Source organism: Epinephelus lanceolatus, chromosome 6 (genome assembly GCF_041903045.1).
Source record: "Epinephelus lanceolatus isolate andai-2023 chromosome 6, ASM4190304v1, whole genome shotgun sequence".
NCBI classification, from domain to species: Eukaryota; Metazoa; Chordata; class Actinopteri; order Perciformes; family Serranidae; genus Epinephelus; species Epinephelus lanceolatus.
Window position 1 is genome coordinate 16,891,211 of NC_135739.1, and position 65,604 is coordinate 16,956,814.

Below are 65,604 nucleotides of genomic sequence, written 5' to 3' on the forward strand. Positions count from 1 at the left end.
CTGGTTACCACCACCATTCTCCTTATTGTGTCTTCTCACATACTGCAGAAGAACTCTGTGTACCCACAGAATTCTACAATCAGACCTCTTACCTAACTCAGGCCCTCACTAACAGATGCTACACCGCTGTATGATGCCAGGAAATTACACAACCACAGACCCCCTCCACATGCACACAAATACTTACATATATACACTCACCGGCCACGTTATTAGGTACACCGTGCTAGTACTGGGTTGGACCCCTTTTGCTTTCAGAACTACCGTAATTCTTCGTGCTGGAAACATTCCTCAGAGATTTTGGTCCATATTGACATGATAGCATCACACAGTTGCTGCAGATTTGTCAGCTGCACATCCATGATGTGAATCTCCCATTCCACCACATCCCAAAGGTGCTCTATTGGACGGAGATCTGGTGACTGTGGAGGCCATTGGAATACAGTGAACTCATTGTCATGTTCAAGAAACCAGTTTGAGATGATCTGAGCTTTGTGACATGGTGCGTTATCCTGCTGGAAGTAGCCATCAGAAGATGGGTACACTGTGGTCATAAAGGGATGGACACGGTCAGCAACAATACTCAGGTAGGCTGTGGTGTTTAAACCATGCTCAGTTGGTACTAAGGGGCTCAAAGTGTGCCAAGAAAATATCCCCCACACCATTACACCACCACCACCACCACCACCAGCAGCCTGAACCGTTGATACAAGGCAGGATAGAGCCATGCTTTTATGTTGTTTACACCAAATTCTGACCCTACCATCTGAATGTGGCAGCAGAAATCCAGACTCATCAGACCAGGCAACGTTTTTCCAATCTTCTGTTGTCCAGTTTTGGTGAGCCTGTGTGAACTGTAGCCTCAGTTTCCTGTTGTTAGCTGACAGGAGTGGCCCCTGGTGTGGTCTTCTGCTGCTGTAGCCCATCTGCTTCAAGGTTCAATGTGTTGTTGGTTCAGAGATGGTCTTCTGCAGACCTTGGTTGTAACCAGTGGTTATTTGAGTTACTGTTGCCTTCTTCACCATGTCTATATGTCTAAATGCGCTGAGTTGCTGCCACATGATTGGCTGATTAGTTATTTGTATCAGTGAGCAGTTGAACAGGCGTTGGGGCAACTGTATTTGCAAAGATTTTCTTCCAAATCTTCACCAGTACCCTGGTGTCTTTGGTAAGTTCTTTATTTTACAATAATACAGCCTTACTATCTAAAGATTCCCCTTTTTACTAGACATAATAGCCCTTAGTCACTTCATAACTATCTAATACAACCAAATACTTACACAGGGTACTTCTTAGCAGAAAAAAAAAACAAAAAACAATAATAATAATAATAATAAAATGTTTTACAAAACTTGAAAATTACACTGCTTTGACAAAACAATCCCAATTCAACTATTTCTGTAGCTCTCAAACACATCTGCCATATTCATCAGTGGATGGTATTTTCCTTGATTTCCATGCGGATAAAAAAAATCTCAGCTGTTATGATTTCATCCAAGTCACTTTTAGGGCTTCACTTATTTGTGTAGTGAAATGTTTTAAGGCTCTGACAAGAAAAGTTAGTATGTGGACCTTCAGTTTTTGTCAAACTGTTATTTTTAGGGTCGAGAATGAATTTTTATGTTCAATTAAAAAGCCAACATGCACAAAAAGTCATAAAAGCATTCAAGTGCTATTTTCATGACACTTGAGCAAACGCCATCTGCTGATGAAAACCATATGACATGGTTGGAAGCTTTGGACAAAAGCTAGCAAGTGGACTTTGAGTTGGTTTTGTTTAATGTACGTATACTTTTCTTAAAGTGTCAGTATTGCTATGCCATTTCCCCCACACTTTAAGTTTTATTTTTATTTTACTGTAATTGTTTGGTCAAAAATAATTATATTAGTAATAGAGAATAGTTAGTGTAATTTATTTCTACCTCTTTTGTGAATGGAATATTGTCTACCCTGCTGTTCAAGCAATTTTTGTAATGGCAAGGTTGCTGATAATCATTTTATTGGTATCCCAGATAAAACAAAATGACACTCTATTTCTGGGCTGTAATCTAAAGTACAACTCAAACACTACAGTGCATACAACCAACAAAACCTTACAAAATCTCATCTTATTGCTCTTTTCAGGAACAGCTTTTCTTATTCACACACAAAACACACAGACACACAAACACAAAACAAACAGAGCTGCCTGTTGATGAAGGTCCTATATACACTCCTGATCCACCCAGATTCACCTAAATCTCCTCTCTCTGACATGAACTAAAATAAGAAAAGATAGTTGTGATACAGCAGCGTTCAGAAACACCAAATATTAGATATGAAGCTCAATTAAAAAAGAAGATATGTAGCACATGTGTTTGAATGTATTTTATATGTGCTGTGGTTGAATCTGCTGCTGCAAGACTGTCTGTTTTTTTAAAAAGTCCATGTTTGTCTCGTCATGTCTACACCTAGTACTGTGTACAGGTCAGCAACTTTTTGTTGTTCTGTTGGCTACACACTGTGACAATTGTGTGGCTCTGAATTGATTTCCAGTAGGTTTACGTCTGTTGTTCTCTGCAGTATATCCTTTAGATCCGTGGTTCCCAACTGGTCCAGCCCGTAGTTCAAGGTCCACACAGTTTAATTTAGTGTCATACTTGCATTTGACCATGTTGTCGAGCTAGTCTGCTGTCTCTATTAAGTAACTGTCTGTTAGTCACTCACTCTACAGCAGGAAACAGCACTTCAAAATAAAAGCTCTGGGCCAGAAATTCACTGTACTTAAAAATAAAACGTTTTTTTTTTTTACAAACTTGATACCTTTCAGAGTCACTTGCGGTCCATTCTGAATGGACATGCGACCAACCAGTTGGGAACTACTACTTTAGATAAACAGGATTTTCAAACACACATCATAATCACCTTTATTGGCCAAGTGTATGGCCACAAACAAGGACTCATACACATCCCAAAAAACTTTCTTGGTCAGTACAAACCCTCTCATGACATTCATTCATTCATAATGACTATACAAGTCGGCCAAAAATAGACCAAACCCAACAGAATTAGAAAACCCTGAGCTTGTAGTCACACAGTCCCTGCAAACAAACGTGCTTTGTTCTGTTTCTCTGTGTGGTTTAGTCTTTTGTTGAACACAAACCCAGTTCTTTTCTCTGCAATACCTTGTGACACAAAGTGACTGAGGTGATGACGTAAACAGCTGCAAAGTGGGAAAGCATGGAGTTTCAACTGGTCTGATTTGCTTTACTAGAGCACACTGTAAGCCTGTTTTTAAGCCATTTTGTAAAGTGCACAAGTCCTCGTTCAGTTAGTGAGCCAGTATTACTTTACTTACGTGTACTTACACACACTTTAAATTCAGTAACATCAGGTTGAAGTAGAAGTACATCTGCATGAAAATTTCAAAACTTTTTTAGACCAGGGAGAGGAGAGTGCTCAGGCCTGTAGCTATGATCCATATGGGGACAAAACGACTGTATCCAGATGTAGTGATGCCTTTTCTTGGCTTCACTTTGTCTTTCATTAAAAAAATAAAAGATTTATATACCAATCACTAAACTTTATATATATCACTTGACTTTGGCAAGTGGTCACAAGGAAAAAGAAACTCCAGAGATGAAGATCCATAATACACTTCTCACAAAAATTAAGGGAACACTTAATTGTCACAGTGTAACACCAAGTCAGTCAAACTTTAGGGAGATCAATCTGTCCATTAGAAAGCACAAGTGATTATGAATTTTTCAGCTGCTTTGGTGCAAATGAAAGTGACAACAGGTGCAATGGAGAGGCAAAAGCAAGACAACCCTCAACCAGGGAATGTTTTTACAAGTGGTGGCCACAGACAGTTGCTCTCCTTATCCTTCCTGACTGATTCTTCTCTAGTTTTGTGTTCTGTTAGTGTCTTTGTCACTACTGGTAGCATGAGGCTGCACCTACAGCCAAATCAGGCTGCACAGGTAGTCCAGCTCCTCCAGGATGGCACATCCATGCTGTGCAGTGGGCCCTGGGTTCCTCCTGGTGCTGGACAATGCCCAACCTCATGAGGCCAGGAAGTGGAAGGAAGTTCCTGGATGATGAAGGCATTGATGCCATTGACTAGCCCTCTTGTTCCCCTGACCTAAATCCAACTATCAGATAGAAAATTTTGTGTTTCCATTAATAATTATACATCTTCCTTTTCGCAAGTATGGTGTGCCTCAAGGATCAATTCTGGGTCCTATCCTGTTTTCTTTGTATATGCTTCCTTTGGGTGAGATCATTCGTAGGCATGGTGTTTCTTTTCACTGTTACGCTGATGACACTCAGTTGTATCTGCCCGTCAGGCCTGCAGATGTAAATGCACTGAGTTCTCTACAGGCTTGTGTTAAGGATTTGAGTTATTGGATGTCAAAAAACTTCCTTCAGCTCAACTCAAACAAAACAGAAATCCTTGTCATCGGTCCCCAAAAGATGACCAATCAAATACTGCCCTTTTGTGCCTTATTTGCACGATTTATTAAGCCTGTTGCTAAAAATCTTGGGGTCATTTTTGACAGTGAATTGAAATTTGAGCAGCATGTAACCAAACTTGTTCAGTCCTGTTTTTATCAGCTTAGAAATATTTTAAGAAGAAGACCAATTTTAAGTGATAAAAAGAAATAATTATACATGCTTTTATATCCTCTCGCCTTGATTATTGCAACAGCCTTTTTAGCTCTTTAAATAAAAAAACCTTGGCACGACTACAGACTGTCCAGAACTCAGCTGCTAGGCTTTTAACAGGATCAAGGAAGACCGAACACATCACTCCCATTTTAGCATCTTTACACTGGCTTCCTATTTCTTTTAGAATTGATTTTAAAATTTTATTGATCACTTTTAAAGCTCTTCATGGCCTGGCTCCAAGTTACATTTGAGATCTTTTAACCCCTTATGAACCTGTGTGCACCTTAAGATCCTCTGGCAAAGGTCTTCTGTCTATTCCAGAGTCTCGCCTGATAACAAAGCCTTTGCTGTCAGGGCCCCGAGGCTCTGGAATAACCTGCCCGAGGAATGAATACTGTCTGAGTCAGTGTCCATTTTTAAGTCTCGTCTGAAGACTTATTTTTATTGTAAAGCTTATCCTGATTTTGTTTAAGACCTGTGTCTTGTTTATTTATATGTTTTATTCTCTTGTTTTATATGCCTTGTTCTGTTTGAATTTGACTCTGCTTTTATTGTAAAGCACTTTGTACTTTGTTTGAAAGTTGGAAAACTTACTAAAACTGAGCTTCTATAAGGCAATGAATATTGCAGAGGGCGTGGCTCATCACATAAAGGTGTATAACATCTCAAGGGTTAGAGAGCTAATTTCTTATCTAGGCCTAACTGCCATATCGATTTTTACTAAACTTGGTAGATATGTAGAACAGGACGCCTCAAGGTGACTGGAGAAATTTATCTCTAATTGGCAATTGGGTGGAGCTATAACAACAGACTGGTATACCTGGTAACAGGTATGACTAAGTCATGGTATGGTATGCTGTACATAATCACGGAAACTGTCAGTGTGTCATTCTGTCAGTCACAGTCATTCTACCAGTGCCCCACTTTTAAGTCACTACAACATATAAACACTTTAACTATCTGCCTTTCAATGTGCTATCTCAACTACTAATGTACAGTTTTAGCCCACTAACTATCCCACTATTGGCAATGGTACTGCTGTACTCTCAATAAAGCAATCATACTATCAAATTCACAAAAACTCTGTCTGAATACATTGCTCTTCTTAATGGGTTCAGTTGACTATTTTACCTGCAGTTTCCTATGACCTGTATCCCAAACACACACCATGTGAAACTGTACGTGGGCAACTGTGCACTCAATGGGTATGGACTAGTTATTACTATTATTATTAACTGAGCACCTATGAGACTTTATGTATTGGTGCATTCGACTCCACCAAGTACCGTTACAGACTGTCCAGGAGCTCACTGATACCCTGATCCAGGTCTGGGAGGAGGTGCCCCAGGATGCCATCCATCGACTCATCAGGAGCATGCCCAGAAGTTGCCAGGAATGTATACAGGCACGCAGGGGCTGCACAAACTACTGAGTCACATTATGAGTTGCTGTGATAAAATTCACACAAGTTGGATCAGCCTGTGATTTCAAGTTTTTACTTTGATTTCGGTGTGATTTTGAATCCAGCCCTCAGTCGGTTGATGATTTTGGTTTCCATTGACTGTTGTTACATCATTTTGTTCTCATCAAATTACACAGTTTACTTCAGTAAAGATTTTCAACTTGAATAATCTGATCTTAATTTTTTTGAGGAGTGTATTTGTAGTTTATTTTACACATGGGTGGATTACTTAACAGGCCTACTGGGCACAGGCCAAGGGGCCCAAAGTATCATGGCTCCCCCAGCCTTCACCTGCCTTCACTTTCATCACTCAAATTAACACATACTGACCAGGAACAGATTCAAAATGACCACAAAGAGACACAAAATGACCAAAAAAGACCCAAAATTACAGGACACAAAAAACCAACACCAAGGAGACTCTAAACAACCACAAAAAAGAGGCAAAACCACCACAAAGTCTGTGTGTCTTGCCCCATATGAGAGTTGGTGGGGCCTATTATCCGCCCATGATTATACAATAAAATAAAATTACAGTGGGTCACCTCTAATAAATGCGTTCATTTATATCAGTGAAAGACTTTGGGTGTTCAATGAGAAATCAGATGTATAAAAGCGGGTTTTTGGCTGCCTAAAATAATGTGTCCATTCCTTGATTACCCTTTAAGTTATTCATATTTCTTTAGGGTTAGGGTTAGGGGTCCTCAGATCAAAAGAATCAGTTCTTTTTTTTCATTAAAATCTATCCAAGTTGTGAGCATTGTTTATAGCAATATAGGCCTGCTGATTTCAGTAGGCCTATATTGCTATAGGCCTGCTGATTTCAGTAATTTAAGCAAATAATAGCATTAATTGAAGTTTACGGTACATACAAATCACTTAATGTTGTACCACTTAACTTTGGCAAGTGGTCACAGGGAAAAAGAAACACCGGAGATGAAGATCCATAATATTTGTAGTTTATTATACACATGGATAGATTACTGAACAGCAAGACACTGACACTTCGGCTCCCCCCTTGACCTTCACCTGCAAAGTATCATTCAAATTAACACATACTGATCAGGGACAGACTCAAAAGAACCACAGAAAGACACAAGGAGATACAAAGGAACCGCAAAGAGACACAAAATGACCAAAAAGGCCTAAAATGATCTGAGACACAAAACAACCACAAATAAGAGCAAAACCACCATAAAGCCTGTGTGTATTATCCGCATGATTGTACAGTAAAATAAAATTAAAGTGGGTCACCTCAAATGCTATCATTTATATCAGTGAAAGACCTTGGGTGTTTAGTGAGAAATCTGTAAAAAGAAATATCTACCCACTGTAAATTAAATTAAAAGCCTATTCCCAGGTTAATGCCCAGTCCCTTTTACTAGCCCGCTGTGGCTACACGTTTTGACAAATAAATGCCTGTCTCAATTTGACGCCTGGTCTGGTTACCAAGCAGTTCATTTCTTTTAAAGAAGTTCTTCCAATGTATAAAACCAGGTTGTTGGCTACCTCAAATGATGTGTCCACTCCTTGATTACCCTGTAAATTAGTCATATTCAGTCCATACAGGTCCTCAGATCAAAAGAAAAGAAAACAAAAGAAAGGTTTATTCATAAAAATTTATCCAAGTTGTGAATATTGAGACTACAAAGAGACACAAAACCACCACAAAGTCTGTGTGTCTTGCTCTTATGTAGGAGAGATGGTGGGGCCTTTTGCGAATCTGTGCTCAGGGGCCTAAAATCTGCTCAGTACAGTGGGTCACCTCTCACAAATGCTATCACTGATATCAGTGAAAGACTTTGGGTGTTTAGTGTGAAATCTCTAGAAAGAAATATCTGTCCATTTGTATTATTTGCGCCTTTGTGTTCTTTCTTTATTTACATGGCTTTTCACTTAAACAGGGTAACTGATATCAAAACTTCATTGTAACCATTATTATATAGACCTACTGTACATTGGCCAGATTAGCTGAATTATTATCGTATATCACATTGTTGTAGCTGAATATTGTCACGTGTGGTCAACATATACATTAACACTGCCTCTCCTATCTCTGCAGAGCTGTAAGCAGTCATTGGCTGAGGAGAGAGACTTATGTCTTTATCTGCTTTGACCATGTCCTGTCCCCTCCCTCATTCACATATTCAGCAGGAGCCTATAGTAACTATATGACTTATGACCATGGACATGTGTCAGGCTGAGAGATGACACTCATATTCAGAGGTGGTGAGGCTCCAATAATCACTGAACCACTGAAATAAAAATAAACAGGGGATGTAAGTATCGGTGTTAAACCTGTAATTTCGCAGAGACTAAGATTTGTAGTCTTTAAAGTAGGGAATGACCATTTGCATAATTTAAACCTGAGTTGTAGTTTTACCTTCTTTTGAAGTTAGTTTTTAAAACACTGCACACAAGAGCACACTTCAAAAACTGAAACGAAAGTAGGAGGGAGATTTTTATGAACAAAAGGGACATTTTAAAATGCCAGCTGTCATATGAGACAAAAATAAGCTAATAAGTTGGAAGTATTCGTTACAACTGTGAGTGAGCAGCAGCACAGTCGCTGTTGCTGAATCGTTGCGGCAATAAACAGTTGAGCTGTACAGAGCAGACCTACAACATCCGGGCAATACTCAGCTTGCGCAGAAACGGAATGGCGGAGGTAAGTGAGCGAAAACGAGGAATGTAACGACTCAAATGATACAAAAACCGGCCCGAATTTAACACTTGTGTCACTCCGTATTGCACACAAGAGTGTGGACGGTTTCTCCGGCCGGTGAACGCCGGCTGAAAGAGGGCTACGGGGGCTTTTTAACCGGGAAGCGGAGGGAGAAATGGAGAACCTCTCCAGCGTATCGCCTCTCTCCGCGTTCTTAGCTTTAAAGAGCCATTCCCTCCGCCTTGATAGTAAATCCGTAGAAAACAATAGGGAGCCCGGCGGGGTCTAACACGGTGGTGCTGATCAGGTGCGCCCCGGCGACGGAGTGGACTGAGTGAAAAAGTTGGGAGAGATGTCACGACTTCGCGGCGGTAAACTCCGACAGTCTCTTTCGGAAATATTCACAACTAGTTATTTCCTTCTCGTGCTGCTCACTAAGCCGAGGAGAGGAAGAGACGTTCAGCACCAGTCACAGGAAAGCGCCCGTGGTCACACACACAGCACCCGATGGGCTGGGAGAGGCACACTGGACTTTTGCAACTTATTTACTCAGGACTTGTGTCTGTAGGGGTTTAATGTAATTCAGTGACCAGGGTAGGGCTGCTTACATCCTCTCACACCCTGCTCTGGAGCAAGATTTTCACTTCTGTATGAAACTCTTCTGTGGCCTCAACTTGCATGTCTTCATCAAAGACACATGTCCCACTTTGACTTGCTCTTTTAGCTCAAAGCCTGTACTGGAAACATGCTGACACAGGAAAATGTGATGTAAAAACTGTCAGCTGTTTTGATTTTAGGAGGTATATTCCATTACTGCAATCCCCAAAACCCAAATCTGTAGAGTTGTCTGATTATTCTGCATGCGATTAAGTTACAAGTGAATTGCAGACTCTTTAAATGCTGCTTATAAGTCTCATAAGTTACAAAAAGGTGGTTTAAATGTCAAGAGTCAGCTGATCTGTAATGGGATGAGCCAGGATCAGCCACTATGTGATCCCTCATGTTGTGCACGAATGTCATGGGCGCACAGAGGAATGTGCTGCCATGTTACAGTGCATCCACATGATGTTGAATGTCCTTTTGTGTCTGCAGGTGGGCGACAAGCCCCTGAAGATAATAAGCGTGGAGGTCGTGGCCTAGTGGAGAGTGGACCAGGTACAGTGATGAAGGCCCTCAGCAGGAGAAGCAGAAACCCTAACTGGCCTTAGAGAAGTCGGAGGAGAACTTTCGCCCCATGAAGATGGCAGCGCAGTCCCACACTGTACGGTCAAGTTCAGCAATGTCCGCACATGTTAAAGTTAGTTGCTGTGTGAAAGCCACCATCTGTTTTACAGGATAATTTTCTGCATCACCTACACACCTACTGTCACAATATTCTTATTCTGACTACTGAAAATGGTGACTGAAAACACTGAAAAATGTAATTAATGAATTTAATATTGACTGTTGTGTTTTTGAAGTTGCTTTTAAATTGAAGTAAATTAGGTTTACAAGATATATAGATATAGATATAAAAGAAATAAGTCAGCCAGAGGTTTTCATGCAACTTTTTCTGTACTGAAGTTGCACCGGTGCCATTTACAGTACATATTTCATAACCACCTGACAGTGCATCTATGCCATAACAGTTAAAAAGCTCTGTGTCAGAGCCCACAGTAAGACCTGACCCCTAAAAAAACACAACAACAACAAACAAAAGAGCTCCACACTTCACATAACATCATATTTTTTTGTGTGTAATGTGAAAACAGCAGCAGCAGTTAAAGCTGGAGTAGGCAAGAATCTGGAAAAGGCAGACTTTGAAAATACACCCTCTTGCACCTCACCTCTCTGTCCTGATCCCCTTCCAAGCAGAAGGGAGACAGACCCTCTGTCAGCGGGTGAAGCGTCTTGATTTCGGCCAGCACAAGCCAACAGCATCGGTCAGCAGCAGCGCTGAGTCTAACCTGTGTAAAGGCAGCAACAGAAAAATGCTGATCTGGCGGCAAGTTGGGGCGGTCTGGTCCCCCTGAGTTGGAGTTTGCACTGGCTGGCCATTGAATCAGGCTTTTACCGACAGGACATGCACCTGCGTCTGCATTTATAGAACAACTAATGGGAACTCCCTCTTTTTAAAATGACCTGTGATTGTCCAGAGTCTTTTGTCACTATTTTCTAGTTCCTGAAAACACAGCCAAGAGGAGGCGTAAAAGTTTAGTTTTCTCCAAGTCCGCTTGAATTACAACATGCTCAAAGTTTGTTATGGGATTTTTTGCCCAGTGACACTAAAATGAAACTGCCTACCTCAGCTTTACCATTTAAGATTATAGATTTGTTTCTTACACCTTCCTATGGCCTTTGTCACAAAATGCAAAGTTAACCATCTTTTCCAATTTGGCAAACGTGGCTAAACAGAGTATTAATTAGTCATCTTCCTAAATTGCATGCATCAGAACAAACCTCCTCTGGAAACCATGCTTAGGAAATTATATTAAACACACAGCTCTTGATTTTCACATCTGCCTTAACAACCCAAATCTGACTGATAGGAAAAGAGCTGTTCTGGGTTTTACTCTGCAAAGATTTTGAGATAGCATTTTGGAAATGTTTTACCTGTTTGATTATGACTCTGCAAACTGAATGGCAGCTATGGAGATTTTTTGGCAAAAGAGGAAAGATGCCCAGAGTGTCGATGAGATCATTGAACTGATGAGGCTTTAATCTCGGGAAATGAGATTCATGGGAATACACGTCCAAATTATTTCCTGTTACTTTAGAAATATAATAACAGAAAAAGTGGAAAACTAGATACGTTGTAGGCATAAACCAAATACACTGATATGTACAAAAAATTGTATCACTACAGAAATACATAAGTCCTTTACATGAGTTCTTTACATCCTCCAGTGTGGATACACTACACAGAGTCGGCAGAGATGCAAAACCTTTTGGCCCACCAAATTCATCCATTGAAGGCTTTACCATCTAAATCAGGCTAACACGACATGATCTGCCATCAGCTCCGGTAGAAAGACTTCAAAAGACTGAACAATTAAGAGCAGATATAGAATCCATCTCAACTTAACACAGTAGTGACTTTAAAAAGTTACTTGCGATAACAAATGAAAAATTTGTTGTATATAACTTCCATGTGGCTGTTTTCAGAAGACGGATTACAGGCAAATTTAAGTTGCATATTTTTTTTAAAAAAAATTTAATTTAATGAATAATTTTTGGGCTTTTTTGCCTTCATTATAGTGCAGCTGGAGATTGACAGAAAAGTGGAAACAGAGAGGGGGAATGACATGTAGCAAAGGGCTGCAGGTTGGAATCCAACCCAGGTTGCTGCAAAGTACTCAGCCTGTATAGAGCGCCCACTGTGCCAGATCAGCTAAAGGTCGCCCACATATGAAGTTTATGTTACTTTTATTCTAATATAGATTAACATAAGTGATGTTATTTTGGCTTAATGATTAATAATACCACTCAATAATACACTAAAGCAGTCAGGCTGGGAACCCTAAGGTTTATTTTCTCCTTGTTGCACTTAGTGTTGCTTGAAATATGACCAGTGTGTTTTGACTACAGCTGAAGTCATAATTTAAAAACAAGTCTGTTTCACAGGACTCCCGGGATTGTGTGCTCCTGCTCTTGCAACAATTTTTTTTTCTCAGAAATATGTAATTAACCAAATCATCTCCCTCTACCTGCTGCTGTCTCTCTCTATAACTTTCTGTAGGCCAGTGAGCTTCCTTTGGAGGAGCTGCTGGCTCTGTACGGCTACACAGTGTCAGATCCAGAGAAGGAGACCTGTCACGTGGCTGCCAGCCTGCCAGGCATGACACTGGACAAGGTGAGATGCAATGCCAAGAATGCAGAGAATTAGAGAACAGTTAAATTCTAAAATATTATATACTAATATATTTATCAGTGTAATCTGTGTTCTTTGCTGTCCTATTGCTATAATGTGCAGCCCTATTATTCTTAATTTGTTTTGTCCAGGATCAGATAACTGAGGATCTCTTTCCTGGGGAGGAGGAAGAAGAATCATCAGCAGATGATCTCACCCCCTCAGTCACCTCAAACACCTCAGATCTGCTCCGCCGCCTCCAAGGTAAAGCACATAGACGTTTATTTACACACGACCATATCATATGACTTTTTAGATTATCTCAACAAAGAAAAGGTAGAAAATGGAGGTTCAGCTTCATAAATTAACCTCCCATATGCACACTCACAGCCTTTTTCTGATGAAACTGTGGAGCTGCTCTGAAAGAAAGGATCGTCCCTACAGCCTTTGTTTTTGGTGGAATATTTTCTCATACTTTAATTTTAATTCAGTGCTTTGCTGAGACTGCACCATGTTACTTACAGCCAGGCGGTGCACTTCAATAACATGACATGTCAGAGTTTATAATATCAGGAAATTACATGAAAGCTTCGATTTATTTATTTCTGTATAACGTAATATGGGTATGGCAGCATGCACTGCATGATGTGTCTCTTTCTGTATGACTGAACGATGTCAAAGACACTCAAACATTTATGAATTGAGGGAGTTTAAATGTATTTACTTGCCCCTGGTAGTGATCGTATTGATGCTGAGTCCACAAAATATAATGAAAACCAAATATATGACAGGTATGCCGCTTTTTTCTCCGCTAGATTAACTGAGCACACAGTTTCTCTAAAGGTAAAATGGAGGAGGGGGGCTTTGTTCCTTTCTGGTCACTGCTTTAACCTGAATTATATTCTTTATTGATTTATTGCACTTTTCATTTTTATTTTATTATGTGTGTTTCACTTGAGATTGGGATTTGCTCATTGAATAATGGTTAATATTGAACAAAAGAATGAAACAAATCTGAACCTTGAAATGCTGTTTAAAAAAGTTATATTGATGGATTTGACTTTAAGGTAGTTCAGTATTAAATTAAAACACAAAGGCCTGATAAATGAGCTGAACATTTTAAAATGGATCATAACATCCACATGGATTTGCCTGACACTCCTGTCTGATGTTTTGTCTCTCAGGCGGAGACAAAGACACATTAGTCAGCTCATCCGATGAGGACTCTGACGATGCCTCTATTCCCTCCAATGAAGAGCACAAGGTAAGCCACTGAGGGCAATAACACACATCTCCTGACCACTTTAGACAGCACGTTACAAAGCAAATGACAAAAGATTATGTTTTATGAGTTACTTCCTCTCCATTGGTGTGTCTGTTTTACATTGACAGCCCCAATAGCTGTACACATCCTTTCTTTTCGCTATACTGCTACATAAACACATTTCTTCCTTTATCATTGAGTATAATTCATGTACTGTATGAATATCCAATATTAAATTCCCAAGACCACTCAGCTGGACAAACTGAACCCAGGACCATTAGCCAGTAGCCAGTAACATGTTGGCTTTGATTGTATTGTCAAGTTGGCAGATCTTCCCGAAGAACCCTACCACACAGCAGCATGTCAGCCTTTATGAGCATATATGACCCATTTCAGCGCTATGACAGACTTTGTGTTTGATTTCATTCTCAGGAGATCATGGTTGGCTCTAAGTACCAGGCAAAAATCCCTCCACTCAGTTCATGTACCTACCAGGAGAGAGGTAAGCAACAGAAAAGACCTTGTGTTGCTGGAGTCAGGGCATGTGTCCACATGTTGTTTTTCTTTGGTAGAGAAGCAGTGGTGGGGTGCTGGAAAATGCATCATCCTAGGGCCTCATAAAAAAGCACTCTCAGTGCTTTTATTTAACGATGCACTATGTGAGGATGGGTGGGCGATATGGCCCTAAAATAATACCACGAAATGTCAGGGTATTTTTGTGATGACGATATTCCTGAGGATATGACAAATTAGTCAGTTTTTTTTATTATGTATTTAAGAAAATAGAATTGCAACAAATAAGTGATATAGTTTTACAGTTTGCCTTCAAATACTGTATTTAGCAAAAACTAAACAATAATGATCTCTAATTTCTTTTGTTTGTAAACAACAACAGTAACTCAGAGTGAGATTCAGATTCTGTATACAATATTAATAGTTCAACAAAATTAAATCGACCACAAATTACACATTTAAACAGCTCCCCAATACAAAAAATCTATATATATAAATCAACAGGTGATTTTCTTCTTTTTTAAATGACTGAGTTGTTTTTTTCCCACCTGGACCTTTATGCTCTGCCATTTTCCTCTAATCATCACGCTGTAACCTGTGACAGGCTATTATGCTACCAGAACTATCACACATTCACATATATGTAGTTTTTTGTTGAGTCTTGAGCATCACGTAGGTTTACATTACCAAAGGTTTATGACAAAATCACGTGACAACACCAACTCCTGTATTTGCATCGTGAGAGAGGAGAGGGAGAGACGCTGTGCTGCTGCCAGAGGAGCTGCTGAATGAGTTCCCTCTGAGTGCTGACTCACTAAAAGAGTCGAGAAGTCCGGGGCTGTTCATAAAACATTCAGGGCGCCACAGTTTATTCCACACTACTGAATCTGCTCCTCTTTTTGGAGCCACCGCGGAGTCGGTAATGATTTTGCTTTCAGCCATGCTTGTTGTTGCCGTGGGCAACAGTATGACATCAGTATGTCAACAATCCAAAATATCAGTATCACAGTATGAATTTTTTATATCATATTAAAAATGATACCAGTATTATCATGAGCGAGATGATTTGGCACACCCCTATATGTGAGGATTTTGTTTCTATGACAACAATATTTTGACATTAGATATTAGCTAGGTAGCTAACAGAGGGTTGACTACACAGTTAACTTAGAACACCAGCGATAAAGCACACTCATCAGTGACATTTGGTGTCCAGCGAAACTGCTCCCATAAATTAAATTTTCTGTCTCTGTGTGATCATTTCTGACTCACAGCTTTGGTCAGACAGTCGCTAAAGGAGTGGCAGGGACAACACCAGCGCCTTTTGAAAAGTTCAGAGATTTTCAATTAGAGGTGCTCAGAACGACCTCACAAGAAAGCTGGAGCATGCTGAAAAAAGCGCTAGACGCAGCAATTTTTCCCTAGTCGGCCGCATATGCTCTCTCCTTGTTGGAAACTATTAAAAAAAGACGCTGGGGCTCAAAAGAAAGTGCTTTGTGGACACATGCCATTAGAGACAAGTTAAACTGCCATTTTATAAAGATTAAGTCTAACACGTTGTATGACATAATGATTAAAGCAACTCTGTGTAGAATTTGACAAAAAAAATTTCCAACCTCTCATCTTGTTGCTCTGCTGCTTCCACTGCATTTCCCCTCATTCTGTACCTCTTTCCTTGATCCTCTAGCCTGCATCAGTGAGGACCAGCTGCTGTGGAGGCCAGGTGTTCTGCCTGTGCAGGAAGTAGAAGAGTTCTTGCTGAATGCACAGAGAACCTACGGTCAGGAGGGGGCGGCATACACACAAACACACGGGGACACTGTCCGAGACAACCAACAGGTAGAGGAACTTTAAATTACATCCCAGAAGACACTGTTAATTATGTTAAGTGTGTATGTAAGTGTATGTCTGTGCTCTCAACTGTAGGTACATGTCTTTACTGCCCACCTACACTACTGAAGGACCATTAACAAATGCACTAAGCATTCTGACCCATTTCACTTATCCTCCTTTTCTCTTGACCCTCAGGCACTGTATGAACTAGTGAAATGCAACTTTAATGCAGAAGAGGCACTGAGACGATTGCGCTTCAATGTGAAAGTGTTCAGTGGTAAGAACTGTCATCATACCTGCTATTAAACTTATTTATCTTCCACTTAAAATCATGACAAACATAATAGCTGATAAAATATCTCTCAAAGTGTAAAATAGTTTAATGTTATCTGATTAAATTTGCCAGTGTTTATAGTGTCAGTATATTTCTTAACATTACTTAGTTACATTTCACAGCTGTAGCACAAATGAAATCCCTGCTCGCTTCCCTGAACAAGGATAAACTGTAACTCAGTGATTCCCATAGCGGGGAGGTGTGCCTCCTCTGGGATCACTGGCACTGAGGAGAGACCATAGTGTACTGTGTTTCCAAATATTAGCATCAGCCAAAATATTTGAGATGCAGTTGGGAGACTTGACATCCAGAACACAAGCACTTGTATTTCTTCAGAGAAAAAACTTAGCCTGAGGCCACAGGGGGTCTTAAAGGGATACTTTGCCGATTTTCAAACAGCTTTGTATCGTAACTGTGGATGTTACGCGTAAATGAACTGTGGTAAACTTGCCTCCATCTTACTGACACCCAGATCTCCCTGCTCCTTTCCCAGCTCAAATCTGCTGGATGATGCAAAATGTGTCATCAAGCAGATTTTCGCTGGCTCTAGGGCTGTTGCTCAAACTACAGACTGTCCTTTTGCATTTTTTGCATGCCTGCCACCACAGACACAAAGAGTATAAACGTGGATTGAGAGAGAGAGACCCGCCCCTTTCTCTCAAACTCACATCAAACTGTAAAACTAGGCATTCATTCATTCATTCATTCATAATCTGTAACCGCTTATCCTGTTAGAGGTCGCGGGGGGGGGGGGGGGGGGGGGGGGGGCTGGAGCCTATCCCAGCTGACATTGGTGAGAGGCGGGGTACACTCCGGACAGGTCACCAGACTGTCACAGGGCTGACACAAAGAGACAGACAACCATTCACACTCACATTCACACCCATGGGCACTTTAGTCACCAGTTAATGTAACCTGCATGTTTTTGGATTGTGGGAGGAATACCCCGAGAAAACCCACACTAATGCTCTTGCTGAGAGGTGACAATGCTAACCACTGCATCACCGTGCCGCCTTAAAACCAGGCAGTGCTAATCAATGATATATATATATATATATATATATATCAATCAATATCAATTATAAACCAAGATTCTGGTACTGTACTGCCTATTACTCATCTAAAATGTCTTTAGAAACATATTTTAGTGCACAGTTTGGCTGTAGTAGTAGAATTTGTGAACAAGAAGTGGGTGCCATACTGTTTCCTGTTTTGTAAAAATGCAGTCTGAAAATACTGAGATCAAATTGTAAACTAAGCAGTGTTGATGAAATATGAAACAAGATTATGTTACTGTGTTGTCTATTTCTAGTCTAAAATGTTTTCAAAAACAAATTTTAACTTACTGTTTAACTGTAATTTGAGATTGTTTGTTACCGTTTGGCAGCCATATTGTTTCCTGTGGAAAAACCCACCAGTGGGAGCATTTATTGGTCCGCTGCAGCACAGTGCATTCTTGTAGTAGGTTTTCTGTCTCTTGAGCAAAAGCAAATGCCACAGCCATCTCTTTCTTTGGTCATGTAGCACTAATTTTAAAAGTATTTGCTTCTTTCTACTGCATAGACAACCCAGATCTATGAAAAGACCATCTTTCCAGCAGTTAAATACTTCCTTAGCACCCTTAGTTGTATTATTTGCACTGTCTGTTGAAGCTTAATGGATCTTTAGAAAAATAGCAAAACTCACAAAATGATTTTCCGAGATTCATGTGACTATGGCTTAGCTGTTGTTCCCGAACCATGGACAGGGCTGTTTGACGTGTGTAGGTTTGGCGCTGTCCGTAGTACTGAAATGGAGCAGAAAAGATCGATAGACAGAAAGACAGACAGAACATGTCACTTAGTTCGTTTGATCACACAGAGAATGGTACATAAATTAAAAATATTGAGTGCTCTGCCCCCTCGCAGTTTTTAACAGCCCCCTCAGTCACCTCATCTCGGCACCAAGTCTTATGGGGTATAAAGCAACGTGCGACAAAAGCCGAGTCCGTCCTTATTCCAGCTGTTGATGTGGTTTAAAACTGAAAGCTATCCCTCAGTCAAAAAGCAGCATTGCATATACTATGGAATAAGGTGTATTATGGGTTGTATTATGGGTTTTTTATGCAAAAATAATAAGGAGCAACTTGTCAGCAAAAATCAGAAACAGATGAATGGATAAACGAATAAAGTAACTGACAGGAGCAAAGACCTGTTTTTTGATACCTGTGTTAGATTTGTTGATGCAGATGTTGTGAAGGAGGATTACTGTGGGTTTAAATCTCACACCTTTGAAAGAATCTGATCTGAAACTGCAGTCAGGGGACGCACTGTATTATATAAAGAGTGACACCAGCTGAGTCCGGAGTTGAGCTATGTAATGACAAAGTGTAGGATGAGATTATATTCTTCTTGGAAAATTAAAGCAATGAACTTACTCAAAAGTGCTATTTCAGAAACTCCTTCCACACACCTTCCACAGCTTGTACATAAAATCATATTCTTCACAAAGAAACAATACATTTGGGGGCAATGAGTAAAAGTGGAAACCATAGACTCATTTGGGAGCCAATCATTGAGGTCAGTAAACAGCAGGACCCATATCTGAGCCCTACAAAAGCATTTCCGCCAGAGGATACTACAGTATATGAAAGTATCTGACACCCTGTCAAAGCAACAGCAGCTGCCGACTCCAGCAGTGCAGAGGAGGAACAGTTCACCAATGTGACCTCATGATCTCTTATTTTGGAAGGATTTAGCAGTGACGGTTGCAGAATGCAACCACTGAAACTTCTCCCAGTTAAAATTCCTTAATGATTTGTCATTCAGGAGGGTTTTACAGGGAGCGGAATTATATGTCTCCAACATAGACTGTATAATATAATGAACGTCGCACCATGACGTCACCCATTGGTTTGTGGCCTGCCATCTTGAAGCCTTGAGTTGCCATCTTGTTTTTTTGGAGCATGTATTACTCATGTAAAGTTGGGCATTATGGGGATTTACTCTGTTTTGGAGCCAGCCTCAAGTGGTCGTACGGTGAACTACAGTTTTTGGCACTTCAGCACTGGCTTCATTTTTCAGCCTCAGAGGCTGCCATTTTGTCTTCTACTCTCTATAACAAGTGTACCTGGTGATTTAACCCCATGGGCCCGAACGACGCATAGTGCGTCCAAATTCACACCTGTTCTTCTCTATGGATTTTCTCCGCCACGCATATCACGTTAAACAACGGAACTGTAGCTTTCCGACAAGACCAAGCACTTGTCAGTAGTCCAATGTTTTCACAGCGAAAAAAAATTATAAAGTTACACTAACATTATGTATAACAAAGCTTTCATACAGCTTTGCACACACATTACTCTTGGATGGATTACTTGCAAATGCAGGGTCGCACAGAAATACCACACATATCACATGAAAGTGCAGGAGCAGAGCTTTCCAGTGATAGCACACACATCATTGTGCTGTCATCCCATCACGCTGTAAATCCAGATCAGTTGTCTACAGAATAAAAACCTGACGAATTTCTTTACAATCCATTATACAGATCTTATCAGTCACTTCATATAGTGAGGAATATCGTATCTTACCACGTCTTAGGCTTGTGTGTGTTTCTCCCTGTCTATCCACATTTGTAGTCCAGCTTTCAAGATGCAAATATCTCCATACTGTCCAGTTGACACAGAAGAACAGGTGTGAATTTGGACGCACTATGCGTCGTTCGGGCCCATGGGGTTAAATCACCAGGTACACTTGTTATAGAGAGTAGGAGACAAAATGGCAGCCTCTGAGGCTGAAAAATGAAGCCAGTGCTGAAGTTCCAAAAACTGTAGTTCACCGTACGACCACTTGAGGCTGGCTCCAAAACAGAGCAAATCCCCAACTGCAGCCTAATTATGCATGCATGACAGGGCCGTAGTCACCATATACATTGAGGGGGACATGCCCCCCCCCCCATACCCAAAATGTCCCCCCAATATATAACTAAAACTGAAAAACAAATATTATCTTGGAGGACATCATTGCACTTGGTTGACTATTTTTCTATGATCTTAGATGTGAATATTGCATGTTTCTTTCAGATAAAACACATTTTTGACTTGTGAATGAGTCAATGGAATTTCTTGCAATAATGAAAAAATGCTGGCAATCATGTCTGCCTGGCACAAACCACATGTTTTGGACAACTGTAAAGTGACAGAATGTCCCAGCATCATGGTTCTTATATTGCCAGATTCCAGAGAGTCTCCCCTCTTCATATATGGCAGAATATGTCAACTTCCAACTTGCTATGCTGAGATAGATGTAAAAATGTAAGAATTTAGTCACACAGATTTGTTTTTTTCATTGATATAAAAATTAATATAAAATACAGGCACATAGAAGGACATGGAATGATGGCAAATCTGGATAGCCCAGATTGTCTTGAAAAAAAAGAAGATATAGCATGTGTATGTAGCCTTTATAATGACTGTGATATGAGCTTAAAAGTAAAGGCTTTACTTTACCCCAAGAAGGCCTAGGGGCCAATAGGGTTAAACTGGTAAAAACACTGAATAAATCAGTTTCACATTACATGTCAGTGTTTCTCTGATGCTGTTTAGCTCGTCAGAGAGCAGCCGCTAGCCCAGCACCAGCTAATGCGTGCTCACCTTTTTTCTTCAGTGACTTAACATCCAGACATTCAGGTTTTTACCAGGAGCAAAATTATCCACAGAGGTCTCTTCCTCTCCAAAACAAACAGACCTGGACGATATTAAACCACTAAAGACACTGAATAAAGCAGTTATGTTGAACATCAGTGTTTTTCCGATGCTGCTTGTCGTGGAGGGGCTGCTAACTACCTTGGCCAGTGTTTGGTTTGTCCATTCTGGGCCACTGTAGAAAGATGACAATGTAACATGGTAATCTCCTCGAACAAGGACCTGCTCCCTATGTAGATATAAACAGTAGGGCTGTCAACGAATATTCTAAATTTGAATTTAAATTCGAATTTGAAAAAAAAATGGACCCTCGAATGTGAAAAATGATATTCGATTGTGGAGAAAAAAAACCCCACCACCGCAGCTGTCCTCTTTGCGAGTGGGCGTTGGCATCAGACACGCATTTCTCCAGCCTGGTCGACAAGCGGTTCTACTCCCAGCTGTTGTCTCCGTCACCCGACTTGACACATTCACTCGCGGCTCGCGCAGAAAATAGACCAGACGCCGAAACGATCACTGTACGGTCCGGTGCTTCGAGGCTATTCGCAGCGCTTCCGCGGGCGGTGTGGCCACAGGTCAGAGAGGGGGGGCGAGCGAGAGGTCCGCGGTCGTTTATAACGTAATGTTATAGATAATTGTTTTATGTGTTTTAATGTGTAGGTATGTAAATGTTTTCAAAGACGTTAATGTTGAAATAAAAATACCTACAAGTAGTTATATTTCCTTGTATTAATACATATACAAGTATGTTTCCTTGTATTAGTTTGCCCTCTTGTGGACATAATGCAAAAAAAAAAAATTTGAATGGTTCGAACCTATGAGTTATTTTTAGAAGGAATATTCAAACGTCATTTTTGAGCAATGTTGACAGCCCTAATAAACAGCTCATTCTAAGTTAACAAAACATAACAATTTTTATTTTCAAGTGATTACACATTAAAGAAAATTGTATTATTGTATTATATTCCATTCCTGCCAACAAACCCCCCTAAGTCCAACACACTGGATCTTTAAGTCTATGATTTTTGCTGTAGTATGGATAGGGGTGAAAGAAACTGCTCCCTGCTGCCACATTACATCCAGTTTTTCCTGCAGCTGGCTCAATCAGTCAAAACCAGGCACTGAATGGCAACTGAAAGCCCTACTTTGTCATAATCTACAGTATAAAGGTGTTATTGCATTGCATTCATTTAAAAAAAAATGTAAAATGAAAGCTTACTATGAAAAACCTGTGCTGTGCTATCTATGAAATAAAATCCTCCCGGTGCTTCCCCTCTCTTTAGAAGAGCTTTGTGCCTGGAGTGAGGAGGAGTGCAGGAGCTTCGAGCACGGCTATCGGGTTTACGGGAAAAACTTCCACCTCATTCAGGCTAATAAGGTGAGTGCTCAGCTGAATCTCTCCTGAGGTTTGATGTTCTAATCTGAATGATGATCTACCTGCTGTACCCTTTTGAATATTTGATGGGATGTTTTTTTGTTGCTCAAAACAAAAGTGTTTTTCACCCCCTCAGGTACGAACGCGCTCCGTCGGGGAGTGTGTGGAGTATTACTACATGTGGAAGAAGTCTGACCGCCATGAGTACTTTACCCAGCAGGCCACCAGGCTCAGCCGCAAGAAGTACAGTCTGCAGTCAGGGAGCATGTGAGTATTACTGAAACACTAATGGCAAGACTTATAGTCTAGTCAAGATAACTGTGTAGGATAAATAAATATACAGTGCTAAAAAAATTAAGGGAACACTTAAATCTCACATCAGATCTTGATGAATGAATTAGTCAAGTTGAAAATCTTTACCAATGTACACTGTATAATGTGTTGAGAACAAAATGATGTAACAACAGTCAGTGGAAACATAAATCATCAACCCACTGAGGGCTGGATTCAAAATCACATTGAATCACGGCAAGTGACTCAGTAGTGTGTACGACCCTCACATGCCTGTATGCGCTCCCAGCAGCATCTGCTCCTGATGAGTCGGCGGATAGTGTCCTGGGGCATTTCTTCCCAGACCTGGATCAGGGCATGAGTGAGCTCCTGGACAGTCTGTGGGGGTACTTGACCGTGTCGGGTGTCCCATAGGTGCTCAATTGTACTTAGGTCAGGGGAATGAGAGGGCCAATCAATGGCGTCAGTGCCTTCATCATCCAGGAAATGCCTACACACTCTGGCCACATGAGGCCGGCCATTGTCTTGCACCAGGAGAAACCCAGGGCCCACTGCACCAGAGTAAGGTCTGACAATCACTCTTCAAGGTTCCATCCCAGTACCTATAACAGCAGTCAGGGTACCGTTGGCTATGACATGAAGGTCTGTGCCATGCTCCAAGGATATGCCACCCCAGACCCACTACCAAACCTGTCATGCCAGATGATGTTACAGGCAGCATAACGTTCACCACGGCATCTCCAGACTCTTCACAAATGGTGGACCTGCTAACTCTAGTGTCCTCTGGTGAATGCCATTCGTGCTGCACGGTGCTGGGCTGTGAGCACAGGTCCCACTAGAGGACGTCAGGCCCTCATGCCACCCTCATGGAGTCTGTTTCTGACAGTTTGGTCAGAAACATGCACACCAGTAGCCTGCTGGAGCTCATATTGTAGGGCTCTGGCTGTGCTCCTCCTGCTCCTCCTCGCATATAGGAGCAGATACCGGCCTCGCTGCTGGGTTGATGCCCTTGTGTAACAGGCGATCTCCTGATTACTGCGACCATTAAGTGTTCCCTTAATTTTTTTGAGCAGTCTAGTATACACTGAACAAAAATTTAAACACTTTTCTTTTTGCACCCATGTTTTTTACAGGTTTACATTAAAGAGCTAAGACTTTTTTTACGCACTCAATAGATATTCCTTTAAAACTTTGGTCGCAAATTTGTTAAAATTCATGGTGGATGGTCACAATAAAAGGCCACACTAAAAAACAGACATGATTTGTGAACAGGCTTGTGAGTTCACTCTAATATCTGCAATTCAGTATGCTAAAATCCTAAAATATAAGATCATGGAAAGGAATTGGATGAACTTAAAGGCTGCCAGCCATCTTAAACATATTAAAGATGAGTTTATATTTTCAGTTTTATGTCTCAGAATATGCTTGTATTCTATTTGCCCCTGTAGTGAGGATTTTCTGCGTGTTCTCATCTGAACTTCCCATTAAATCCATCTTATTCCAAGAACCTCTCTCAGTAACACCAGAGCATTTTTTAAAGCTGTTTATTTATTAATCCCCATTAGTTGTTGCAGTAATCCACTGTGCATCTTATTGTTGGAATATACCCATTGCATTACTTTACACTAAACCATTACTGCATTAGCCAACTTGTTTTTGTGACCTATCCTGTTGAAGTAATGCCTCTTAACTGGAACCGATACACCACCTCCGCTGGTGACCTCACCCAAATTACAAAATAACGTGAAACGACTGTTTACCAAAAGTACCCCTTATGAATATTAATTACTCTAAGTTTTTTGGAAAATATGCTAACAGTGGTTGTGTTGTGTGATGCAGGGAGGATGGAGACCAGGAGGGGGAGGTTGCAGAGCTGGGAAGGGAAGAGAGAAGCAATAATTCCTCAGGCTTGTTGTCTAACAGCTCCATGGGCACTGGACAGCTGCAGTCCCCATTACCTCCCCAGTCGAGCCTGGACCTGGACAAACAAGGTAAACAAGCACCTGGTGTGGTGGCTCACATTCTGGAAAGTGTTGCCACAGAAAAGTAAACTTGCTCTTTTATAGAAGACCAACCGAACTAATGGTGAAGCAATTGTCACAGCCATAATACCCTGAAATATTACTCCCATTATCTCATGTTTACAGCAAGCTTGGAAAATAAGCATATGTACAGTAAGAGCTCAGACAGTTTCCACTCGTCACAGATTCATTTGAAGTGGGAGCCTGGCACAGAGCACTAAGCTCTACAGTGTGGTGTATACACGGTTTGCCTTCAGTTTGGTTTATAATAATGCTGAGGTTAGAAAGACCATAAACATATATCATATACATACCATGTCAGACACATGTTCCAAATCCTATTATTTTCTGCTATCCATCATGTGTTACATGCAGCTCTATGGATTTCATTTATGTCTGTTGAATGTCTTGTTTTGATTACACGGTTTGCCGTTTATTTTGACATCACATATTCATTATCTTATGTTATGCATCATTTTCATGTCTCATCTCCTTTTGTTTTCCCCGCTGTTTTCTTGCTCCTTGTGTGTCTTGTGTTGTTGTGTTTGTGGGCGCACGTGTGCATGTCTGTGTCTGTATGTTCGTCTGCATGCACACCCGTTGACATGGCGCTCCAGAGGAGGAGGGCCGTCCCCGCCGCAGACGAACTCCCCGCTTTCTCTTAAAGCCATGAACTCGGTCCAGACAGGCCACAGAAAGCAGGCTGGGCCTGCAGGTAAACAAGCCGAGAGGAGAGAATTACACAGAGAGAATATGCATAAAGTGGTGATTGGGAACAGATCTCATTAACTTTTCTGTGGTAGATGATCAAACTGTAATTAGAGCCTAAAGGTAAAGGGCTGTTGTATGGAGGGGTGCAGGAATGAGTCAGCGTTTTAGCATTCCCGGTTCTCTCATCTTGTCAGGGGTTTTTTTGAATTGGGTTTTGGTCAGATGTCTGTGGTTAACAAAAGCTTGAGAGACTTATGATTCATGTTTTGTTCTACAACACAAAATACGTCAGTAAATGCCCCACTTGTGAACTTTGAAATTGAAATGATTTGAAATATACAAAAATAGTCCTAAAATAACTGGCTTGATAAAGATAAATTACAAGAACAACCATCAATTCACTTAAGTGGAATCCTAAAGCACAAAAGCCCTTCATAAAGAGGGGGAGGGGTGGTGCAATGCGTCTGCTTATATGCTATCAATCATAAACAATTTGCCACAGACCTTATTTTCTACAAAAATCCAAAATAAAATGGAAAAATCCCATAGACTTTTTGACAAGGGAACCAGTGTGAAGCTAACATCCATACCGACCAACAAAAAACATCATCCCTGTGGCACTCTATACGGCCCCAAAGCCTCCTCAGTCTATTCAGTGGATGCCACTAATCATCTAACAGATGATGTCAGACGTATTGAGTTATTTCAGAATGAATTCAGACTTTGCCCTCTTCACTTTTGTATGTATTCAAAATTCAGTCAAGTAAAAAAATCACTTGCACTTACTTAGCAAGTTTACAGTTTGTTCTAAAGACTGCGGTGCATTTTGACAGCTTACACACAAACACAATACAACGTGTAAAGACTTTAAAATGCAGGTCAACAAAACAAAATAAAATGATCATGCATATGGCTCTCATGCTGAATGATTAAACAGGTGAATTATTCAAATAAATGGGGCAAGAGGGCAACTCATAAGGCCCTATGCAAATTAAAAATGATATGGGTTAATTTAAGAGCCACTTTAATGTCTGTCAATTACTTACAGAGCTAAAGAGAAACTCACTGACGCCATAATCTGCAGTTTAAATCAGTCATAGTGCAACAGTCCTATTGAATTTTAATCTCAGTACCATAAAGTGGAATAAATATCTTTTGAAGTTGCTGTATGAATGAATTTAAAACATACAGTATGTGAGCATTGATGGAATAAGTAAAGCAAGTTCAGACATTTTGTTTATCTGTCATCCTTTGAACTGCATCTGTCCAGATGGTGAGCTGGTGATGGGGCTGTCAGACCTGTGCGGTGACGGATGTCCTCAGCAGCTGTTTGGCTGTCCCTTCTCTCTCCCACCCATGGATGACCTGCGGGATGCTGGCTCAGGCAGTTGTTGTCCCTCAGCTCTAGTCCAGCTCCAGTCCCAGCCCTCCCCTCAGAGCTCCCAGTGGGCCGGCGGCAGCCCTCCGTCCTGCCACGACGACCATCGCCTCCAAGGCTCCTGTTTTTACCAGCTCCACGTGTGTGGTGGACCTTTTGTCTCCGAGGGCCCTGACTGTGATGCGGCAGGCGGCGGGACTGGCTCCCCCCACGGGCTGCAGGTGGAATTCAGCCTGCCGTCTGCCTCGCCTCCCTCATCCTCTGTCCTCCCATCACACTTCCAAACTTTCGGCAGCCTGCTGCACCCCTCTCCCGTCCAGCATCCCCGCTCTCTCACACAGTGAAGGGACAAGGGGAAATCAAAACTGAGTGGTACTCTTCACGGTTTGGCCTGTGTCGAGGTCTTTGATCGGTGTTGGTATTTACACCGGGCTCGATGAAACCAGGAAATAAAGTGCATTTACTTAACTTTGTGAAAAAATGGACCTACTGCCTGTGTTGGTCGGTTACTCGTCTGTCTGAACCCCTTTTTATATCGAGACACTTGATCCTGACATTGCCATTGTGGAATGATGAGTGTTAATCACGACTTTCAGGTGTTGATTATGTGTTTATTAACATTTTATTACCACAACCTGCACCAGGACTGTGATTGGCTATGATTAATACATACTTGTGAAAGCACAGTGCAGGTGACGGAAGCTGCAACGACCCTGCAAACAAACCAGAAGCAAGTGTCTAGCAGTCCTTTTCTTTTTAAAAAACAGATCAATGATTGACAATGTTAACCACTGTTTCTTTGTTTTCTTATTTATCAGGATGGAAAAGTTTAACTGCAGCGAGAGCCAGCAGTAACATGATTTTTAGGTATGTTCTGCATATTGTTCAGAACTTTTGCTGCTGCAGCCGTTTCAGATCTGTTTCTGGTGAGTGCCAGGGTGACATGGTCACTCGAAGTCTGATCACAGAGTAAAATCTGTCCCTTCAATCTTAGATTATTTTATGTAAACATTAATTCTCAATTAAGTCTGTAAATGGCGCCCCCTTTTTGGCTCCTCGTGTCGGTTTTGTTTGCACTTCCAGCCTCCTCCTGACTGAAAACATTTGGTGGAAGAGTCAATCTCACTCAAGAATTTTGTTTAAATATGAAATTAAATGACATTTTCTGAGGTTGAGATTTGGACATGTTTGGAGAAAAAGGAGCTCAATTCTTTTTTGCAGGTTTTATTTTTTGTTTTGCTTTTGTGGAAATTTTCATCCTTGTTCTTTTTTTGAAGATTTACATAGAGATTTATAAAGGTGCAGTGCTTTGTCATCATTTCTGAACACCATTTCTATCATGTTGAATATTTATTACCATCAAGAGCCTGTTTGACCTGCAGAATAGGTAAAAAAAAATAAAATTTGTATATGTAAAATGTACACGCGGACGTTGGTAAGTCACTGAATGCATCACACTTTCTCAGGTTCTGCAACTTTGACGAGACTATTAATCAGTGAGAGTCAGTCACTGTCACTGAACAGGTGTGATACAAACAGATCAGACAGGACTGTAAAAAAAGTAAAGACACATCTTGCTGCTGTAACAGTAAAACACTTGTAATGACGGATGTTGGGGTCCAAAGATCATCCTAGTATGGTATTTAACAGCTCTGGCATCTTTTGCTTGCCTTTTAAATCCAAGGAACATCGCGTCTGAACAAGTGTGAACAGAGTGTCAGCATTTTAAGGTAAGATTTTAATAGCCTTTAGGCCTACCAAAAAATATAGGCTCCTAGAATCACTTAGTTTTGCCATGGATAGATAGTTGCACTCAATTAGAACTTGCTACATTTAGTCATCACAGTTAAACCTAATTATAATATAGGCTTCTAAATCTAAAATCTCTCGTCACAAGAGGTTTTTCTTGAAATAAAATGCATGGATTTAACCAACCAGCCCACCCAATGCAATAACATCAGAAAGGCTGTAACAACATGAAGCTACTGTTTCAAAATCAAAGAATACATTTATTAATTTATTAATTTTTAATTTATATTCTTGCCTATTTCCTGTTGTCAAGAACTCCCTCTGCTTCTATTGACAAAGATTGTAAGTGACTATTAGCCTGGAAATCCAGACCCAAATCTAGAAAGATTTACGGTCTGGCCATGAGTAATGAAAATGGCCCAACTCGAGGGGCGGCACCAAGCATGCATTTGTAAATATCACTGCACGCAATTGGATAACACTACGACCAATCAGAACAATACACGGGGCGACGTATAGGCTTAGCTACCAGCAGAGCTAACTGGTAGATTAGACTCTTGCCGTATCTGGTCGGCAAAACAGCGAAAACGTCCTTCTTGCAAAGGAAAGATTCGAGTGCTGTCTTCTGTTCCTCTTTTAGAGAAAAAGCCAAGTCTAACTCGTTCGTTGTAGCGGCCAAAGCTGTTTCAAACAACTGGTGCTCATCCGTAGCCATCTTGCAATGTTTACTGACTGATTCCAGACTTTGTTGTCGCAGCGCTGTCGTCATCTGTTTAGCTCGCCTATATCAGATACACCGATGTGATTGGTGCAGCTTGGTTTCATGGGCATAGGTAATGAGCATCATTACTGATTGCCAGAGTGACTCGCTGAGGAAATTCAAATTGTGCTCTCGCGAGAACTCTGGATTTCCAGGGTACGTGACTATCAGGTTGTTGTCCTTATCTGTTAAACTGAAAGTAATGGGAGTGTACCCATTTTGAGAATGTGTAGTCTGACTCTGTAGCCATCTGAGCTATTGAATTTCTGCAACTGGATTCTTGGGGGGATATTTTTTTCTGGTGGCATCAAATGTTTTTAGAGGTCCAGTGTGTAGGATTTAGGGTGTGTATATTGGCAGAAAAGATATATAATATTCATAACTATGTTTCATTAGTTTATAATCACCTGAAAATCAGAACAGTTGTGTTTTTGTTACTTTAGAATGAGCTGTTGATATCTTTGTACAAAGCAGGTCGTCTTCCACCATGTCTTTCTACAGTAGCCCAGAATGGACAAACCAAACACTGGCTCTAGATAGGGCCATTTGCCTTTTCACATTTTTGCATCTGCCACCATAGTACTACACACTGGGCACACAGTTGGTTGCAATCTGCAACCTCACCACTAGATGCCACTAAATCCCACACATCAGACCTTTAAGGCTGTCACGAGTTGAAGCCTTTAAACAGCTGATAGAGTCAAAACTGATGACTTACCCACTATTAGTTCTTCTGACCGCATCAGTTGATGGACAACTGTGTAAATTATGTTTTTGGTTACAGTCAGGTGTAATTATTCCTGAGACACATTTACCAATGAAAAACATCTTTGCTCTTTTGTGCTTGCACTTAGTGAGTCACTGGTGCTGAGTGAAAACTCAAACATTCATATTTTGTAAACACACTTAGTAGCTGTTGTTGTCAACATCTGTCTTTAGAATAACTGAATGTGCAGCGAGCTGATGTATATTTAGCAAATGCTACCTGCATAAATGACTGTGTGCTCAATTTTAAAGTGACCTATTTACATCACATCTTTCCACACTATTGGCCACTGCAGCAATATGTGATTCTTGCCCACAGGCACTGCACTAATAGCCAAGATAAAAGTCTTGAGTGCTCACCTCCCCTTCCTGTAGCTCCCTGCTGACTTCCTGAAGCCAAAGTTCCTCCTTTAAAACAACAGTGGAGCTACTGCATGCCAATGTACAGTATCCAATACAATATTTATTTATTTAAATCAATCATCCAGTGATTAATCTTTCACTCATATTTGTTTGAAATGCTGCCAGAAATGCTGTTGTGTGCTCATCACTCTGTCACGACAGGAAAGAATCCATTTCCCACCATTTCTCTAAACTATCCAAACAGTTACTGCGAGTTATTCATTTTATTTTTTATTTTTACTGTAACAGACATATTTAGCTTTGTTCTAGTGAAACAGCATGCAAATGTAAAAAAAAAGAAATTGAATGTTACTGTTTTTGAAAGTACATTTTCAGAGGTATTCTTAAATACAAACATACTGATATATTTTATTTTAGAAAGACACTCTGCAAGTATTGTTAGCTTTACAGAACATTCTTAAAAATAAAGGACTTTTCAGTCAGTTTATAGGCTGTGAGGATGGAAATATCCAAATGTGGCAATATTATAACATTGGTAGCTCTGCAAACTTAAACTTGACTTTAATTACCCATACATAGCATTTATTTGTGTTCTTGTACTGTCTACATATAGTGTATCCCACCCTGACTTCACCCTAACTCTTGTTTCACCAGTGAAGCTTTACATGCTGTCTGATATCAGACCAGTTGGAGATAAACCCTGATGTTTGGAGCTGCAGCAGCATAAACCTGTAAACTCTGCTCTAACCCACAAGAAGATCTGCACTGGTTTTGTGGAGCACCAACTACAATGCAGTCTCAGATAATCATTTGATGTCTTCAAATCAATGAAAGGAAGTTATGGCATAAAGGCTTTAAATTTATTAATTTGTCCTCTGCAATGTGTTTCTTTAAGCCATGGGCCCAGACAGTGGAGAGTTGTCCCTCAATCACCTGCAGGGTAAAGACTCTCTGAAGTGACTCTGCATGCTGCCTCAGTCCATATACTTAGAGGGAGTATATTATTTTCAATTACAAGTATGACTATGATATTTACCCCAAATAATCCCACGATTACCAGTATCTGAAATGTCTGCGACCATGTTGTCCATGAAATAAATCATTCAGTAAATGACAGTATGTTATCAATTTTCAGTTACAGCCAGTTTTGAATATCAAATTAAAAGTGTCCTGTTTGTCCTGTCATAGTATCTGATACTGGTTTTGAGTCACCAGCTCACATTACATGAAAATTATCAGACTTTGATAAGTTCATTTGTTGCAGCACATTTATCACTCTTGTCACCCACTTCCTGTGAGCTGCACCACCTCTCCCACCTTTTCCATTGCATCCTCTCCTCTGCCTGGTTCTCTGGCGCCCTCTACTGGTCACAGACCGCAAGTGAAGTAGCAGAGCAAAACCGTCAGATGGAGAACAACGCAACAAGTAGGTTCAAACATACTAAGATACTTTGTTGTGGTCTTGTGGTCTTTGTTGTCTTGGCTGTGCCTCACACAGAGAGTACAGTCGACAGGAAACTTATACTGTTACAATCATGTGCTCAACAAGATAAAATGCACAAAAGTATTTATTGAAAGCCTCCTGTATAAGAACTGTATGTAAAAGTATATTGTTCACAACACATGGGAAAAAAGTTTTGGCAATTTATGTCTCTGCTAATATTTGTTCTAACAAATTTCATGGCATCAGATAAGTGAACTATGTGGATTTTTTTTCTGCACACAGTGTCTGCTGAGAAGCTGCATTACTGTCTGACTCATCTATCTGGAGTCTATCAGCTCTACGTGATGGCTCACACACGCCCATTTTCCACCAAATTAGCTCTGGTTCTTGAACTGGTTCGTCCTTGTTTGCACCAGATTTGTCATCAACAGAGAGTGTTGTGTTACGCACAACAGAAGTAAACATTGGTAGGAAAAAGGTGGACTGCATTGATTACCTGCTTTTATTCTGTCATTACAGATATTTGTTTCTATCCAAAAAACATGCATGGGCCAACTTTTAAGGAGACCACTGTACACTCTTTTTTTCTATAGACTTCTCATGTAAATTTTTTTGTCCTCTCTTTCCAACCTGTAGGATATGACACGCCCACTGGTGTTGTCAAGGTTCGTACTTTAGGTCAAGGAGAACCTGTTATTTTTTGGTTCCAGGTGAGAACCAACTTTTTATGCCTCCACACCGTCGATAGCCGTGGCTGGAGGCGTTATGTTTTCAGGTTGTCTGTCCATCTGTACCATTCTTGTGAAAGTGATATCTCAAGAACAACTCCAAGAATTTCTTCAAATTTGGCACAAATGCCCACTTGGACTCAACGATGACATAATTCGTTTCTGGTGATCATAGGTCAAAGGTCAAGGTTACTGTGACCTTGTCCGTCTTATTCTTATTCTTGCGATATCTCTACAACCCCTTGACAGAGTTTCTTCAAATTTGGCTCAAATGTTCACTTGGGCTCAATGATGAACTGATAAGATTTTGGTGGTCAAAGGTCAAGATCACAATGAACCTGCAAACATCACATTGTCAGGAACGTGATATCTAAAATACACTTTGAAGTAATTTCTTCAAATTTGGTACAATTGTCCAATTTGAGTCAGTGATTTACTTGTTAGATTTTGGTGGTTATAGATCAAAGATCAAAGTCATTGTGACCTTGTCTGTCTCATTCTCATGAACGCAATATCTCAATAATGCCTTGAGGGAATTTCTTCAAACTTGGCACAAACGTCTATTTGGACTGAAGAATAAACCGATTGGAATTTGGTGGTCAAACGTCAAAGGTCATGGTCAGTGTGACCTTATAAAAGATATTACTGGCCATAACTCAGGAATTCTTACGCTGATTATGACAAAACTTAACACAAATGTCAAAATACCAAAAGGTCAAAGGTCAACTTCACTGTGACTGGCCATTATTCAAAGTCATATCTCAGGAACAGAAGAGGAGACATTTGGTCAGATACTGAATTGGTGACACTCATCTTGAAACAGTGGTGGTTTTTTTTTTAATAGATCTTCTGTGCTGCTGGGGGAAGATGTGTGTGAATCATCCATCTTTTCACAAACATTGATGTGAACTGTGAGAGAAACTTGACTGGTGCGCAGAGGCAAACAGTTGCAGGATGGTATTTCTAGTTTGGTTCAGAACCAATTTATATTGTTGTAATGCTGTGAGTGGTTTAAATTAAGTTGCAGGAACCGAAACGAAATCCAATCCAAACTGGTGGACAAGGGGTAACAGATACTGTGGGTAAGAAACAACAGTTTAGCTCATACAGTCTGTTATTGTCTTGAATATAAAGCATTTCAGTGATGTGATGAATGTGGCCCCTCTATATGTGTGTGTGTGTGTGTGTTTATGAATACATCTGTGTGTTTGTCAGAAGATGACTATGCAGAGAGGATCACCCATCCTTTGTCCTGTGTTCATCTTGGTTTTCCTCATCATCATTTCTGCGAGTAGACAGAGGTAAGATGATCTAGCTGCTCAGTTCTCTGAGAGCATTGACCTTAAATAAAAAGTGTTGCTGATCTGAGGAACCAACCGGAGAAACAGCAGACAATGACATCAGCTCCATTTTGTTTAGTTATGCAGCAGTTTCAGGTACATTAGTACATGTTTTTAATATGTGAGGGTGATATGAGACAAGAAGAGGTGCACGTGGAGCGCAGTAAAAAGCGCTCATGTGACGTAACTGTAACTGTCTCTCTATCTCATCTGTCCTCCCGCTCTCCGGGCCACATTTCACTGTCTGATTAGGAGCTACTCTGATAATTACGCAAGCTATTTATTTGTGGAGAACAAATGCAAAGTGGCCATGTAAGACGCCTCTGGGACAGCAGCTAAATAAACTTAATGTGTTTTTACTATTCTGCAGTCAGTTTGAGGAAAACAGATTGTGTACATTTCTTACAAGGCAGAATAACTAAACGACAAAGTCTATTTTTTTCCTATTTATTTCAATAAAAGTGCAAATTACAGGCCGAAAATAGATGTTTTGTTTTCTCTTGGGTGAGTGCGGGACTGAGAATGTTAATCTGTGTAGGGTCTCATCAGGAGAAATGCTCTTTATTTGCATTTGTACATGACAATTAAACAACACAGAGCAAACAGTGTGACTGGGAGCTATCATTGGGGAACATTAATAACACTGTTCTTTTTAACGTGGCTCAGACAAATGCTCAAACATGTAATCTGCAGTGAACATATTTAATAGGACTGTCTTACCCAAATGTGGGCCATTTGTTCCAAAGACTAACAAGACAAATGTGGAAGGTTTTGTTACATTGCAATTAATGGTATGCTGAACAAAATTTAAAATGTCTCAACTGCCCTCCACAGATTCTGTTACTTGTTTCCAGGATGAAGTTAAACATCAGGGCCCAGTTGTTCAGAAGTAATCTGATCGGATTTTGGATGAAATCTTGAAGATGGGTTGTTCAAAAGATAAACAGGATTCTGAAACCAGATTAGATGACATAATCCAGTTTCTGTTTTGATCTGGATCAAACCTCCAGTATGTGTTGTTCAAAACTCTCTAGTAGGATTGGGATACCTTTGATCCAAAAATCAGGAGTACCCTGGTCCCAGCAGGAGGGTGGATTCAGGATGGATTTCAGAAACAAAATGCAATAAAACTTTTAAATAGGTGAAATTTATATACACTTATTCAGATTTAGCACTGGATTTGTTTCACCATAACAGTGATATGGTACACTAAAGTTAAAAAAAAAAATAATAATAAAGGATTTTGTTCCCATAAAATAATCCTCCAAATTTCTGTCTCTTTAAGTAAACACACAAAGTGACCCCATGCTGACCATCATACCTGTTGTTCTTAACATAGCTAGTAGCTAACATTGTGATATGTAGTCCCATTTATAGCTCTGGTTATTTGGATAATGTAATCTTGAAACATTTAAATCTGGATCAGGGTGTAACTATGTTGTTTTGAAAATCCACCACAAAAGTAAGCTGGATTAGCTGATCATGGATAGCAAAACATAGGATTTCCAAATCCAGATCATTCTGATCCAGATTAAAGTCCAACTCTCAAAATACAACAAAAGCTTCAACTCTGAGGGACTGGCTCATACTTCAGCCTGGACTTACTAATGAACTGTGTGATGAAGAAGACTGTTGAAGCTTAGTGTTTTATCTTTGGTAAAATGTGTAATTTAAAATTATACTTTGACTGTATGAGCATGTATACATAGCTACATGAAAGACTACATAGAGAATTTGGGGAAGCTTGGTGAACCTTCTTTGAACTTTAGTCCAAAACATAAAGAACTCTGTCCACAGTTTACCAACAAATGTCAGTAATACCTTCAGCACAATTTGATTTTTTGTGCAGTCATAGGAGGCTAACAATTTATCTACGGCTTTAAAAATTCAGTTGGTAGTTATCACGTTTCTCCAACCCTGTGGGGTTTTTTTTCTGGCCATGACAACAGAAAACCGTACATCCTGAGAGAAAAATTTTATTTTAGTTAATGATTTGCGTATTTGTTGTAAATTAACTGTTCCTTCAAGGACAGTAATACATTATAGAGACTTTCCTGACAGGTGGGGTGGATCATAAAATTCTGTTGGACATACCAGGTCCTTCTAATGTTGGGAAATATGGTCAAAATTAAAGGACCTGTGTGTTGGATTTTAGGGGCCTCTATTAGCAGAATTGGTGTATAATACACATGACTATGCTTCATCCGTTTATAATCACCTGAAAATAAGAACCATTGTTGTAGTGACTAGTCCTATACTTCAGTTGCCACTGGTTGATAATTGGCTAAATTGTTTGGATGTGTAATTTAACTTGTGCTGTATATCATCATACCTTTATTTTCTTACCAGTGTCTGAATAACTTCCAATAAGTTTCAACACAAACTTCCAATAAATACTTACTTACTTACTTGTGCCTTACACCCCTTTTGGGGTATAGGCCGTCGACAAGGGACCTCCAGAGTACCCGATCGCTGGCTTTCTTTTCTATCTGTGACCAGGTGTATACCATCTTCTTGGTGTCTGCCTGCAGATCCCTTCGCCAGGTGTTTCTTGGCCGACCTCTCTTTCTCTTCCCCTGAGGATTCTACGTCAGAGCCTGTCTGGTGATGTTTGACATTGGCTTTCAAAGAGTGTGCCCTATCCATTTCCATCGTCTTTGTCCAATTTCATCTTTAGCTGGTATTTGCTGTGTCTTCGTCCAAAGATCTTCGTTGGTGATCTTGTCTGGCCAATGGATTTTCAAGATTCTTCTCAGGCACCTGTTTATGAAGCTTTGCACTTTGCTAGCTGTGTTATTTGTTGTTCTACAGGTCTCGGCTCCATAGAACAGGACTGATTTTACGTTGGAGTTGAAGATTCTTATTTTTGTTTGTTGTATCTCCTTTGAGCACCATATGTTCTTAACTTGTAGGAAGGCTGCCCTTGCCTTACCTATTCTGATCTGTATCAGTTTCTCCCTCTTTGTTGATGATGCTGCCCAAGTAGGTGAAGGACTCTACTTCTTCAAGTTGAGTATCTTCAAGTGATATTGATTCCACACTATTTGTATTCATCCTCTTTGTCTTTCCCTTGTGGATGTTAAGGCCCACTTGGGCTGATGTATCTGTGCAATAAATACAGCCATATAAATATTAATCCAAGCACAACTGTTTACTTCCTAACATCAGCAACACCTGTGCTTACTGGCAGGAACTTAAATACCATGGCCTGCCTCAGCCAGTGACATAAGCCACCTAGTAACATGGTGGGCTAATTTATTTAACACAAATCAAACATATGGCTCCAACAGTTGTGTTTTTGTAACCTCAGAATATCTACATAAAAAGCAGGTCCTTGTCCACGGAGTCCACCATGTTGTTCTACTATAGCCTAGAATGGACAAGTCAAACACTGGCTCTAGACAGAACCATTCACCTTTTTGCTTCAGCCACCGTAGTTCTCCTACCCACTTGGCACAAGGTAGAAGTTTCAGTTCTGCAACCTCACCACCAGATGTCACTAAATCCTGCATAATGGACCTTTAAAAATATTGAGAACTGATGCGTATTCATTGGAACATGGAACATCAGTGTAGCATTTTCAGATGTATTGACCACAGACTATTCTCGTCTTGTCCATTAACATTTTTAGGAGTACACAGTCGTGTACGCTAACTGAAACAGACTGAACTGACTTAGGGTGTATGCTTAACATTAACTCCACAAGCCATTCACTTAAAGTTTGTTTTATTCTAATTAACGAAGCAAAATGAGGAGGTAAAATTAAAGCAAAACAAAAAAAACAAACACGGAATTTAGAGCCACTCCCTCATTTACTGGGGAAATATTTGTGATGCTCTTTACTGCAAATTATCTGAATTAATTTTGGGGTGGAAAGCAAAGAAAAAAAATTGATGTTCGACAAGGTCAATATGTATTTTTACTGGAGACTCAGAGTGCCTCCTAAAATGAGCCTGTCACTGTTATAAACCACCAGAAGAGGGCAGAGAAATCTCAGTTTTTAAATGTATTCCTTGTCGTGGCACACTGAAGTCTCCATGCTGCTGCTTTATTCAACTCAGATATTCTTCTGCGAGTTATTGATGTTTCATTTGCATCCTATCAAGCTGTAATTGGCAGCTGCACAGTGCCAAACAGAATCCTATTTAAGTGCATTTAATTCTACCATTTGCAATTGTGCAGAAAGTCAAATAAGGCTGCAATTCAGAGTTTGTGCGTGTAAGATTATCTACTTAACTCAAGGGTGCTGAACTAATAGACTAGGGGGTAAGCGCGGTGTTTGTCATGCAAACAGAGTTAACTGTTAATACACACAAATAACTCCAAAGTGCCGAGCACATGGCTGGATGTTGCCAGCGAGTGGTGGCCCTGTATTGACTGCTGGTGGGGGGAAACATTCTGTGTGCCTGGAGCAAAAAAAACAACAACAACAAAAAAAACAAAAAACAGCGTGGCTTGGAGTCCTGCTGGTGTTAAGTCATGCTAATTCTGCAACAGCCCCAGCAGGACTTATTAAAGTCTCCTTGCTTTTGTTAGGCTGGAAGTTTTGTCCTCTATATTTTTTAATCACCCACCAAGTGTGCTCGGTGTGAGTCCAGCTCCCAGTGACATGGAGGTGTTGACTAATATGTTTGCACCTTATTTGGAGCCTGTTTGCTTTTTAGTCAGCTTCAATATAAATCTCTCAAATATATGAAAGAAGAGTGCACTGCGGGGAAAAGGTTAAGTTCTCAACTAAACTGAGCAGTTCAAGTGTTTGTCCTGTGGGGCTTTCACGGGGAAACTCGAGTGCATGATGGGATGAGATCATGTAGGGCTCTCGTCTGTGTGAGGATTTCAGAAATGGGGGCAGAGCTAGTCCTCAATTAAAGCCACAGCCCTATTGTAGTGCTTTTAAATCCCATGACTGTATGTTCTTGATTAAATCCAGATTACTCCAGATAATGAGGTCAGGTGTGATGACAGTCATTTTGATTCAGAATAATACTCCATTCCCTCTTTTTTTATTCATTCTCGACCTGACAGCGCAGTTTGTGTCAGATTTACTGCTGTCAGGCGCCTCCTCTTGCTCTGATCCTCACAGTGTTTGACTCCTCTCCTCTCAAAAGACATAAAAACAGTTAATTTGCGAGGCAGGGAAAGAAAAGTCAGGCAAACCGCTGAGAGATTTTATATCTTGCTCTTTGCACGCCTGTGCGTAAAAACCTCGAGCCTGGCGATGATCAGATAGCCAGAGAGGAGCCAGACGAGGAAGTTAGGAGGAGGGACCACTGCGGTGGCGTGGTGTGTGTGTGTGTGAGTGTGTGTGCGCGCGCGGAGAAAAGAGTTTATACTGGATTCTCCGGACGCCTCCAGCTCTGTGAAATCGGAGGATCTCTCCAGTCCTGCTTTTGTACCCAAAGCAGTAATGCGCGCAAAGGGACGCGAAGCTCCAGTGCTGCGTGTGCGTATCTGCTCCGTTTTTAACACGCTGTCGTTTGAGGAAAGTTAACACACCTTTGCTGTCAATGTCAGCACAGGTAGAGGGAAGAGGATCCCGGAAGAACTCGTAGTGCAGGTTACCAGGTTGTTTGCATAGCCTGTACTTTTATTCCTAAGCGAGCGAGCGCCCGATGGACTTCTTTGCCTTATTTAAAAAGTAGTTGTTCTCTCTTATATTAGTTGCTTTTGAAGTAAATTAACTGCAAGAAGATGAAGGAGCTGAGGAAGAGGAAGTTGTACGTGCTTATGGACGTGCTGTGTGTTGTAGTAGGTAAGTTATGGACACTTGGTACAAAATTACGTCAGCATAATCTGCCTTTTTTCAGTGTTGTCAGCAGGGACTCTGACACCATGAAGATCATATCTTTGGGGTGACTGCAGTTTCTTGCCAGTTTCTCGGTTTGTTTGTTTATTTTGCACTCATGGCAGCAACTCGGGAATTCGTCTAGTCATGGCAGCTCATGCATTGTTTGTGTATTTTTATGTTTAAGTGACACGAAAGCTATTTTATCCCCGTCTCTATCTCTTTAAACGGCAAATGAAGCCACTGTGTTTCCATGCCTGAGTCCAGGACTGTAATAGAACAGCCTGTCATCTGGTTTGTTTATCCAGATCCCAGCCGCAATATTGTCCAGGCTGAAATGTGACATTAAATAGCACTATGGTGGCACACATGAGGAAATATCATTCTCCTTCTCCTCCCAGGCCTGCTGCATGCTCCACACTCCCCACCAAAACTCTGCAGGACTTTACAGAGCCTCAGGAAGCTCAATGTTTGTTTATGGAAATTTGATATGTGTGTGTGCCCAGCTTATTCCTCATTTTCTTCAATATTTTTGTCTGCCAGGAATCTTGTCAAGAATTCCCCTGCTTCCCACAGACACTGCATTTCTGAAAATGTTACTTCCACATTGTTCTGCACACCATTGTTTTGCATTTGATTTCAGCTTTGCAAAGGGCTAGGCTTAGTTTGTCATTTCCCATAGCTGTAGTAACTAGATCTCATCATTACTGTGCATGTTTTTGTTTCCTCCTCTGGGCAATGAACAAATAATGACATGTTTTGGTTATTGCTTTCGACATTTGTTGTTTTCCGGCAATCTTTAATGAATGGAAATGAATATGTTGGATATACGGAGGACAGCAGGTGTCTTGTAAATGTAATGTCTAACTGGACAACAAAACAAGAGTAGGTAAAAGATTTAATAAATAACTTAATGAACCCATAAATAGATTAATTACTAGTTATTCCAATAACTTAAATGGACAATAACAAGAAGGATTATTAAAATAATTACACATATTAAAGGTCCAGTGTGTAGGATTTAGTGCCATCTAGTGGTAAGGTTGCAGAAGTGAAACTCCTCCCATGTGCCAAGCATGTAACAAAACTAAGGTGACCAACCAAACACACAAATGGTCCTATCTACAGCCAGTGTTTGGTTTGTGTGCTCTGGGCTTAATGTGCGCCTCCTCCTGTACTGCCTTAATATCCACATTCAGCACATCCAATGCATCAAAACATTGTTTTCTAGTTGGAGCCGCGCCTCGTTTTCAAACTGTATGGTTTGACTAAAATGAACAATGACAGCAATATAGTCCACGATGAACAGCGCTAAACTCAAGCTGCGTAGTTGTCCCTCCATTGTGACATTAGAAAGTGTCACATTTATCTTGCAGGTGTACTCTTCTTCAACGTTTTGTTCGCTTCCTGGATTTTTCCCCACATGGAAATTCTGACCAATCAAGAGCAGCTTTCTTGCACAAGACATTTTATCTGATCCGCTTGTAAATGCTGCTGTGAGAACACGAACCAACTCTAGGTCATTATGAAACTTTGAAACAAAATTAGTCCCTGATTCAGACCAAAGCAAGACAACTCTAGGTCTGAAAGCACCCTAACTCTACCTCCAATTAGCTTACTCTGACATTCTTACCCAAACCCTAATTAGTCTAACTCCTCCTGCCTAACATAACCAGTCCATCTGATGAAGGCAATCAGTACCAGCCAATCATAGGGAAAGTGGGGTGGGTCTTTCCTTTGCTATCCTACAAAGCACAAATTCACAGAGAAGACAATCTCCATATGCAGGTATAAACAACTCATTCTAAGATAATGAAACTAATGAAAACATAGTGATGAATATACTATTGCTGCCCCTTAATTCATCAATAAATATGTCCGATTTAAATCTAAATAAATGCACCTAAATAAATTTCAATATCAGAATGCTTTATAATCACTTAAATGACACCTGTCGTCCTCCATAATAATAATAATGATGAGCTTCTGATAATAACAGTTACATTACAAAAACCAACCAAGGTGAGAAGTTGTCACCAACACCCTCTGAAAAAGCTGTTTTTCAGCCTCACTGATTTTGTGTGTATGTGGAATGTGCCACAGTGGTGGGACTTTGGTTTTCTGTATTAATGCCACAAGCCCTTGACAGACGTGCGTTGCGTTATGGTCTGGTTTTTGGCTGCGTGCTCATCCCCTGTTGTGTCTGCACTGGTGATAGTGGTGGAAGTTGGAGAGAGAACGCAGAAAAGGATGATGCCTCATGCATGTGCGAATCTGCTCTGCTGTGCAGTTTTTACTCCCCCCCTGGCTTTTCGGAGAGGTTAGGGGTATTTTTCCGTCTGTGGGAATATTCACAGACTGCTGAACTTGATAAGCCTCGCCATTTCACTGTCACAAGTCTGGGATTAACGTCTGGCATGGGTTGGTCGGTCAGGTCTGGATAGCTGCATCCCACCCTTAATGCCTCTCCCTTCCCCTTTGCCACCCACGTCAGCCACCCAAATAATCGTCAAGTCAACCCCAAGCTTATGTGAGGTTGCCCCAGCCATGTAATAACAACATGGCAGAGCTTATAATTATGCTAACCATTAGCCTATATGGAAACAGAGTTTGAGTTGGGTTTGTCTGAATTTTGGGTGTATTTATACTTCTTATTGTTAAAATTTATATGAGAATCTACCAAAGCTAAATGTTATCCTGCCTGATTAACAACTGTTGTGGTCTTCCTTAGCTTTTCTCCAACAAAAAACATTTCCTTTTTTAACCTCTGTTCTGTTCTTATGCAGCCTACATTTATCTCTCGCCAGTTATCTCTTGTTTTGAAATTCAAAGGCCAAATAAAAGCAGCAGATACAATCAGTGCGATTTCTTTGGCATGCCCTTCTGTCCCTCACACCCTGCCCTGCCCAGGTCAAACTAACAACTCTTGTTGTGGATGACGTTCCTCCCTCTATGCTCATACAATATAAAACTATCACTGAACCTCTTAAAGGAGAAATCTGATACAAAATGGCTTCTTTAGAGCCAAGGAGTGGTTTTTATGAATCATTATGCACAGGGTTTGTTGTATAATCTAAAGTTTATAGCTGAGAAACCTGTCTGACGCATCAGGAGGGACGCAGTTGTTTTTGCTTTTCAAGTATCTAACCCCATTCTTGAGTTTGTTGTTCATTTAAAGCCCTTGGCCTCCCTCCGTCTTCTCTATTCTTTCTTCACTGTATCCCTCCCTTCCTCTCTCCTCCTCTGTCTGTGTAAGACTACACTCAGCACAAATAGACGGTGGGTGTTGGCTGCAAGCACAAGAGAGGAAAGGCTGTGGGTTTAACCTCTCCCTGCCCACAGCTTGTAGCTGTAGGTGCAGCAGTACACAGGTGTAGGTTGTTCAGGAGGTAGAAGAGGTGGAGGAGGAGGGGCACGGCTCACATTGCTGCATGACTCGGGTGCCTCCTGAAGGCAACGTGAGTGGCAATGAGCTGTGTGTTATGATGAGTAATGTGCTAGATAGTCCAAGTAAATAGTGTGTGACTAAGTGGCCTCGAGGCAAGGCATTGGTGGAAAACACGCTCGCGCATCATTTTGTTGTAGCTTGTGACAAACTAGTTCTGTTATAAGTCTGTTATGCCTTCAATTTTATACACACACACACACACACACTAATGTCATCTGTATGCAGAGGGAGCAGCTCAAGATTAATTTTCCTGTCATGTGATTGTCTTCTTTTATTAGCAAGATATAAGTGTGCCAGAAAGATGACACTGCGTTATCGTATTTCATTGCTGCTCCTGTGGATCTGAGCTGCTACACACACACAGAGGAGTTATCTAATTTTGCATCAGCATCTTGTTATTGACTGATTCATTACCTGTTATATAAGCATTTTCCCCCAAAGCCCCACAATTGTAAAACAATCAAAGAGTTGCTACGTATTCCCTCGCATCATTTTTATCTTATTAGGTTGCAGTTACATTGAAGTGTTCTCATGCTCTGTTCTTTGGCCTCGCTGGATGTCTGTTAGAGTTTGTTGGTGAAGCCGTGCTGCAGTGTCTCCAGGGAGCCGGGCCTCTCATGCGGTTGCGTTGGGAAGACTGATCACCCTGAGTTCTCAGTGAAAGACAGTGAGGACGCTTGATGGGAATTGTTTTCCTCAGGAGAGCTCTGTCATGGAAACTAAATGCCCTTTCAACAAACAGGCACATCCCTCAGAGAAATCTGAGCCCAGCTTCATTTCTTCTTCTTCTTCTTCTTCTTGTTTTCTAATTATCTTATTTGCACAAGGATTTCTGGTAAACTCAGTCTTTTATCAGTCATACTCTGAAGTGGATGAGGATCTATTGTGGTGGTTGTTTTTGAAGAGAAATCATTACCAGATTAATTCTGAGACTTCTAAGCTGCATTCCCCAAAAGTCAGCTCAGTGCAGTACACAGATGAGTTCACAAAGTTCAGTGGTGAGCTGGTGGAAAGTTTGGGGATTTCAGGGAGATCAAGGCACTATTGTGACTGTACCTTTTATATAATAATAGTATTCTTGTTTTTAAGACATGACTAAGGAGAAAATGATCAGTCTCTGCCACTTTTTATTGTTTTAGATGTCATGAGAAATTTTTCTGTATTGCTTTGTATGTAGAAACAGTTGGTGCCTGCTGTTTTAATGTAGCTTCCCAGTGTCTTTTAAAGGCTGATGATTGATGGAGACATACCAGCCAACATGTTAATCCTCCTCACATATAGGGACCAGAATTTGGAGAAACACTAATGATGTAACTGGTGTCAGACAATAGCTAATCTTTAGCCCCTTTTACACCGCCTGTTCAAGGTGGGAATATTGCGGCATTATGTCGCCTCACTGTTCTGTATAAAAGGTACAATTTGGGAAAGCCAGCAGCAGAAGCCCAGAATCGGCATTTGTAGAAAGGGACAGCCGGCAATACTAGACCATAGGACAAGTATGATGTTTTGACAATGTGTTCAACGTGTGTGCAAACCACCCTGGGAGATTTAAAAAGCAGCTAGCAGCAGTTAGTGGCTAACTCCAAGAGGAAGAACAGGGGCTGAAAATGTCTGCAAATTAGGAAAACAATGAGGTGAGGGAGCTCCTTACCCCTCGAGCAGAGGTCAGGATCTGCCACCATGTAACAGCGACAGGAAATAATTGTTGTTGCCATGTTATGCCATTGATATTGTTAAGAAGCAGCTGCCAACACATATGTTATGTGTCACACTAGAGGCGGACACTGTTGTGTTAAACATTAGACCTGTCACGCCTCTATTGCCTGTGGGATTCTGGCATGCTATCTAAAAACAGTAGAGCCGCATGATGCTGCCATTGTTTGGTTCTGTGTAAAAATGCGAAGGTGGTGTAAAAAAAGACTTTGTAGCAGCCCTAAAGCGCCAGCTCTGAAGTGTTTGCCAGAGGTGGGACCAAGTCATTGTTTTGCAAGCCACAAGTAAGTCGCAGTTTTTTACATTCAAGTCCCAAGTCCTAAACTTTAAGATTCGAGTCTTTCCAATTTACAAAAATCATTAACACTTTTTAAAATTTGCATTTATTTGTTAAAACAAGTTTGTTAAAAATTGTATAAGCTGTTTTGCTACCATTAGCTAAACATTAGCTTGCTAGCTATGTTAATATTAGCCTCCACTTACCGTTCTTTGTGTAACCTCAAATATCGAACAAAGTTGTTTCTTGTTTGTCTGTTATTTTCAACCCTGCGTTTTGCAGACAGCAATTTGTTTTTTTTGTTGACTACCACATCATTCTTGCACATGAACAAAATTATCTTTGGTATCATCTTTTCCAAGTGGCGCCCAGTTATATAACTTCAATTCTTCATGCTTCTCTCCTTCAACTTGACTGGTTGCTGTCGGATTGGCAAACAAAGTGGATCCAAGGAATTAAGTTTTGTCTTGCTGGGAATAAATAACATTAATGTTAGTTGATTCACATAATGAAGGGAAATAAATTGATTCATGGATTCATTGTAAACAACATGCTTTTTAATCTTAGGGCTTCGGGAAAGGTATCAAGTATTTTCAAGCCAAAAGACTCAAGACTCCAAGTGAAGTCACGAGTCATTTAAGTCCAGTTGAGTTTTAAGTTTTTTCTGATTTTGCCAAGATGAGCCTGGAGTCATAAGATTTGTGACTTGAGTCCAATTCATGTGACTCTGGTGTCAGTAATTATATACAGAAGAATCACAATATATTTAGCCATGATAAGCTGACGACACAGCAGAACGTTTAGTGACCTTCCAGAGAAGCTCAGCACTATCCATGATAATTCTACAATTTAACTCCTCCTGCAGACGGTAATGGTTTAGGTTTAAACCTGTGTGGCCCACGTCTTTTTGATCCCCTCCAAACCCAGACTCTTTGATTGCCAGATTTAGCTCCCCTCCCACCACTCCTACAACCTTGCCTGCCACCCTGTCTCCTTCTGCACTGCTTGGACCTAAGCATGCGTAAATGATGGACGGAGCGAAACAGCGGGATTAAAAATAAAGAATGGGCAGCAGTAGCAGCAGGATTTGGTGTGACTGGTGAAGTTGGGCGTTCCTCTTGTGAATTAGAATTCCAGAGGCCAACGCCGGCAGAGGTTGTAGGCTCAGCACATACCTTCCACATTAGTCAGTCCAGCTTGGGGAGAGACAGTCAGAAAGAGGGAGCGTTTAGTTGTTTTGTTACCATGAGCCATCTTGTAAAGGACTGTAACGTCACTTATGTTGATAGGGCTTTACTGCTATAGGTTTCTTACTGTCAACAACATGGTTGAATTGGAGGGAGGAAACAAAAGAGAGCAGGGAAAAAAAAATGTGGAAACACTGACTGTAGCTAAGAGAGAAAAAAAGCTTTCCTCTGTCCTTGTCCACACTGGGAGGGGATGAGAGTTGGAGGCACAGTCAGATGGAGTAAATGACTACAGAGTGACACGGGGGTGAAAAATAAAGAAGGACTGGTGTTAATGCGAGAGGAAACAAGAGCTATCAACAGAAGGAAAGGAAGGATCGGAAAGGGAGGGATGAAATACAGAAATAAGAAACTCACTTAGTGACCTTCGAGCTGGAAAGACGAGAAATGCGAGTGGAAGAAATTAGAAGGAGGAGTGAATGTTCCAGCTGTGACCCTGAAGGAAAGTTTCAGACCAAACAGGGCAGCCCAGGGGCATGAGAACACCCTTCTTACACACACACACACACACACACACAGTCTTTACACACCTTGAAAATATGCATAATGAAAACCCAGACTGTATGTTTTTCAAATTGAGGAGAGTAATTGTCCGTCCACATGGTTGTGCAGGTGCAGCAGGTTATGTCAGAGAAACCAGGGCAAGTAGGTGTGAGGGACTCTCAAACCACTAGAGCAACTTCCAGATGATCGTGGCAGCTTGAGTCGAGGCGTCGACATTTCTTGAGAGTGAGGACAAAGAAAAGCCAAGATGTATAAAAAAAAACCCAACAAGACAGAGAGAGGAAGAGAGAGGACATGACAAGCCTCGATTCTCAGCCCCAGAGTGCGATTGTGGTCCAAATGGTCCTTCGTAATTGCACATCTGCCTGCTAAAAAAAGCACCGTCCCATTGAGGCCTCTATATTTATAACAGAAAGAGAAGTGTGTGGGAGGACGCTACGATTGAGAGAATGACAGACAGAAAGACGGCGCTCCAGAGAGAAGAATGAATGACTTTGAATAAGAGAGAGAGGGAAAAAAAGCAGAATGGAGGATGTGAATCAGCAGTGGTGGAAGGAATGAAGGAAAGAGTGCAAATCTTTTCTCACACTGACATCTTTGTTTGCCTGCGGTATCAGTTAATGCTTAAATCTTCCGTGATGCTCATCTGACTGTTCATGGTCACCGTCAATTACTTGGCTCTCTGTTGCAGTAATGCGCATCTCAGCAGGGGGAGACACCGAGGTGCCGCTGCGGATGAATGTTAATTTGCGGCCCGGTAAATAAGAAGCCTTAAACTTCCCAGAATGGAACCAAAGCCTCTAAAATGGCCCTTCCTTAATCTGAGACAGGAAAGCTTGAGCCCCGCATCCTGCGACTTCAAACGGACTCCCATTAGGGGCTTGGGCAGGAGATTTCTGACTGGCAGCTGGAGATTAGCTTCCTGGCTACATTCCAAACTGGCAGCGTTTCCCTGCCTCCATCCGTAGCAGCAGGTGTCTAGAGAGAAGGTTCTCCTGTATCCTGAATATCCACCTTCCTCTTTCTACCCTCTGTGTGTATGTTCTGTTGTGTTTTCTCATCAGAAAAATCCACCATAGATGTCTGCGTTTAGCCCAAGTCAAGGCTTGGTCTCGGAGTGGAGCTAAAGCAAAGGGTAGCTTTGGAGCGGTGTCAATTTGGGTTGTGGGCTTGTCTCGTGGTATCCCAGAGACCTATTTTGCCTACCGGTGGTTCTATTTTTGCCCGTGAGCTGTGTATGTGTGTGTCTGCATTTCAACAGAGTGGCTGGTTTGTTTTTCTCAGATATGAACCACAGAGACACATTCACACACCTCAGGATGCACCGTTCGTTCGGCCCATAAAGGCAGTCCAGACTCTTTACATCATTTTATTTGAGCACTTTTATTTTCATCCAAACTTAAACGTAATTTATGACCGGCGAGTTAAAGTCATGTCAGCTGAATTAAAGCCTCATTTATGAACACAGAAATTACATATTCATACTTCTTTTTTTTTCTTTTTTTTTACAAGCCAGCAGAGGGTTATTTAAGGCCAGGTGCCCTGACTTCACTCAGTCTGTGAAATGTGTGGCAAACTAGCAAAATCTAAGTTTGTTTAAGAGGATTTAGTCAGCACAAAAAGACCCATATAAGCACATGGTTAAACAGAATAAAAACAAATGATACCCAAGAATGTAAAGTCGTTGATGTACATGCAAAAGCTATTTAGCCTTTTGTGACATTGTCAGGTCGAGAAAGGCAGTATTTAATACATTAGCTGCTGGTGTTTCTCTTTGAAGCTTTTCACTTAATTTCTCTCCGGCTCTGCTGTGATTAATGGCTCCGCTCTGGCAAGTGTTAAAACCTTCATAAAACAGTTTGAAGTTACCATACCATGTGACCGCAATATAGAAATAATCACGTCCTTCTGCAGTTTTAAAGTGACATTTACCATGCTGTATTGAGTAAACAAACATTCCCTCTGACTTTGTCCAGGCACAATCTTACACAAACCTTTACAACTTGCAGTTATGCAGTTATGATACGAGTTAGAATCCAGCCAAACAAGTCTTTCCTTTAATTTTGTTTGCAGTTGTAGTTTGTTTTTAAGGTTGTGCTCACTGCAATCCACACTGCACAAAAAGTTTGTTTTGACTGACGTAACGTGGAGAGGAAACAGATTCAGTGTCACAATGTCCCCCCAAAAACCCCAAAGAAGGAAAATGTTTGTTTTCCTGCACCCTGATAATATTATGTTTTCAAAGAATGTTTTAAGATATTTGACGTGCTGGGTAAATTTCGAACTGGATATATGAGGAGTCTGGTTTAGTCTTAAGATAATATTTTTGAGATACTTCAGTATCAGAGTGGCCACTGGAAGAAAGTTTCCAAGCATTCTCTGTTTTTATAGAATATATCAAGAACTTGGAGCAGCAGTCACAACAATAACTCCTGTAATGACACTCTATCCGCTATAACTCGGTTTGATTCAAGCCCCGGATGATGAGATGGAAAGGTAAACCAGAGGCTGCTGTTTCTTGACTTTTTGCTCTGATGCTCTGTTGCCAGCTGGAAGCAGGATGTAGGATACAGATGCAGAAACTGCCACCCAAAAGCCACATCAGTAAATCCATATCGGGGTGCTCCCCCGAGGCGCCTGAGACAGGATGTTGGTTAAATACAAGAGAACATATATTGTGCTGTGGTTGTCACAAACAGGATTTTGGTTGCGCTAAGAGGAAAATATGTGGAATAAGACTTGATACACCCGGTTTACCACGTCCTGACATGGCTGGTAGATGTGATAATAACAGGGAGCCAGTTGGCGTCTGGTAGTTGGTGGCCAGTGGGAAGTTACAGTGCAGGGACAGGTGTCCTCCAGCTGCTGCTGCTGCTCACAGAGAGATGAGGGTGCAGACAAGGGAGGGAGGTGGCATAGAAGCATTTGACAGCGCTTGCTGGTTACAAGTGGAAGTGCCAAAAACTGCAGTTTTTCCCATGGCCACTTGGGACTGGCTCCAAAAGCTGCACAGTGAGCGCTTCCTTACTTACAGCAACTTAATACGATATAGTCTCTGGCTTTTGTTTGATATCTAGTGTCAATAAAAAGTGTTGTTGCACATTTCCGATCTGTCGTTAGCACAGCTAGCATGCATTAGCTTGGAGGGCTAACTTAGCCTGTTTATTATATTACATGAAACTCGCTGTCACCCTGAACGTCCCACTGAACAAAGACCGGTACAGCCCTAGAAATATGTAAACATGTTTACAGCCTGGTACAGAAACCGGTTCTGGTCACATAGCTAATTTCCCCATCATGACAACTCTACAGGGCTCACCCATTTCAATTTTTGTAAAGCTTAAAGTTATGCACAATTAAGGGTGTGGCCACTTTGAGTGACAGGCTGTCTGCGAGGCGTCACCACAGTCTATGAGTCAGATCCACAGCTCCACCCTCTCATCCAAACATGGTCACTTGAAGCTTCCAAAAGGGAGCCCACAAACCATTGGGTGACATCACAGTAGCTCCATAATATGTATAATCTATTATGATCTATTGCTGGTTAAAGTTATAGTTGAGTCAGGAACACTGAAGTCAAAGAAAACGTTATTTCCATTTGCATTATTATATTTGGCTGTATGGCTCTGTTCTGGGGCCTCTCTGCCTTTCCTCGGGCCTATGCAGAAAGCCTCTACGTGGAAAGCCTAAGGCGGCGAGGGCAAACCTCTCTGCCCTTCCTCGTGCAAACAAGGAAAGCCTGAGGCAGAGAGAGCAAACCCTCCTTCCCTTTCATGTGCCTACGTGGAAGCCTAAGGCAGCGAGAGCACACCCCTCCGCCCTTCTGTGTGCCTACATGGAAAGCCTAAGGTGGAGAAAGTAAACCACCCTGCCCTTCCATGTGCCTACATGGAAAGCCTAAAGCAGGGAAAGCAGCAGCAAAGACCCCTCAAGAACAGAACAGAGCCAGCCTCAATGACAAACAGAAATGACACTGATAAGTCAGACACAGCATGAAAAGGAGGAGCTGGGGTGGAGGTGGGTTGGAAAGCAGCTTGCAGAGGAAGCAGCAACAGGAGGAAGGCCAGAGCAGTTTAAATAGGGTGCCCTGAATGAAATACGCCCACTGGTTGCATAGAAAGGAAGCATGTGATGTGAAGACTGATACCCCTCTTGTGTCTGTACTTTAAATATATGCAGCTACGGCCAGCAACCAGTTAGCTTAGCTTAGCATGAAGACTTGTTACAGGGGGAAACAGCTAGCTGATAGAAGGTAACAAAAGGCAGATTTTATTTTGCATTTCACCCATAATAAACCTGCCAATAAAGTGTCAGTTTGATGCGGTAAACACTGAAGCCCATTTTAACTGATAAGACGAGTATTTTTTACCCAGACGTGTCTTGTTGACATATTTAAATTGGGAGTTGAGATTCCTCCCTTAAGCTTTTTGTGTGTGAATACCTTGTGGAAATCACTTAGTATTTCTATTTGTGTTTTTTCTTCCCTATTTGTCTAGTCTAAACCCAGCTCCACTAAGATCGTGTTACCAGGAGTCCATGTGTGATAATGTGTTTATCCTATAGAGCACTATTGTTCATTCCCTCAGCACAAAGCTTCTTCTTTGCTGCTGCCTCTCCCTGCTGAGCCAATAAGACTCTTTGTCTCTATAGTTTCTGTGAGGAGCATGTGTGCAGTTTGCATGTCACCAAACAAAGTCCTTACTCATCTCACGTCACCCAGGATATATGCGATGTGAGACACACTGTGTCATTGTACAGGTGTCACTGTGTACTGTTGTTTACTGTGAGTTACGGTATTTATCAGGGGAATTCTCTGCATCATTAGTTTATTAGTGGTTTATTACACACAGTTTTCTTCATAATGGTGTGCTTGTGTTTTTCCTTCCCTCAGAATGAGAGCAATCTCTGCCTATGAGCTCATGTTTTAGTGTTACATTCACATGTTTTACATCCTTCTTCACATCCTTTTGAACCTCTTTGTTGAAGGTTTAAGAAAACCATGACGTTAGTTTTGTTTTTTCTCAGTAATGGTACATTTACAGTAGGCTTTCATTCCATGCTCGTTTCAGGGTGGAGTTAAACCTGGTGTTCACCTCAGCTGAATCCTGATCCACCATCCATTTGTATATTTTCCTTCAGTCTCAGTCTTCAGTATGTGGACTCTTGGTCTCTCATCAGTCAGTCTCGCTGGAAGTCCTCCTGGAATTATGTCAGCTGCAGACATTTTTTTGAAAGAATGGGAGGGTTGCACTGCTCATTTACACAGAAATGTAATACTATTGGTGAGAGCACTTTTCAAGTGTGTGCAGTGTTTTTTCACGGCTGTTTTTCTTGCGTTTAGTATGTGGCTGTGTGGCATTTCCACAGTGGCCCCAAGACAAGAAGTCTGTCTGGCTGTTATGGACAGTGGTAGTGGATATCAGGGTGGAGAGCACATTCCTCAGTAGGGCTGCAACTCGTGATTCTTTTCATCTATCAGTTGATTTCTTACGCTTTACATGAAATATCAACGATAATGACAAATATCTTTCACAAGCTACTAGAGTCAATGTTTTAAAATTAAATTATTTTATTTTTTTAATTAAACTTTGATTAAAATGATAAATTAGCCATTTCTATCCATTAAGTGAGGTCTTTCTCACACATACTGTTTCTACTAAAGTCTGTATGAAGTATGAAAGTATGAAAATGTAGTCAATGAGTTGATTAAACGTTGCTACCCTCACTATTAGGCACCAGAAACACTAGTCAGTTAAACTTATTAGTAAAATGTTTATTCATTCATTCATTCATTTCCTGTCACAGCTTATCCTGTTAGGGGTCGCAGGGGGGGCTTGAGCCTATCCCAGCTGACATTGGGCGAGAGGCAGGGTACACCCTGGACAGGTCACCAGACTATCACAGGGCTGACACATAGAGACAGACAACCATTCACACTCACATTCACACCTACGGACAATTTAAAGTCACCAATTAACCTGCGTGTCTTTGGACTGTGGGAGGAAGCTGGAGTACCTGGAGAAAATTCACACTGACATGGGGAGAACATGGAAACTCCACACAGAAGGGCTCCCCCACCCTGGGTTCAAATCAGGAACCCTCTTCACACTGGGCTCACTTCTATAGTGAATAAAATACTTAAAATAAATGATTCCCCATTTTTCTGGGGACCCCCTGGAGCTCCCTCAAGGACCTCTGGGAGTCCCCAGACCCCTGGTTGGGAACCACTGGACTAAACCTCAGGGAAAATAGCTGTTAGGAACATCCTTAGTAGTAGTTGGAAGTTGTGATTAGTTACAATGGATTCCAGTGTCACTGCTGAGGAAAAACTGTATCATAACATCCAGGAGAACCTCTCATACTTCTTGCAACAAAATCCACATCTCTCAGATTGACTTTTAAAGAGAGTGAACAAAAGAGCATCTTTACTATGTCTTCATTATCATGTGTATACAAATTTAAACTTTGTAAAGAACATATGTCTTTAACTTGTTACAGGCATGCTTGTACGTCTACAAAATGCGGTGAATGGAGTGTGTGTACGTGCGTAAGCGAGGAAGAGTGTGAGGGAGTATTTCTGGGATGGACATCATTCGTGCACTCAGGAGCCTTGAGCAGCTATATTTGGTCTTATTTTTGCACACAGCCACATCATTCAAACAAGCTGCAGCCGTGTGTGTTGTGTCTGAAGCAATTTGTGTACACTCTTGTTAAGTGTGTGTTCACTCTTGTGTCTAATCAGTACGTGCGCGATGTGTGATTTTTACATATGCCCACATGCCTGTGTGTATAAATACTATTTTGCACTGTTTATTTTTGTAATTCCTTGCAGCGCATGTCTACCCTGACATTTAACTACTGAATGTTTTTTTCTCCTTGTGGGTTGTTTTCGTCATTTTGATTTTAGACCTTGAGGTCGAGAGAGAGACAGAACACAATTTAGCTATCCTTAAAGAAACATTTTCACTTCCAGGCTCTCAGGAATGATGTCATGTCTGAAAATCTGCCCAAAACGGGGCAAATATGTTATTCCAAAACAATATGATGTATGTTGACTTGTTGGATCGACCTTGTTGCTGGTCTGTATGCCCAGATATGATTTTGGCAGTGACCAGTGCATTCATCTCATTTCACTAAAAGCACAGTTTCTCCAATTATAGTGAATATTCCAACTCATCTAATCAGACTGTTATTTCTTCTGCTTTGTTTTGGCTACAGCGGCACTGCCCTTCATCATTATGACCATGGTATCCAAGCCATATATAAGAGGGGTTTACTGTGACGACGAGAGCATCATGTACCCCGTGAAACCAGACACCATCACCCACGGCATGCTGGCGGCTGTCACCATTACCTGCACCGTCATCATTGTGAGTTTTACTCTGTCAATCTCCCCTCTCTTCTCGCAGGGAGCTTTATTACGTCTCACCTCAGTGAAGCCGAAATCATGGAAAGTTTACACTTCACTCATTAAACAACATTCTGTGCCATTTGCTCCATTACTAACGGTAGGAACTGGGCACAGTGTTGATGTATGAGGAGGAAAAGTAATTTCATTCTAATGATGCAAAAAATGGGGGGGGAAAAATTGGAACAAAGTCTCACTGAAACTCTTTCCTACCTTAGATCTCCTCTGGAGAGGCGTATCTGGTGTACAGCAAGAGGATTTACTCTAACTCTGACTTCAACCAGTATGTAGCTGCACTCTACAAGGTGGTGGGCACCTTCTTGTTTGGAGCATGTGTTAGCCAGTCGCTCACCGACCTTGCTAAGTTCACGATCGGCCGCCCGAGACCGAACTTCATGGCAGTGTGTGGCCCGAGGGCCTGCACGGGATACATGCAGATGATCAACTGCACTGGCAAGCCTCAGGACGTCACAGAGGCCAGGTAGGAGGAGGAGATCTTAGTATTTCACATGATAATGATGCCAATTAGATTGTACAGTTTAAACATCCTGTGTTATGAGTTTTGATTCTTTCTGTCTCTTCTCCAGATTGTCCTTCTACTCTGGTCACTCCTCTTTTGGAATGTACTGCATGCTCTTCCTAGCGGTAAGTACAGGATGTGAGGCTCAGTCCGTGACTAAAAGTCCTTCAACACAGTGTAAATACACATCCCTATGTACAGTAAACATGGAGTTATCTCCATGTGATCTGTACGCAGATATCTCAGTGTGAGTCAGGCATAACAGTCCACAGATGGACTCATCTGAGAAGAAGTTTATGTGTTTGGATCCGCACTCGAGGGTTAATTGTTGAGAAGGAGAAAAGACTCATAGAGGCGGTTTGTGCCTTTCGACATAAAAGGACAAGGCAAGAGTTCAGAGGAAGAATGTGGATACTGAGAGAAGTGATCTGGAGGCTTCTGCTGCCTTTCCCAGCAATGATGAAGGCAAAATCATGTGCTGTGTTCTGTCTTCCAGGCCTATCCAGTTCATTACCCTCATCTCTTTGTGTTAAAAGCCAGGCACCAGTGTCAGACAGGGAGAGGCCAAGCAAAGCAACAGTTCAAAGAAAAGACTGAATATCTCAAGCTAGCGTCCAGTCCTGTCAGTGGCTCTCTGTTTGCCAGGGAAATGCTGCAAGCTAATCGAGCTGAGCTGTGATATCCAGCCTGCGTCCTACAGCGTTCAGTGTGACTGTGTGACAGACGGGGGGGACTGTAGTGTGATGCCAATTTTTGCACCTTCAACAGCAGCCCAGCAGAAACCCAGAGAAGTCTGTACTGTTGCCAGGTTCATAATTTTTTGGCGTCTGCTGTTTTCCAGTAAAAAAAGGGGTTTCAGTGCATAGTGGACATAAATTAGATTCGTACTCAACACCTTTTTATAGTTAAATCCAATTTGAAGCATACCAGCCACCGTTTTTACATTAGAGACACAAACTCCCAATAAATGGACTTTTTTGTTTTGGGAGTTTTGAGTGAGGCGCCATCTACCCTGAAACCTTACAGTATAATGGGCTATCTATTTAAGCAAACACAGTGATGTTACTGCTTCATTAAATGACATTTCTATAACATTTTGTCAGTGCAAATACGGTTGATGTTGATGCAGACACCATTTGCATTATCCAAACCTTTTTATGGTGTGATTCAGTGTAATATCAAGTTGACACTCTACCATCCTCTGCTCTTCTTCCACTTCCTCCAGCTTTACGTGCAGGCCAGACTGGTGGCTAAGTGGGCCAGACTTCTCCGGCCCACCATCCAGTTCTTCCTGGTGGCCTTTGCGGTGTATGTGGGTTACACCCGAGTCTCTGATTACAAGCACCACTGGAGTGACGTGCTGACTGGGCTGCTGCAGGGAGCGCTTGTTGCTGTGCTCAACGTGAGTCTCCACGACAACAACTTCTGTCAAGGGCAAACATTGCAAAATTTAAAGGCCCCCTCCAGACACATTTAAAAAGATGTAAAAATACTCTGCTATGATTAATATTTAGCTTTACATGGTTTTCCCATATAAAAAGTAAAAGAAAACTCCCTAAAGGAGCTGGAAGCAGATCTACTCTTTCTTTCTCATTGAGATATTGGCCTCGTGCCCTGCCCACCACCCTCAGATTGCGGTAGGTTTTGCTTTCCGCTTTCTCCAGTGTTGGAACAACACTTAAACAAAGTGTGGAAATAGGTTTGGCCATGTGAGACTAGTGCTAAGTTTACGAGGGAAAGAGCAGTGTGCATAAAGATGGTGAGATGGGAGATTCAGCCCTACATGTCTGAGCTTCAAGTCAGACCCAGACCCAGACTCAGATTAGGAGTCTGTTGTGCACCAAAATCAATGACTAGCAGATGTATCACAGTGGTAAGTGTAGTTAGCATCTTTCATTTGTTGTTAGTTAGCTTGTTAGCTTGTAATTGGCAGTGGCTGACACAGCATTAGTGGTTGTGAAACATACACTGCTATCTTTAAAGACAGTGATACTCAACCTGCGGCCCGTGCCACCCATTTTCTGATTCACACTGGAAATGTTTTTTTTTTAAAAATCTAAATAGGGTGCTAGCATGCGTAAAAGAGTCTAAACAGAGCTTGTTTATTGGGGAAAAAAGTACTTTGAAAGAACAGACACAGGAAGTGGCCATGCTCAGCAGTCAGACAGGAGTCACGTTAATCTCCAGGGCTGGTACCTGCGGTTATCACACAGGCTAGTTAATAACATGTCGGGCAGGAAATGCACAGTGTGGGATCATTTTGAGAAGGTGAAGGACGAACCCAAGGTGATATGTAAACTCATCTTCACTGGTCGACTACAAACATGACGTATCATCTGAAACATGGAAGTAGCTACATGCCCATTAGCCACTTAGCACAATCATTACTGCTTTGCCGACAGCGTCATTAACAGGCGGCTCGCTCAGTGTGTGACGTGCACTTGTAGATAAAATATAGGCCTATATTAATGAAGGTTCATTAGTACGGTTTTGTATTTCTCTGTAATGTCGCACAGTGTTAACAACGTTACTGATACTATTCTTTCTCACACATTCAACTCAAACCATTGTGTTGTGTTGTGTAAATTCTTAGTTGGGGCAGCTCTAGGGAATACCTTATTTTTTATAGCCTCACAGCCCTCTTAGAAAAGCTTGTTTACTGTCAGCATTTGATCAGTTTGGTCCAATAACCTTTTTGAAAGTCTAGAGAGTCTTTGAAAGTCCTGGTGATTTTATGTGGCTGTTAAACGTTTTTGGCTTCATGCGCCACTGAGCAACTTTCATAGAAATTAATGGGGTCCTGTCTCCAGCGCTGTATATAGTTCTCTTTTTACATCCATGACAACTCCCTGTTCAGCAGCGGACTGTGAAAACACCTCTCACGTGGTAAACTTAGCACAGATACAAGTCAGTATACTGAAGGTCAGACATTTTAGGGGACAGATACACATTTTTGAGTGGAGGGAGACTTTAAAATTTCTTACATGATATTTCCATGATTTCAGAAAACTTTTGATATAGTCTCTCGTCATGCAGGGAATTAAAGCCATTTTGTTTTGGCAGAAAGTTTAAGATTTTATACTAAAAATAGTATGATGTCATCTGCTCAAAGCTAAAAAAAAACATCAACACTGATCTCTAGAAATCAAGCTAAGTTTTTGACATTTGATTTTCAGTGAAGTAGCTCCAGCCTCAGACCTGATGACATCTAAACTCTAAAGTCTTACTGCTGTGGTTTCTGGCTTCAGGAAAGGCAAACATGGGTGGGTCCAGATCATAAAAATGACATTTGATGGAAATCTCTCTGTTAGTGATACTCCCATCATAGCTAAACTGCCCCTGAAGAATCCATATTTCAGCCTGGCAGTAAAAATCCATATAGACAGGAAGTATGAAGGGAGTGAAGTGTGACTTGATAGAAACCCACACACTCACACTGGCAGGTTCTCAGGCAATAAGTTCATTCTGCTCAGTTCATCCAGCTGGGCGTCTTTATTGTTTGGCCACTTCCCTGTTTTGAGTGAGCCACTGTCAGCACTGCCTCGTGGAAATTCTGGAGTGGTAGAGTGTGTGTTTGTGCAAGTGTGTGTGTCCGTGTATGATTAATTGGGAAGTGGGCCTGCGCATTTGGCCTTCACAGTGTTGTGCGCAATTAGAGACCCTCCTGGGCATACTGTTTTATGGCCTTCAGGGGTTGTGCTTTCTCTCTGTGTGTGTTCCTCTCACATGTGTGTATGTGTGTGAGTGTGTCACCGAACAGCTGTGCACAGACCTGTCCAGACACATGTAATCACAGTTTCCAGCCCAGCCCTTACCTCCTCTGAATCCCCTACATGCTTATACTCTAATATCTGTGGGAAAGACATTCCCTAAAGCTAACATCCTCTCCTCTCCTTTCTCCTCCTCTCCTCTGCAGGTGCGCTTTGTCTCAGACTTCTTTAAGAAGCGTCCTCCACGTTGCACAAGGCCAGACACAGCTGATAGCGAAGAGCCAGAGAGGAAACCCAGCCTGCAGATTGCAGACACCGAGCACAGCAACCATTACAACTATCACCACAATCCCGGCCCTGTGTGATCGGGGCTGACGCTAGGGAACAGAGGCTGCAGCCTGCAGACCCCAAACCTGTGTGATAGGGTCAAACTCTAGGGCTTTAACCTTGATTGTGCAGTCAGCAGTGTTTAGCTCAGGGAATAACCCGGGTCTCCTGCAGTCCTGACTCTGAAGGCTGATCACTGCAGACTCTTGATGCTATGTGAGAAGTCCCATGAGTGTGAGATGTTTTATTTTAGAGTGTCTATATGAATTCTGCAACCAGCCCTTTTGTATGTCTGTTTGAAGGGAGTAAAGCTAGGGAGTGGGTCTGTAGCGTGCAGCCTCCGAGCCCCCAGCTCCCTCCCTCTGTGTCAACCACTCACACCCCACCTCCCCAACCACTGGACTGACTGAGGGGGCTGCATCCCAACGCTAGGTGCTTGAGCCCCCTCTGAAAGACACCATGATGACCTCCTTTTCTCCTGTAAGAGAGAGAGGGGCTTATTGTTTTTAAGACATCATTGTTGATGTTAAAGTGTATGTGCTTAAAGCTGCATTAAGCGAACGACTCCAAACCCACAGCAACAAAGCTACGGTATACTTTTGCCTTATTAGGTGCTTGTGGCTAACATGTTAGTGCACAGCAGAAACACAGGATCCCAGTGAGGGTCCTTTCCTGCCAACTGACAAATGTAGGTCTGATGTTTACTCACCTTTATGCCACCACCTCCTGAGAATGTTGTCTTTGGCTTAGACACTTTTTTTCTTGTCACTTGTTCAGTAGGTTTACCATTTCGCAGTGAGGTGTTTCTCAGTCCGTGTTTACAGGAAGCAGCTGCCCAAAGTTTTATATGATGGGTCAGTAAGAGCGATTGGGTTTCGCCTTTATGGACTGATGAACTTAAACAGCCTAAAAAACTACAGAGATGTTGAATAGGAGGATCTAGGTGTTGATTCTCAGCAGGATTCATAGTAGTAGCAACTGTTTTACACGCCAGGAGTGCTTTGATTTTATCTTGATATCACATATATCGCTTAATGTAGCTTTAACATTTTTTATATGTTTTTATCTTCTGTTTGTGGAGAACCAAATTTGTTGGCAGTTATAAAAGAACGTAAGAACGAAAGGAAGGAAGACAAGAATGTATATAACTGTAGGTAAAGGCACAGTGTGTTGAATAGCTTTATTTTAGTGCACCTTAAACTGGCTACACACTAGAAAAGAGTTGGAAATTGTATCATATTATTGGAGTGGCAACCAGTTCGCAGTAGATGAGCTACTTATCTCCATATATCATGTCATCTTGTTGGCAAAAAGGCTCACAAAAAATGTCAGCTGCAGGCCCCGAAGCTGCTCCGAGAGGAATATATCGACTTAAACATCATCATGGTTCAGAGGTAATCCTCTCATCTGAAATTAGCTGATGATACGTTTCTGCTAGCTCTCCTAACTGCCGCTCAAACAGGTCTGGGTATCTACTCTGACAAACAATATAATGTTTTTAAAAGTGACTATACAGGCTTGCCGTGCTTGGTGACTCACGACACTGATCAACTCTGATTCACTAGTGCGAGTGGATTTCTACTCCTAGCAATTATTCCTCGTGTCATGTTGTGTCACTGCCCAAATAAGTGTGTCCAGTGAGTGTCTGACTTACTGCATCATCTTGCCACTGCCAGTTAGTGTGAATCAAAATTAAAGGTCCAGTGTGCAGGATTTAGGGGGATATATTGGCAGAAATGGAATATGATATAATACGTATGTTTTCCTTAGTGTGTCATCACCTGAAAATAAGAAACATGGTGTTAGTGTTATCTTACAGTGAGCTGTTTATATCTACACTGGGAGCATGTCCATGGAGTCTTCCATATTTCTGCAGCAGCCCAGAATAAACAAACTAAACACTGGCTCTAGATAGGGCCATTTGCATTTCTGCCTGAGCCACCATAGTTCGCAGCACCTCTGCAAGTGAAACTGCTTTATTCAGTCTGTTTCTTTTGGAGAGGAAAAGACCTCTGCGGATAATTTGGCTCTGGTTAAAAACTTCCTGAACAATGAACACCCAAGGAAAGTTTCAGTTTCTTGCAATCTGCAATCCTCACACCGCTAGATGCCACAAAATCTTACACACTGCTCCTTTAAGGGTAGGATATATCCTCCTGAGACCCATTTTGGGTTTTTCTTGACCTTATACTTCATTCTAGTTAACTTAGACCTGTTGTCCTTGTTCGTAGATGCATTTATGTGCCATCTAGTGGCAGTAAGAGCACATTGCACTAATCCAAAAATAAAAATAAGATGGCAGTAATCTCTGCCAAGCCAGTCTGCAGCTGAATCCTGACACAAAAGTGGACAAGGTCCAAAACCTGATCAGATTTAATGGTTGAAACAAATTTGGCCAATTTTAGCGACAGTAACAAGCTAAGACATTGTTGATCAGTAAGTACTCGTTTGGAGACATTGGGACTTAATTATCATCTCGTTTCAGGACGTTGGGACATAGTTATCGCTGACAATGTTCAGTTTTTTATACTTATCGGGTCCTTCTGAACCCAAATGTCAAGGAGACATTGGGTCTCAGGAGGATATACAGAGTCTTAAACTTTGATGGCAGATTTATGTCCAGACTGGGTCAGATTCACCTTCAACAGAGATGATGCTTTTCAAAAAATGTATAAATTTAATTGTGGAGTTTGTGAGTGATTTATGTTTCCCCTGTGTGAAATGGACTGCAGAGGTAGAAACCATTGATGCAGATAGCTTTAATTTCTGTTGGACTTTATGCGTCATACCACTACTATCTTGCCAATCAGATATTGAGAAATTTGGCCTCGAGCTTGTTTTCTTTTATTTCTAATTTTATTATGTTTTTTTAAACCTTTCAAATACTTGTAATCAAAGAAGGATGAGACAACCATTTTGAAAATGGTGTTTAATTTATTTGAAATACAAGAAGTTCTTTATTTACTCTTACAAAGTTGGAAGTGCCAGCGCTGTTAAGATTTTTGTGCAATCACCCCTGCTTGCCACTATGAGCCATAAATACTGTATATACTAATGCTAGGAGACATGTTTCATGTTGCGTGAAGGATGTATATATATATGTGCTTGTATGTTTTTATTTCACATGGAGGTGCGTTTTTAATTTCACCTGTACAGTGTGCTTTGGCCCGTGCCTTCTCAGACTGGTGGCTGTTGGAGTTGCCACACAAACGGATCCAATTCCAGGTCCAAACATAAGCCAGATGCCTTGGCAAGGCTTTTAAAGGGCTGCTGTAATGATAAAGGGTTACATACCCAACTGTGTTTTTGAAGCTAGTAACACTGCCCTGTTCCCACTTCAAAGATTCATCTGTGTTCCTTTTCCCCTTCCTGTGTTGATAGATGAGGTTAATTTGTGAATAAGGTCTCCTGTACAGTTCTCGTACAGCATGCAGACCCCTGGAGGACTGACAACACATCAGACAGACCACAAACCTGATAGGGGGGGAGGAGGCAGGAAGACAGAGAGAATCTCACCTGGTAGTGATTGTGAGGCCCTGGAGCTGAGCGGAGACGAAAGGGAGGCGGGGTACTTCAGGGGGTGGGGTGTGGGGTGTCCCATGGTGAACCTTGGTCCCGAGGGACTGCTACACATTTAAAATACAGATTTACAACAAGAAACAGCTGGAAGTGGTTGCGGTAAAGTGGTGTGCGAGCCCTCTCCCCTGCTCGCCTACATCTAAATTATCTGTGTATTACTGCAGTCTGACTAATAGCCCAAATGAGGATGAGGATGTAGGAACGTCACGTCGTTTGATGCCCCTCCAGCTTCATGGAAAACCAGAAGTTCTCAGCTGGTTATGTGGCTCCATGTTTTATTATGCCTTATTGAATTAGTGCCTTAAAGTAGGCACTGGTCGGCCAATCTCCTGTTTATATGTCCACTTGTAGGTATGATTCATGTTTAGTTTTTGTATATAGATTTTATCTATAGGCTCTAAACCAGAGAATTTTAAATAAAGACATTATCCACATTCAGTTATATTGTTTGGTTTGAATTTATACCTATAACGTTGCTTATGTTTTGATAGAATTACACTTTGTAAGTTGCTGATACAGAAATTTGAAACATGTATTTCATGTCTGCCGTGCTTGGAGGATGGATGGTGATGACCTTTTCCCCTTTTTAAGGAATGAGACATGATAAACTTCATCATTGCAGCATCAAGATTTCCAAATGTTCTTGGCGAGTTCACGGTTATCTTGATTACTAGCAGTTTTTCATTGGAATGATGTCAAATCAAAATTCTTCATATCACAAGCCAGAACATCAACACATCTGAAATGGATGTTGCAACAAGACATGAAGGGCACCGCTGCTTTCATTTAGTGCTCGTTATCTGACAATAATCTATTTCATAGTAAATCCATCAGGATGATGTATTGCATCTGCTTTCCAAACCTGATAACAGGGCAGTTCGGCCAAAATTCAGGGAAAAAGGTTACTCTAGTGCTATTTTGCCATGCAGAAAGTTTTGGTTTTATCAGCCCGGGTTATGTGATCACTTTATCTACTCCTGTACAATGAAGGTAAAAGAAAAGTAGTGTGTGTTCAAATACCCTTACTACCATACAATATATAGTGTGCCAGAAAAAGGTTTAGTATGTCCCAGTACATAGTGTATCAAGAATGTCACCAGGACGTTCTACTACATCTGGTCCAATTTTGCAGTATGTAAGCCAGCATGCTTTTCTGGCTCTTCTGACCCACAATCCTCTGCACAGTGGACAACACATCACATTGACTGACCCACAAACAGATGGCAGCTGATTGACAATTGTCAGAAGTCGTAATGACAGATGACAGCGCATTCAAGCCACTGATGACCAGTCGAATAGTAATAATATCTCCATCTCTGGCGAACTTGGTAAGTGCTGTTTTTTTTATCTCCAAGGTAACGGATATAAAAGAGAGAGGGTCAAAGTTCAGTCAAAGAATGTATTGTTGCGTGTGCATACTACACGCAACAATACCAAAAAAAACGCAAAACAAAACTTGCCGAAGTTGCTGACTTCGCAAGGTGCTCTGGGAAATTTCATCTTCCACTTCGTTGAAAGTGTGGGTTGGGGCTCCCTTGGAATCTAGGGCGGGTTTTAAGTGTTGGAAACCGCTTCCACCACCTGAATTCTGTTTTGGGACACCACTAGCCTAAACGTGAACGAGCACAACCAAGTGCGAGTGGGTATTTCTAGGGGAAGTGTGGGTATTGGGACAGGCCCTAAAAGTAAGAAGAAAAGGTATGGCATTCGGAACGTACCTGTAGTTTGTGGTGCTAAAACTTTCATTCATACTGCTTTCCCACCGCATTAACTCGTTAACTCGCTAGTTCTTGAACCTGTTCCAACCAGGATTCTTGGACCCTTGGTGCGATCTGGCAAACCAGTCTGTGTTTCCAACAGTTTTGAACAGAGCCATTGTAATCAAGGATGTTCCATTAACGGAGGGTGTAGCACAATGCACAGCTGAGGCAAAGTGGTGAGCTTTTGTTGTTTGTTTCCATCCAAAAAACAAGCTATTAATGAGACTGTTCACACTCTTTTTTTTCCAACAATTTCTCCTTTGACTTCTCCACTGTTGCCTTCTCCATCCTCTCTTTCCTATCTGCAGAATATGACCTACCCACTGATGTCGTCATGGTTCGCACTTTAGGGTAAGAAAAACCTGCTCTTTTTTGGGTACAGCTGAGAATCAACTTTTGGGTTCCAATTTAACCAATTGATTTTTCATCGAAATGCTCTGAAGGGTTCAAAATTATGTGCGGGAACCGTCACACAACTTGTTCCATGTTGGTGGAAAAGGGGTAAAAATTACATTTTGTCAGAAACAGCTTCTGTGTTACTGTGGTTGGTCCACAGAGCACATGTTTTTCTGTAATCTGAGTGAACTGACCTTTTAACATCATAAATTTGAGCATGTCTTTTCCATGCTCAGTCTATCATATTACCTGAGGGTAATATTTTACAATGCACAGGGGGAAACAAAATGCACCAGCATTTTCTTACTTCATGTGGAAAGGGGAATCAAATTTTCTGTTAGAAAGCAACTTGGTGATGGTTAGGCATGGTTAAAATGAAAATAGATGTTAGATTTATCTTTTGTATGAAAATCAAGATCCACCACAGGAATTTTAATAAAACAGAATCAGACAACAACAAAAGTTAATAGACGCACTCATGTGTATAATTTGCTTTGAGCACTCGCTCAGTGCAGCTTTACCTCTGGAGACACTCTGTCCAGTGACTGATTCATGACATGACTTTCTTGTGCATGAGACATTTTTTTTGCAGCCAGAATAATTAAAACCAAGTGCTGAAAGCTCAGGAGGGGTTAATCAGAGCTCTCCTGCTGCCTCAGTGCGTCCAGGCTGGAGAATGGAGCACTCCACAAAAATAAACACATATATTTATAACGAAATAAACACCGGACCCATGGGGACATTTGTGGGAGTCTCATTGGCAGGCGTACT

The 65,604-nt window shown here is 41.3% G+C and overlaps 2 protein-coding genes across 2 annotated transcripts; both read left to right on the forward strand.

Moving 5' to 3' along the window:
- The first annotated feature begins 9,869 nt into the window (after positions 1-9,869).
- mier2 (mesoderm induction early response 1, family member 2) lies at positions 9,870-27,487 on the forward strand. Its single transcript, XM_033620966.2, has 11 exons — positions 9,870-10,038; positions 12,496-12,609; positions 12,759-12,870; positions 13,791-13,870; positions 14,303-14,372; positions 16,071-16,222; positions 16,412-16,493; positions 22,518-22,612; positions 22,746-22,876; positions 24,740-24,891; positions 26,903-27,487. Exons 1-11 carry the CDS (start codon positions 10,012-10,014, stop codon positions 27,352-27,354), a joined length of 1,467 nt encoding a protein of 488 aa, XP_033476857.2. The 5' UTR covers positions 9,870-10,011; the 3' UTR covers positions 27,355-27,487.
- A 12,178-nt stretch (positions 27,488-39,665) lies between these two features.
- On the forward strand, positions 39,666-59,502 carry plpp2b (phospholipid phosphatase 2b). Its single transcript, XM_033622078.2, has 6 exons — positions 39,666-39,911; positions 54,352-54,503; positions 54,760-55,022; positions 55,129-55,186; positions 56,287-56,463; positions 58,978-59,502. Exons 1-6 carry the CDS (start codon positions 39,851-39,853, stop codon positions 59,134-59,136), a joined length of 870 nt encoding a protein of 289 aa, XP_033477969.1. The 5' UTR covers positions 39,666-39,850; the 3' UTR covers positions 59,137-59,502.
- Positions 59,503-65,604: the final 6,102 nt, after the last annotated feature.

What these genes read in the sequence shown, in the direction of transcription:
- mier2 (XM_033620966.2), top strand. Translation starts at nt 10,012, where the DNA reads ATGAAGATGGCAGCGCAGTCCCACACT. An exon ending in TGGCAGCGCAGTCCCACACT is followed by an intron (nt 10,039 to 12,495) that starts GTACGGTCAAGT and finishes AACTTTCTGTAG; the next exon opens with GCCAGTGAGCTTCCTTTGGA. An exon ending in CCTCCAATGAAGAGCACAAG is followed by an intron (nt 13,871 to 14,302) that starts GTAAGCCACTGA and finishes TTTCATTCTCAG; the next exon opens with GAGATCATGGTTGGCTCTAA.
- plpp2b (XM_033622078.2), top strand. Translation starts at nt 39,851, where the DNA reads ATGAAGGAGCTGAGGAAGAGGAAGTTGTACGTGCTTATGGACGTGCTG. An exon ending in CGTGCTGTGTGTTGTAGTAG is followed by an intron (nt 39,912 to 54,351) that starts GTAAGTTATGGA and finishes TTTTGGCTACAG; the next exon opens with CGGCACTGCCCTTCATCATT. An exon ending in TTACCTGCACCGTCATCATT is followed by an intron (nt 54,504 to 54,759) that starts GTGAGTTTTACT and finishes TTCCTACCTTAG; the next exon opens with ATCTCCTCTGGAGAGGCGTA.